Source organism: Aquarana catesbeiana, linkage group LG13 (assembly GCF_042186555.1).
Source record: "Aquarana catesbeiana isolate 2022-GZ linkage group LG13, ASM4218655v1, whole genome shotgun sequence".
In the NCBI taxonomy this organism is placed as follows: domain Eukaryota; kingdom Metazoa; phylum Chordata; class Amphibia; order Anura; family Ranidae; genus Aquarana; species Aquarana catesbeiana.
The window spans coordinates 228487726-228559814 of NC_133336.1; the positions used below are offsets into that span (position 1 = coordinate 228487726).

General features: G+C 46.4%; 3 protein-coding genes across 4 annotated transcripts in view; 1 reads left to right on the plus strand and 2 right to left on the minus strand.

The window, feature by feature from the left end:
* Positions 1–1535: 1535 nt before the first annotated feature.
* PAQR6 (progestin and adipoQ receptor family member 6) lies at positions 1536–37554 on the plus strand. Of its 2 annotated transcripts, none has more exons than XM_073609373.1 (8): positions 1536–1683; positions 23212–23334; positions 28003–28130; positions 30946–31151; positions 31304–31430; positions 34598–34694; positions 36341–36485; positions 36615–37554. In XM_073609373.1, the coding sequence occupies exons 2-8, from the start codon at positions 23284–23286 to the stop codon at positions 36884–36886; spliced, it is 1026 nt and encodes a 341-aa protein (XP_073465474.1). In that variant the 5' UTR covers positions 1536–1683; positions 23212–23283; the 3' UTR covers positions 36887–37554. The 2 variants fall into 2 exon arrangements, with proteins under 2 accessions (XP_073465474.1, XP_073465472.1); XM_073609371.1 differs by lacking the exon at positions 1536–1683 and adding an exon at positions 7464–7639.
* Positions 37555–51453: 13899 nt separating this feature from the next.
* Positions 51454–56874, minus strand: BGLAP (bone gamma-carboxyglutamate protein). The gene is made up of 4 exons (XM_073610635.1): positions 56512–56874; positions 55394–55435; positions 52177–52243; positions 51454–51910 (listed from the first exon to the last, which is right to left on the minus strand). The coding sequence occupies exons 1-4, from the start codon at positions 56570–56572 to the stop codon at positions 51778–51780; spliced, it is 303 nt and encodes a 100-aa protein (XP_073466736.1). The 5' UTR covers positions 56573–56874; the 3' UTR covers positions 51454–51777.
* A 14943-nt stretch (positions 56875–71817) lies between these two features.
* PMF1 (polyamine modulated factor 1) overlaps positions 71818–72089 on the minus strand; it is a 7613-nt gene continuing 7341 nt past the window's right edge. The window contains exon 5 of the mRNA XM_073609374.1: positions 71818–72089. This exon is cut by the window's right edge and continues 249 nt beyond it. The gene's annotated coding sequence lies outside the window, so the exon portion shown is untranslated.

The following is a 72089-nucleotide window of genomic DNA, read 5'->3' on the forward strand; positions in this document are numbered from 1 at the left end:
AACCGACACCCACCTCTCCAAACCGACACCCACCCCTCCAAACCGACACCCACCCCTCCAAACCGACACCCACCTCTCCAAACCGACACCCACCCCTCCAAACCGACACCCACCCCTCCAAACCGACACCCACCTCTCCAAACCGACACCCACCTCTCCAAACCGACACCCACCCCTCCAAACCGACACTCACCTCTCCAAACCGACACCCACCTCTCCAAACCGACACCCACCCCTCCAAACCGACACCCACCCCTCCAAACCGACACCCACCTCTCCAAACCAACACCCACCCCTCCAAACCGACACCCACCCCTCCAAACCGACACCCACCTCTCCAAACCGACACCCACCCCTCCAAACCGACACTCACCTCTCCAAACCGACACCCACCTCTCCAAACCGACACCCACCCCTCCAAACCGACACCCACCTCTACAAACCGACACCCACCTCTCCAAACCGACACCCACCCCACCAAACCGACACCCACCTCTCCAAACCGACACCCAATCCTCCAAACCGACACCCACCCCTCCAAACCGACACCCACCTCTCCAAACCGACACCCACCTCTCCAAACCGACACCCACCTCTCCAAACCAACACCCACCCCACCAAACCGACACCCACCTCTCCAAACCGACACCCACCTCTCCAAACCGACACCCACCTCTCCAAACCGACACCCACCCCTCCAAACCGACACCCACCTCTCCAAACCGACACCCACCTCTCCAAACCGACACCCACCCCTCCAAACCGACACCCACCTCTCCAAACCGACACCCACCTCTCCAAACCGACACCCACCCCTCCAAACCGACACCCACCTCTCCAAACCGACACCCACCTCTCCAAACCGACACCCACTCCTCCAAACCGACACCCACCTCTCCAAACCGACACCCACCTCTCCAAACCGACACCCACTCCTCCAAACCGACACCCACCCCTCCAAACCGACACCCACCTCTCCAAACCGACACCCACCCCTCCAAACCGACACCCACCTCTCCAAACCGACACCCACCTCTCCAAACCGACACCCACCCCTCCAAACCGACACCCACCTCTCCAAACCGACACCCACCTCTCCAAACCGACACCCACCCCTCCAAACCGACACCCACCTCTCCAAACCGACACCCACCTCTCCAAACCGACACCCACTCCTCCAAACCGACACCCACCTCTCCAAACCGACACCCACCTCTCCAAACCGACACCCACTCCTCCAAACCGACACCCACCCCTCCAAACCGACACCCACCTCTCCAAACCGACACCCACCTCTCCAAACCGACACCCACCTCTCCAAACCGACACCCACTCCTCCAAACCGACACCCACCCCTCCAAACCGACACCCACTCCTCCAAACCGACACCCACTCCTCCAAACCGACACCCACCCCTCCAAACCGACACCCACCTCTCCAAACCGACACCCACCTCTCCAAACCGACACCCACCTCTCCAAACCGACACCCACCCATCAAAGCATTATAATAACTCCCGCTAAGGGCCATGCACTTCTTCCACCAGGGCTGAAAGAAGTACTGAGATGTTTCCAAGAAGCTATGTACTGCCCCCTGCTGGCCCCTCCCACCAGCCTTGATCTTCCTCCATTGCATAGAGAATCACAGAGAGCCAGTGAAGACATCACCAGGACCTAAAATAAGGTAATGAAAATGAAATGAAATGAATTCACATATTGAGGGAGAGGAGGAAACGAGAAAGGTGAAAATGTAGACAGATTAGACTTCAGTCAGTGTTTGTCTTGATGTGGAACAAATAATATAATGGTATGAAATCTGTAGAGAAGCCTTGCAGGACACAGGAGGCACACCGAGGTCCCCGTGGGGTGGAGGCATTTCGGTTCTGTGTGAGAAAAATGTTTTGTGTCCCAACATTGACCCCGCACACCCACATTCCAGAGACGGGGCGAGACTGCAAGAGTGAGAGCTCTACTGACCCCCTTCATAGAGAGAGGAGACCCAACCTGACCGGGGGAGAGGAGATCCACAAAGACCTTCTATGAATTATTATTACTGCAAATCCAGGAGGACATTCTATGCAACAAACCCAACATCTGCTGGAGGACTCTTCTCCTTCCTCTATAACTCTCCTCTCCTGAAATACTCTGCACTGCTGGAGGACTCTGCTCCTTCCTCTATAACTCTCCTCTCCTGAAATACTCTGCACTGCTGGGGGACTCTTCTCCTTCCTCTATAACTCTCCTCTCCTGAAATACTCTGCACTGCTGGAGGACTCTTCTCCTTCCTCTATAACTCTCCTCTCCTGAAATACTCTGCACTGCTGGGGGACTCGGCTCCTTCCTCTATAACTCTCCTCTCCTGAAATACTCTGCACTGCTGGGGGACTCTTCTCCTTCCTCTATAACTCTCCTCTCCTGAAATGCTCTGTTCTGCTGGAGGACTCTGCTCCTTCCTCTATAACTCTCCTCTCCTGAAATACTTTGCACTGCTGGAGGACTCTTCTCCTTCCTCTATAACTCTCCTCTCCTGAAATACTGCTGGAGGACTCCTTTAGGCGAGGCAGATTTATGTCTCTGTCAGGGAGAACACGAAGGAGAAGAGAAAACAAAGAGCCCCTAATGACTCGTCTCCTCCTCATCAATGGGGACTGGAGACACTTTGTACCATAATGAATTCCAATCTCCGACCCACAAACAGCGTAACCTGCAACTAGTGACCCAATTACAGCCTGACCAATGAGAGACGGAGCAATGCTCTGCAGATCTCTAGAGGGGTCAGTGATGGAATGATCAGGGGTGTAGGGAACAGGCGTAGTAGGGATGTGGGGTGTAGAGATTGGAGGATAGTAGGGATGTGGGGTGTAGAGATGGGGGGTGTAGGGATTGGAGGGTAGTAGGGATGTGGGGTGTAGGAATGGGGGGTGTAGGGATTGGAGGGTAGTAGGGATGTAGGAATCGGGGGTAGTAGGGATGGGGAGTTAAAGGAGCGGGGAGTAGGTATGGGGGTAGTAGGGATCAGGGGTAGTAGTGATATGGGGTGTAGGGATCGGGGGTAGTAGGGATGTAGGGTGTAGGGATCGGAGGGTAGTAGGGATGGGGGTGTAGGGATTGGAGGGTAGTAGGGATGGAGATGTAGGGATTGGAGGGTAGTAGTGATGGGGATGTAGGGAGCAGGGAGTAGTAGGGGTGGGGGTGTAGGGATCGGGGGTAGTAGGGAAGTGGGGTGTAGAGATCAGGGGTATTGGGGATGTGGGATGTAGGTGTCTGGGAGTAGTAGGGATGTGAGGTGTAGGGATCTGGGAGTAGTAGGGATGTGGGGTGTAGGGATCGGGGGTAGTAAGGATCAGGGTTTTTAGGGATGTGGGATGTAGGGATTGGGGGTAGTAGGGATGTGGGGTAGTAGGGATATGGGGTGTAGGAATCAGGGGTAGTAGGGATGTGGGGTGTAGGAATCAGGGGTAGTAGGGATGTGGGGTGTAGGGATCACGGGTAGTAGGGATGTGGGGTGTAGGGAACGGGGTGGTAGGGATATAGGGTGTAGGGATTGGGGGTAGTAGGGATGTGGGGTGTAGGGATTGAGGGTAGTAGGGATGTGGGGTGTAGGGAGTAGTAGGAATGTGGGGTGTAGAGATCCGAGGGTAGTAGGGATGGGGGTGTAGGGAGCAGGGAGTAAAAGGAATGGGGGTGTAAGGATCGGGGGTAGTAGGGAAGTAGGGTGTAGGGATCAGGGGTATTGGGGATGTGGGGTGTAGGGATCTGGAAGTAGTAGGGATGTGTGGTGTAGGGATCGGGGTTAGTAGGGATGTGGGGTGTGTAGGGAGTGGGGGTAGTAGGGATGTGGGGTGTAGGGATTGAGGGTAGTAGGGATGTGGGGTGTAGGGAGTAGTAGGGATGTGGGGTGTAGGGATCGGAGGGTAGTAGGGATGGGGGTGTAGGGATCTGGAAGTAGTAGGGATGTGTGGTGTATTGATTGAGGGTAGTAGGGATGTGGGTGTGTAGGGAGTGGGGGTAGTAGGGATGTGGGATGTAGGGAGCAGGCAGTAGTAGGGATGTGGGGTGTATGGATCGTTGGGTAGTAGGGATGTGGGGTGTAGGGACCGGGGGTGGTAGGGATGTGGGGTGTAGGGATCGGGGTAGTAGGGATGCGGGATGTGGGGTAATAGGGATGTGGGGTGTAGGGATGTGGGGTGTAGGGATCTAGGGATCGGGGGTAGTAGGGATGTGGAGTGTAGGGATGTGGGGTAGTAGGGATGTGGGGTGTAGGGACCGGGGGTGGTAGGGATGTGGGGTGTAGGGATCGGGGTAGTAGGGATGCGGGATGTGGGGTAATAGGGATGTGGGGTGTAGGGATGTGGGGTGTAGGGATCTAGGGATCGGGGGTAGTAGGGATGTGGAGTGTAGGGATGTGGGGTAGTAGGGATGTGGGGTGTAGGGATGGGGGGTGTAGGGATGTGGGCTGTAGGGATCAGGGGTAGTAGGGATGTGGGGTGTAGGGATCAGGGGTAGTAGGAATGTGGGGTGTAGGGATGTGGGATGTAGGGATCAGGGGTAGTAGGGATGTGGGGTGTAGGGATCGGGGTAGTAGGGATGTGGGCTGTAGGGATCAGGGGTAGTAGGGATGAGGGGTGTAGGGATCAGGGATAATAGGGATGTGGGGTGTAGGGATTATGGGTAGTAGGGAGCAGTGAGTAGTAGGGATGTGGGGTGTAGGGATCAGGGGTAGTAGGGAGCAGTGAGTAGTAGGGATGTGGGGTTTAGGGATTGGGGGTAGTAGGGATGTGGGGTAGTAGGGAGCGGTGAGTAGTAGGGATGTGAGGTGTAGGGATTGGGGTAGTAGGGAGCGGTGAGTAGCAGGGATGTGGGGTGTAGGGATGGGGGTAGTAGGGAGCAGTGAGTAGTAGGGATGTGGGGTTTAGGGATTGGGGGTAGTAGGAATGTGGGGTAGTAGGGAGCGGTGAGTAGTAGGGATGTGGGATGTAGGGATTGGGGTAGTAGGGAGCAGTGAGTAGTAGGGATGTGAGGTGTAGGGATTGGGTGTAGTAGGGAGCAGTGAGTAGTAGAGATGTGAGGTGTAGGGATTGGGTGTAGTAGGGAGCAGTGAGTAGTAGGGATGTGAGGTGTAGGGATGTGGGCTGTACGAATCAGGGGTAGTAGGGATGTGGGGTGTAGGGATCAGGGATAATAGGGATGTGGGGTGTAGGGAGCGGTAAGTAGTAGGGAGCGGTGAGTAGTAGGGATGTGGGGTGTAGAGATTGGGGGTAGTAGGGATGTGGGGTGTAGGGATTTGGGTTGTAGGGGTGTAGGGATTGGGGGTAGTAGGAAGCGGTGTGTAGTAGGGATGTGGAGTAGTAGGGATGTGGGATGTAGGGATGTGGGTTGTAGGGATGTGGGGTAGTAGGGAGCGGTTAGAAGGGATGTGGGGTGTAGGGATTGGGGGTAACAGGGAGCAGTGAGTAGTAGGGATGTGGGGTAGTAGGGAGCGGTAGTAGGGATGTGGGGTGTAGGGATTGGGGGTAGTAGGGAGCGGTAGTAGGGATGTGGGGTGTAGGGCTGTGGGCTAGTAGGGAGCAGTGAGTAGTAGGGATGTGGGATGTAGTGATGTGGGGTGTAGGGATCGGGGGTAGTGGGGAGCGGTGAGTAGTAGGGATGTGGGGTGTAGGGATTGTGGTGTAGGGAGCGGTGAGTAGTAGGGATGTGGGGTGTAGGGATCGGAGGTAGTAGGGATTGTGGTGTAGGGAGCGGTGAGTAGTAGGGATGTGGGGTGTAGGGATCAGGGGTAGTATAGATGTGGGGTGTAGAGATTGGGGGTAGTAGGGATGTGGGGTGTAGGGATTGGGGATAGTGAGGAGCGGTGAGTTGTAGGGATGTGGGGTGTAGGGATCAGGGGTAGTAGGGAACGGTGAGTAGTAGGGATGTGGGGTGTAGGGATCAGGGGTAGTAGGGATTGGGGGTAGGGATGTAGGGTGTAGGGATCAGGGGTAGTAGGGATTGGGGTAGGGATGTGGGGTGTAGGGATTGGGGGTAGTAGGGAGCGGTGAGTAGTAGGGATGTGGGTTGTAGGGATTGAGGGTAGTAGGGAGCGGTGAGTAGTAGGGATTGGAGGTAGGGATGTGGGGTGTAGGGATCAGGTGTAGTAGGGATTGGGGGTAGGGATGTGGGTTGTAGGGATTTGGGAGTAGTAGGGATTGGAGGTAGGGATGTGGGGTGTAGGGATCAGGTGTAGTAGAGATTGGAGGTAGGGATGTGGGGTGTAGGGATCAGGGGTAGTAGGGATTGCGGGTAGGGATGTAGGGTGTAGGGATCAGGGGTAGTAGGGATTGGGGGTAGGGATGTGGGGTGTAGGGATCAGGGGTAGTAGGGATTGGGGGTAGGGATGTGGGGTGTAGGGATCAGGGGTAGTAGGGATTGGGGGTAGGGATGTGGGGTGTAGGGATCAGGGGTAGTAGGGATTGGGGGTAGGGATGTGGGGTGTAGGGATCAGGTGTAGTAGGGATTGGGGGTAGGGATGTGGGGTAATGGGGTCAGGGGTAGTAGGGATTGGGGGTAGGGATAGTAGAGATGTAGGTTGTAGGGATTGGGGGTAGTAGGGAGCGGTGAGTAGTAGGGATTGGAGGTAGGGATGTGGGGTGTAGGGATCAGGTGTAGTAGGGATTGGGGGTAGGAATGTGGGGTGTAGGGATTGGGGGTAGTAGGGAGCGGTGAGTAGTAGGGATGTGGGTTGTAGGGATTGGGGGTAGTAGGGAGCGGTGAGTAGTAGGGATTGGAGGTAGGGATGTGGGGTGTAGGGATCAGGTGTAGTAGGGATTGGAGGTAGGGATGTGGGGTGTAGGGATCAGGGGTAGTAGGGATTGGGAGTAGGGATGTGGGTTGTAGGGATTGGAGGTAGGGATGTGGGGTGTAGGGATCAGGTGTAGTAGGGATTGGAGGTAGGGATGTGGGGTGTAGGGATCAGGTGTAGTAGGGATTGGAGGTAGGGATGTGGGGTGTAGGGATCAGGTGTAGTAGGGATTGGGGGTAGGGATGTGGGGTGTAGGGATCAGGTGTAGTAGGGATTGGGGGTAGGGATGTGGGGTGTAGGGATTGGGGGTAGTAGGGAGCGGTGAGTAGTAGGGATGTGGGTTGTAGGGATTGGGGGTAGTAGGGAGCGGTGAGTAGTAGGGATTGGAGGTAGGGATGTGGGGTGTAGGGATCAGGTGTAGTAGGGATTTGGGGGTAGGGATGTGGGTTGTAGGGATTTGGGAGTAGTAGGGATCGGGGATCAGAGCGGTCCTATGATTGCACAGTGCAGGGACGGGACACGTAGGGACTCACAATGGTGGGTGTGGATGAGGGGCTCAGGGATGGGGCCCGGGTGACAATCATACAATGGGCTCCTCACAGCCTCCCATCTCCTGACTGCAGCCCACCGACCAATGAATGTGGGGAGGGAGAAGGACGGGGAGAGGGACGGGGAAGGGAGAGGGACGGGGAAGGGAGGGGGCCGTTGGCCGCTGTCCAGGAGCTCAGCCAAGGAATGTAGTCCTAGAAGCTCTTGCTGGAAGCAGATCTATTCCTTCCCATCCCTAAAAAAAAACAACCGTACCATCCGCAGAGCGCGGCGGCCGAGGGGGACCCATGAAATCGGACGTCGCCAGGACCAGGTCAGTCGGGGGTGACGGGGGAACAAAAGCCGGGCGATGTATTTCTGTATTCACAACCCAAAAAAGAACACTGCAGATCCCGGGCCCAATAAAAACATACATTTAAAAATCTTACGAGTTTCAGGGTGACGCAGTCACTATTTGTAAAGTGGGCCCCCCCCCGACCTACCTACCTACCTTCCCCCCTCCGACCTACCTACCCCCTGACCTGCCTACCTTCTCCCCCCCCCCGACCTACCTATCTTCCCCCCTCCGACCTACCTACCCCCTGACCTACCTACCTACCTTCCCCCCACCGACCTACCTACGTACCTTCCCCCCTCCGACCTACCTACCAGGGGGCATTAAAGTGTATCCAAGATGTGCCAGTCCTTAGATGTGGGGGCTGCATTAGTTTTCTTTTTATCCGGTGATCCTGCTAGTAGGGATGGGGGGATCTACTAAAACTGGAGGGTGCGAAATCTGCTGCAGCTCTGCATAGGAACCAATCAGCTTCCAGGTCTTGTTGTCAAAGCTTAATTGAAGAAGCTGAAGTTAGAAGCTGATTGGCTCCTGTGCACAGCTGCACCAGGTTCTGCACTCTTCAGTTTTAGTAAACCCGCCCCTTCCTGTCCTGGGGTGACCACGCTCACTGTACTGTATCTATGGAGGAGTAACGTGGTCACCTGTGCACAGGTCTACCCTCCTCCTTTATCATAGAAGGGGGGGGGGGGTTCTGTAGTCCACATAAGAGGGCAGCACAGGAAGAGAGCAAAGGAAGTTACCAGCTCACAAGATTTCTGGCAGGATCAACACTTTTTTTTGTTTGTTATTAAACAGAAGTTCATTGTCATTATAATATACAATACAAAAATATTTTATTATTATTTATTATTTAGTGATATATTTTATTATTTTATTTTATGTTGTGTTGTATGGTGTCACAGAATCATATTATTTTATTTGATTATTATTTATTTATTAATATTATGTGTTTATTTATTTATTTTATTTTATGTTGTGTGATATGGTGTCATGTTATATACATATTATTTCATTTTATTATTATTATTAATTTTTATTTTTTATTTATTCTTTAATGATTTATTTCATTACTTTATTTTATGTTGTGTTTTATGGTGTCATGGTATATACATATTATTTCATTTTATTTTATTATTATTATTATTATTATTAATATTATTATGTGTTTATTATTTATTTTATGTTGTGTTGTATGTTGTCATGTTATATCCATATCATTTTATTTTATTATTATTTATTTTTTATTATTTATTTATTCTTTAATTATTTATTTCATTATTTTATTTTATGTTGTTTTGTATGGTGTTATGGTATATACATATTATTTTATTTCATTTTATTATTATTATTGTTACTATTTTTATTAATACTAATATTATTGTGTGTTTATTATTTATTTATTTTATGTTGTGTTGTTATGTTATATACATATTATTTCATTTTATTTTATTATTATTTCTTTTTTATTATTTACTTATTCTTTAATTATTTATTTCATTATTTTATTTTATGTTGTGTTGTATGGTGTCATGGTATATACATATTATTTCATTTTATTATTATTATTATTATTATTATTATTATTATTATTATGTGTTTCTTATTTATTTATTTTATGTTGCGTTGTATGGTGTCATGTTATATACATATTTTTTTTTTTTAATTATTATTAGCAGCCTTGCCACCCACATCAATAAGTGAGTGTGATAGAATGAATGGTGGTTGGAGGACTATTGTTCTTCCTGTGATAGATGGGCGTATTTTCGGTCAATGGCGCCAGCTGAGTTCAGAGCTCCCACAATACATCCACGTGGTTTCTATACGCCGCCCTCTATAGGTGACACATTATATATAAAGCCGACATCTGCCCAGAGTCAGTTCTGTGTGAACGATCCGTTATGTCCATCCGCTGCCCATTTATAAAAGGACCAGATCCGTTCTTTAAACAAATTTTATCATTTTATTTTATCCTTCCTTTGTTTCTTTGCTTTTTTTTACACCATCTTTGCACTGTGTATGGTTACATTGTAACTTATCAGCTTTGACAGGTTGGAGTAAAAACTGTTGAATCATCAGAAAAATAGTGTTGGTGAAAAGTCTCCATAGATGTTATAGATCCCAGACTGAATGTAAAGTGGTTGTAAACCTCAGACATGAAATATGAACAAAGCATATCCCTCTGTAGTGTGTACTTGTCTCACTCCAGAGCACTAAGTGCCATTTCTATCTGCTGCCCCATTCCTCTTCTATCAGTATTCCTCTAAATATGCAGGGACTGCCTCTCACATCCACTTTATAGGTTGGTCCTCTCTAGACCCCGCCTCTAAATATGCAGGGACTGCCTCTCACATCCACTTTATAGGTTGGTCCTCTCTAGACCCCGCCTCTAAATATGCAGGGACTGCCTATCACATCCACTTTACAGGTTGGTCCTCTCCAGACCCCGCCTCTAAATATGCAGGGACTGCCTATCACATCCACTTTACAGGTTGGTCCCATCCAGACCCCGCCTCTAAATATGCAGGGACTGCCTATCACATCCACTTTATAGGTTGGTCCTCTGCAGACCCCGCCTCTAAATATGCAGGGACTGCCTATCACATCCACTTTACAGGTTGGTCCCATCCAGACCCCGCCTCTAAATATGCGGGGACTGCCTATCACATCCACTTTACAGGTTGGTCCCATCCAGACCCCGCCTCTAAATATGCAGGGACTGCCTATCACATCCACTTTATAGGTTGGTCCCATCCAGACCCCGCCTCTAAATATGCAGGGACTGCCTATCACATCCACTTTACAGGTTGGTCCTCTCCAGACCCCGCCTCTAAATATGCAGGGACTGCCTATCACATCCACTTTATAGGTTGGTCCTCTCCAGACCCCGCCTCTAAATATGCGGGGACTGCCTATCACATGCACTTTACAGGTTGGTCGTCTCCAGACCCCGCCTCTAAATATGCAGGGACTGCCTATCACATCCACTTTACAGGTTGGTCCTGCCCAGACCCCGCCTCTAATCATGCAGGGACTGCCTATCACATGCACTTTACAGGTTGGTCCTCTCCAGACCCCGCCTCTAAATATGCGGGGACTGCCTATCCCATCCACTTTACAGGTTGGTCCTCTCCAGACCCCGCCTCTAAATATGTGGAGACTGCCTATCACATGCACTTTACAGGTTGGTCCTGCCCAGACCCCCCCTCTAATCATGCAGGGACTGCCTATCACATCCACTTTACAGGTTGGTCCCATCCAGACCCCGCCTCTAAATATGTGGAGACTGCCTATCACATCCACTTTACAGGTTGGTCCCATCCAGACCCCCCCTCTAATCATGCAGGGACTGCCTATCACATCCACTTTACAGGTTGGTCCTCTCCAGACCCCGCCTCTAAATATGCAGGGACTGCCTATCACATGCACTTTACAGGTTGGTCCCATCCAGACCCCGCCTCTAAATATGCAGGGACTGCCTACTTGCTGTCCCCACCTACACAATAAATGTCTTTTTGAGTTACTGCTCATGTGCAGGACCTGACATAACATTGGTTGTGTGATCCCCGGACACGGCTCAGGACATGGCATTGGTGGGATTGAGGACCAAGATGCCGGACTGTCCCAGAAAATCCGGGACAATTGACCTCTATGGAGTTGTGAATCTCAGAATGCAAGTCTATGAGTTGCCCGGCTCCCTGAGAGCAATGCCACCCGTGTGGGGTGATATCTTATCTCAGTATTAGTTAGGCAGGGAGGCTGAGTGATTGCAGGAATTACAGAGCTCCCTCTAGCCTCTTCACGACCGGCTCCTGTACATAGAGGTCGGCACTTTAAAGGTGGATATCTCAGTAACGGCAGCAGGTGCTGCCACAACCAAGGTATCCATCTTTTCAGTGGGCGGTCCTGTTTACGATAATGGTGGTCTCTGCAACGGATTCGCTGCGAGATCACCATTATCGGCGGCGGGAGAGGGCAACCCCTCCCGCCGCTTACCGGAGCCATTCTAAGTAATTTTCTAGTAAATACTGAGTCTGAAAAAGAGGCTCGGTCCTTAAGTGGCTAGAGCACCGGGACCTCTGGAGGAGTATTGAATATTTTTGCTGAGCACATTATTGTGGCAACTTTTTGGTTTACATGTTTCACTTTAATATTTTGGTTATTGTATTAAAGAGCCATTCCGGGCAGGAAAAAAATGAACCCTTGCAGTGGTGGCTGCTTTTGCTGGGCACAGAGACTGCATATGATGGGCACAGTGACTGCATTGCTGGGCACAGAGTCTGCATATGATGGGCACAGTGACTGCATTGCTGGGCACAGAGCCTGCATATGATGAACATCAGTGACTGTTTTTGCTGGGCACAGAGTCTGCATATGATGGGCACAGTGACTGTTTTTGCTGGGCACAGAGTCTGCATATGATGGGCACAGTGGCTGCATTGCTGGGCACAGAGTATTCATATGACGGGCACAGTGGCTGCATTGCTGGGCACAGAGTCTGAATATGACGGGCACCGTGGCTGCATTGCTGGGCACAGAGTCTGCATATGATGGGCACAGAGTCTGCATATGATGGGCATAGAGTCTGCATATGATGGGCACAGTGGCTGCTTATGACGAGCACAAAGTCTGCATATGATGGGCACAGAGTCTGCATATGAAGGGCACAGAGTCTGCATATGAAGGGCACAGAGTCTGCATATGATGGGCACAGTGGCTGCATTGCTGGGCACAGAGTCTGCATTTGATGGGCACAGAGTCTGCATATGATGGGCACAGTGGCTGCTTATGACGAGCACAAAGTCTGCATATGATGGGCACAGAGTCTGCATATGATGGGCACAGAGTCTGCATGTGATGGGCATAGAGTCTGCATATGATGGGCACAGTGGCTGCATATGATGGGCATAGAGTCTGCATATGATGGGCACAGTGGCTGCATATGATGGGCACAGTGGCTGCATATGATGGGCACAGAGTCTGCATGTGATGGGCACAGAGTCTGCATATGATGGGCACAGTGGCTGCATTGCTGGGCACAGAGTCTGCATATGATGGGCACAGAGTCTGCATATGATGGGCACAGTGGCTGCTTATGACGAGCACAAAGTCTGCATATGATGGGCACAGAGTCTGCATATGATGGGCACAGAGTCTGCATGTGATGGGCACAGAGTCTGCATATGATGGGCACAGTGGCTGCTTATGACGAGCACAAAGTCTGCATATGATGGGCACAGAGTCTGCATGTGATGGGCACAGAGTCTGCATATGATGGGCATAGAGTCTGCATATGATGGGCACAGTGGCTGCATATGATGGGCATAGAGTCTGCATGTGATGGGCACAGTGGCTGCATATGATGGGCACAGTGGCTGCATATGATGGGCACAGTGGCTGCAATTGATGTTTTTGTTTCAGTATTTTTCTGAATTTTTCAGTTGGTTTGTGCCCCCCCCCCCCCCCCCAAACATTTTGAGCACCAGCCGCCACTCCACCTGACCCCTTTTGGTGTCCATCTACAGCGACCTGAAAGGGGGACAATCAGGTGGGAGGGGCCGGCGCTCCAGAAAATATTCCCCTTTACGAGTACAAAATCTTCTGTGTTCTGTCTCCCCAGTCATGTGACGCCCTCGTGTCTCCAAATAATTATAAATTATCTGTAGAGACTTCATTTAACATTGTGAATGAAAGGCTCTGAGGTCTCTTTGATCGGGGAACGGTCCCACAGCGGCAAACAGGGTGCGACTTGATGTGTGAACGGGGGGGGGGCTAAAGCTGCGGGGGACGTTATGAGTTGATTTAAATAAATGCTACCAATAGATTATTAGGCGGCACTCACACTTGGCATTTCGGAATCGCTGGCAGAATCACCGCCTTTCTGCCTGCGATTCCAAATCATGGCAAAAAAAAAACGCAGCGCACATTTGGGTGCCATTATTCTTAACGGCTTCCCAAAAGCTGCGCGATTCTGCTGCGATTTCCATGTGGCAAAGCCCAAAAAAGGAGCGGGGAGGTTCTTTTAGGCGACAAACGCACATTGAAGTGAATGGGCTGCCCTGTTCGCAACACGTGAAATCGTGTGAAAATCGATCCGCAACAATCACAAGCGGGAGCGCTCATTCCCCCTACGTGATATGTGAACGGGCCCTCGGGATTGGTTCACATTTATGTGTAAAAAAACAAAAAAGCCTTGAAGATTGGGTGTCAATCTGGAGGAGTGGGCGTTTCTAGGCAGCCACCATTTGCATAGGTAACGCCCACATGCCATGTTAAGCCTTCATGATTGGAAGCAGTGGGAGGAGTTATGCAAATATCAAAAAAACCTTGAAGGGTGGGTGTCAATCTGGAGGAGTGGGCGTTCCTAGGCGGGTTGTATTTGCATAGGTAACACCCACATGTGATGCTAAGTGTGTGGGACAGTGGGAGGAGTTACAGAAAAATAAAAAAAAGCCTTCATGGGTGGGTGTCAGTCGGGAGAAGTGGGCGTTCCTAGGTGGGTTGTAGTTGCATAAGTAACGCCCACGTGTGATGCTGAGTCTTCGTGATTGGAAGCAGTGGGAGGAGTTATGCAAATATAAAAAAAACCTTGAAGGGTGGGTGTCAATCTAGAGGAGTGGGTGTTTCTAGGCAGCCCTCATTTGCATAGGCAACGCCCACATGCCATGCTAAGCCTTCATGATTGGAAGTAGTGGGAGGAGTTATGCAAAAATCAAAAAAACCTTGAAGGGTGGGTGTCAATCTGGAGGAGTGGGTGTTTCTAGGCAGCTGTCATTTGCATAGGTAACGCCCACATGCCATGCTAAGCCTTCATGATTGGAAGCAGTGGGAGGAGATATGCAAATATCAAAAAATCTTGAAGGGTGGGTGTCAATCTGGAGGAGGGGGAGGAGGGGGTGTTTCTAGGCAGCCCTCATTTGCATAGGCAAATGCTAAGGCTTCATGATTGGAAGCAGTGGGAGGAGTTATGCAAATATCAAAAAGCCTTGAAGGGTGGGTGTCAATCTGGAGGAGGGGGAGGAGGGGGTGTTTCTAGGCAGCCCTCATTTGCATAGGTAACGCCCACATGCCATGCTAAGCCTTCATGATTGAAAGCAGTGGGAGGAGATATGCAAATATCAAAAAATCTTGAAGGGTGGGTGTCAATCTGGAGGAGTGGGAGTTTCTAGGCGGGTTGTATGTGCATAGGTAACACCCACATGTGATGCTAAGTGGGACAGTGGGAGGAGTTACACAAATATCAAAAAGCCTTGATGGGTGGGTGTCAGTCGGGAGAAGTGGGTGTTCCTAGGTGGGTTGTATTTGCATAGGTAACACCCACATGCCATGCTAAGGTTTCGTGAATAGTAGCAGTGGGAGGAGTTATGCAAATTTCAAAACGCCTTGATGGGCGGGTGTCAATCTAGAGCAGTGGGAGTTCCTAGGCAGCCTGCATTTGCATAGGTAACGCCCACATGCGATGCTAAGCCTCCATGATTGAACGCAAATCCAAACAATAAAGGGGAGGGGCCAGGGACAGTTAGGCTGGGGAGGAAAGAGCTAGATGATGCTGGGCGTCCTCCAGCTATTACTGAGGTAGGGCTCCATCTGACTTGCTGCAGCTTCTAATGCACATTGTGAGAAGCTCACAGTGTGCAGTGAAATCAGAGGAAGCCGTTTCAGTGCAGAAGAGGAGCTGAAATTGGAGGAAGGAGATGGGATTGAATTGCCTTTTATAAAAAATAAAGACATTTCCTCCCATAGTGTATGAAGAGAGCCGGCCGGGGGGCCCCTCCCTGCTTTTATCACCCGCTGTAATCTATCCGGGGATTGGGCCTGTGTGATATCTGTGGGGGGAGAACTGAGGCTCCTTTGTGTGCCGCATACCAGGCACTGCCGGGATCGTTCTCATGGCCTCTCTCTCTGTAACCCAATCCAAAGGATCAGAGCTCAGCTTCCAGCCCAGCACACAACTCCACCAGGACTACACAGAGACGATCGCATGCTTCACCTTACCATTACAGAAATTTGTTGCACAATTCCAGCTTTGCCTGTTTGCTGTTCCATATTTCCATTATCATGTTACATATTTGTACATACGCCCTCTAATGGCTGTCTGCAGACTCTCAATCTCCCTGATCAGCAAAAAACATACCATGTCAGGCACACAAGGGGCGCCAATGTGTGGTATTTTTCTGATTCGCTCTATTATTTATCAATGAATAACATTCGACCTGGAGAGGACATAGCCTAATAACATTTGTTTTCAGCCAGTCCGGTGAGCCGGCCGGGGCGAGAGAGGAACAGTAAAGCCATAGTCACTGTTCAGCATTACCCTTCTGCTTTAAATGCCGCATTGACATGCCAGCCTGTCCGCACAGTATGGTCACCTGCTGACTTGCCACCATCCACAGGCAGCTTCACTCTTTAATAAGACACAGACGTTCAATCCAACGCAATTTTACTGCAGATAATCGCAGTGCAGAGGATGTTCTTCCAGCTGTTTGAAGCGTAACACTACGTTCACACCTATGCGTTTTTTTTAGTGCATTTTACAGTTTACATAAACGCACTGCAGTCCATTTACCATGGTTTCCTATGGTACAACGTTCACATCTATGCGTGCTTCAGCCGGTGCGTTTTTTGGAAAGGTTCAGGGACTTTTTTTTCTCGTAGCAGATTGCATTTTGCGTTTAATAGACTTCAGCGGACCCCCCACCAAAAACGCAAGTGTCCCTTTTTTGATGCACCCTTAAATGATGGGTGTACTTTAACTGCAATTTCATTTATTTTGTTGATTCAAAACAAGTTTATGCAACTCAGTCTCTCAAATATGCACTATATTACCAAAAGTATTGGGACGCCTGCACGTGAACTTTAATGGCATCCCAGTCTTAGTCCGTACGGTTAAATATTGAGTTGGCCACAGCGAACAAACGCAGATTAAGTCAGTTGACGTGTTTCAGCCTATAAGGCCTTAGTCATAACCTTATGACTAAGGCCTTATAGGCTGAAACGCTGTCAATTGACTTAATCTGCGTTCAATATTGAGTTGGCCAACCCTTTGCAGCTATAACAGCTTCAACTCTTCTGGGAAGGCCGTCCACAAGGTTTAGGAGTGTGTCTACGGGAATGTTTGACCATTCTTCCAGAAGCCCATTTGTGATGTTGGACGAGAAGGCCTGGCTCGCAATCTCCGCTCTAATTCATCCCAAAGGCGTTCTATCAGGTTGAGGTCAGGACTCTGTGCTGCAGGCCAGTCAAGTTCCTCCACCCCAAACTCGCTCATCCATGTCTTTATGGACCTTGCTTTGTGCACTGGTGTGCAGTCATATTGGAACAGGAAGGGGTCATCCCCAAACTGTTCCCACAAAGTTGGGAGCATGAAATTGTCCAAAATGTCTTGGTATGCTGACACTTTAAGAGTTCCCTTCACTGGAAGGGGCCAAACCCAACCCCTAAAAAACAACCCCACACCATAATCCCCCCTCCACCAAATGATTTGGACCAGTGCACCAAGCAAGGTCCATAAAGACATGGATGAGCGAGTTTGGGGTGGAGGAACTTGACTGGCCTGCACAGAGTCCTGACTTTAACCCGATAGGACACCTTTGTGATGAATTAGAGCGGAGACTGTGAGCCAGGCCTTCTCGTCCAACATCAGTGCCTGACCTCACAAATGCTCTTCTGGAAGAATGGTCAAACATTCCCATAGACACACTCCTAAACCTTGTGGACAGCCTTCCCAGAAGAGTTGAAGCTGTTATAGCTGCAAAGGGTGGGCCAACTCAATACTGAACCCTACGGAGTAAGACTGGGATGTCATTAAAGTGCATGCGCGTGAAGAGGCAGGTGTCCCAATACTTTTGGTAATATAGTGTAGCTGGTTGCTAAGGAGTGGGCCAGAAAGCCGGCCGCCGCGTCCTTAACAACCGATGAGTCATCAGCTGTCAGCAGACTTCCCCACTGACAGCTGAATGTAAAGACAAGAATTGCCGGCAATAAAAAAATCAAGAAAAAAAACTGCATGGGGTCCCCCCCAATCCATACCAGGTCCTTATCTGAGCATGCAGCCCGGCAGGTCAGAAAAAAGGGGAGGGGGAGGGAGCCAGTGAACCTTACCAGGCCACATGCCCTCAACATGGGGAGGGTGCTTTGGGGCAACTAACAAGGGGGCCCCCAGATCCCCCCCATGTGAATGAGTATGGGGTACAAAGTAAAAACAAAAGGTGTCATGTAAAAAATGACAGGAGGCAGTTTTTGACAATTCCTTTATTTAAAAAATAAAAAAAAACAATGCCGCCCGATGTAGATCCATCATCGATCACGCTGCTAGAACCGACCCGAAAAAAGGAACAGTCCGGTCATCTGCCAGCTCTGCCTTCTGATGGTTCTTAAATAACTGAGGGGTGGGGTCACCTGCTGATGTCACCGGGTGGCACCGCCCTCCCCTTGTGACGTCAAACCTTAAAGGGAGCTTCCAGATTTCTGATAAGCCCCCTGCCTGCAGATCCCATCAACCACCAGCCAGGGTTGTGGGGAAGAGGCGCTTGTTGTTGGGGACAAGGTGTTTTGGGGTGGTAGAGCCCTCCCCTGCCCCAAAGCACCCCCCGCACGTTAAGGGCATGTGGCCAGGTATGCTCACTCGCCCCCCAACCTTTCCTGGCCTGCCAGGCTGTACGCTCAGATAAGGTATAAACAGAAAAGTCAGTGCTACTACCCATACACCACATAGATAGCAGAGCTCCCAGGTGCTCCATCCACAGTCACTGGTGTAGAGTAATGTAGGAAAAATGATCCGCACTCCGGTTGTTGCTCTTAAAATGTCTTCATTTTATTGAATAGCCACAGTGAACAAACGCAGATTAAGTCAGTTGACAGCGTTTCAGCCTATAAGGCCTTAGTCATAAGGTTATGAGTAAGGCCTTATAGGCTGAAACACGTCAACTGACTTAATCTGCGTTTGTTCACTGTCGCTATTCAATAAAATGAAGACATTTTAAGAGCAACAACCGGAGTGCGGATCATTTTTTCAAAATGCTCAGATAAGGGTCTGGTATGGACCCAATGCAGTTTTTTTTTTTTTTAAATGTGGTGTGGGGTTCCCCTTAGAAAGACCTGAAGGGCCTGGTATGGATTGGGGGGACACTACACCATTTTTTTTAACATTTTGGCGTGGGGTTCTCCTTAGAATTCATACCAGACCCTTCAGGCCCGGTACGGATTCGGGGGGCCCTTATAAAGACCTGAAGGGCCTGGTATGGCTTGGAGGGGGGCCCCTATGCCTTTTTTTTTACACTTTGGCATGGGGGTTCCCATTGGGGGGGACCCTATACCGTTTTTCTTACATTTTGGTGTGGGGTTCCCCTTAGAATCCGTACCAGACCTGAAGGCCCTGGTATGGATTGGGGGGGGATCCCATGCCGTTTTTTTTTACATTTTGGTGTGGGGTTCCCCTTAGAAAGACCTGTAGGGCCTGGTATGGATTGGGGGGAACTCTACATCTCTTTTTTTTTTACATTTTAGCATGGGGTTCCACTAGGAAAGACTTGAAGGACCCGGTATGGATTGGGGGGACCCCATGCTGTTTTTTTGTACATTTTGGCATGGGGTCCCCCTTAGAATTCATACCAGACCCTTCAGGCCCGGTACAGATTCAGGGGGACCCCACTCCGTTTTTTTTACATTTTGGCTTGGGGTTCCCCTTTAGAAAGATCTGAAGGGCCTGGTATGGATTGGGGGGGCCCCATGCCGTTTGTCTTTTACATTGTGGCTTGGCCCCTTGTTTAAATACATTTAGAAAGACCTGAAGGGCCTGGTATAGATTGGGGGGAACACTACACCGTTTTTTTTACATTTTTGCATGGAGTGAAAGACCTGAAGGGCCCAGTATGGATTGGGGCAACCCCACTCTGTTTTTTTACATTTTGGCATGGGGTCCCCCTCAGAATTCATACCAGACCCTTCAGGCCCGGTACGGATTCGGGGGGGACCCCACGCCATTTTTTAAATACATTTTGATGTGGGGTGCCCATTAGAAAGACCTGAAGGGCCTGGTATGGATTGGGGGGGGATTAGTGTGAATAACTAACACTGACTGGAAGAAGTGAGTAGGGTTTCTAGCTAGGAGTGAACTAGCTAGGGCTAAACAGAAGGGGAGAACAGAGGGAGAAACCAAAGTCACATAGTAAACAAGTTGTAGTGACCAGTAACTGCCACTAGATGTCAGTATACTACGGAAAAATAATGCAGTTTAATACAAGACACAAAAAATACATGAAAATAGGGCAAAACAATAATTAAAAAAGAAAGCAGAGATCGGAAAGCGGAGATATAGCTGTGGCTATGTATATATATATCTCCAGGTTAAACGTTATTCATTGATAAGATCAGAGTGAATTGGGAAAATACCACATTATGGCCACTAGATGGAGCTTATGGTCACATATTTGCTATGATTGTTCATTCTGTGTGAATGGGGGGGGGGGATAAATGTTATTAGGCTATTATCTCAACAGGTAGAATGCTATTCATCCACACACAATAAGTGGATCAGGAAAATACTGCATTATGGCCACTAGATGGAGCTGATGGTCATAGAAAGTAATCCCATATTTGCTATGATCTTCTGTGTGAATGGGTTTATGTTATTAAGCTATTATCTCTCCAGGTTGAATGTTATTTATCATTGGTAAGATCATAGTGAATTGGGAAAATAACACATTAGGCCCGCTAGATGGAGATTGTGGTCACATATTTGCTGTGGTTATTCATGCTCTGTGAATGGGGGGGTGGGGGGGATGAATGATATTAGTCTATTATCTCTACAGATAGAATGTTATTTACCAATACACAATAAGTGGATCAGGGAAATACTGCATTATCGCCACTAGGTGGAGCTGATGGTCATAGGCAGTTATACCATATTTGGTATGATTGTTCTGTGTGAATGGGGACAAAAACAAATGTTATCAAGCTATTAACTCTCCAGGTTGAATGTTATTTATCCATACAGAATAGGGTGAATCAGGAACATGCCACATTTTTGCCACTAGATGGAGCAGGTAATTATAGAAAATAAATATTTGGTAATAAAATGCAGTATTTTCCTGATTCACTCCCACCTTTATCAATGAATAACATTTGACCTGGAGAGAAAATAGCGTAAGATCATTTGTTTTTGTCCCCATTTGCACAGAATGATCATATCAAATAAGCGATGATTTCCCATGACTAGCAGCTCCATCTAGTGGCCATATTGCAGTATTTTCCTGATACACTATATTCTTTATTAATGAATCACATTTGACCTGGAAAGAAAATAGCTGAAGAGCATTCGTTTTAGTCCCCATTTGCACAGAACAATCATAGCAAAAAAAGCGATGATTTCCTACGACCATCAGCTCCCTCTAGAGGTCATCATTTTGTATTTTTTTGATTCATGCTATTCTTTATCAATAAATAACATTTGACCTGGAGAGAAAATAGCCTAAGAACATTTATTTTTGTCCCCATTCACAAATAACAATTGTATGAAATAAGTGATGATTTCCCATGACTAGCAGCTCCATCTAGTGGCCATAATGCAGTATTTTCCTGATAACACTCTATTCTTTATCTATGGATCACATTCAACCTGGAGAGAAAATAGCCTAATAACATTCGACTTTGACCTCAGTCACATAAAACAAATGTAGAAGCAATTTCACAGGATGAGCAGCTCAGAATTATTTTCTACACTCCGGGCAGATATAAAAGGGGACTGAAATTGAGGGGGTCCAAATAATGGGGCTGAAATTGAGAGGGTCCAAATAGCAGGGGGCTGAAATTGAGGGGGGTCCAAATAACAGGGGGCTGAAATTGAGAGGGTCCAAATAACAGGAGGCTGAAATTGAGAGGGTCCAAATAATGGGGCTGAAACTGAGGAGGTCTAAATAACGGGGCTGAAATTGAGGGGGTCCAAATAAAAGGGGGCTGAAATTGAGAGGGTCCAAATAATGGGGCTGAAACTGATGGGGTCCAAATAACGGGACTGAAATTGAGGGGGTCCAAATAATGGGGCGGAAATTGAGGGGGTCAAAATAACAGGAGGCTGAAATTGAGGGGGGTCCAAATAGCAGGGGGCTGAAATTGAGGGGGTCCAAAGAACAGGAGGCTGAAATTGAGGGGGGTCCAAATAGCAGGGGACTGAAATTGAGGGGGTCCAAATAACGGGGCTGAAATTGAGAGGGTCCAAATAACAGGAGTCTGAAATTGAGGGGGTCCAAATAATGGGGCTGAAACTGACAGGGTCCAAATAACAGGGCTGAAATTGAGGGGGTCCAAATAATGGGGCTGAAACTGACGGGGTCCAAATAACGGGGCTGAAATTGAGGGGGTCCAAATAACAGGGGGCTGAATCTGAGGGGGTCCAAATAACAGGGGGCTGAAACTGAGGGGGTTTCAAATAACAGGGGGCTGAAATGTAGGGGGTCCAGATAACAGCGGGTTGAAATTGAGGGGGATCCAAATAACAGGGGGCTGAAATTGAGGGGGTCCATATAAGAGGGGGCTAAAATTAAGGGGGTCCAAATAATGGGGTGGAAATTGAGAGGGTCCAAATAACAGGGGGCTGAAACTGAGGGGGTCCAAATAACAGGAGGATGAAATTGAGGGGTCCAAATAACAGGAGGCTGAAATTGAGGGGGTCCAAATAACGGGGCTGAAATTGAGGGGGTCCAAATAATGGGGCTGAAATTGAGGGGGTCCAAATAACAGGGGGCTGAATTTGAGGGGGGTCCAAATAACAGGGGGCTGAAATTGAGGGGGTCCAAATAATGGGGCTGGATTTGAGGGGAATCAAATTAGAGTGGGCTGAAATTAAGGGGGTCCAAATAACAGGGGGCTGAATTTGAGGGGGTCCAAATAACAGGGGGCTGAATTTGAGGGGGTCCAAATAACAGGGGGCTGAATTTGAGGGGGTCCAAATAACAGGGGGCTGAGTTCCTCGAGGAGCTGGCTGAAATTTGCTCAGTGCTGCCCCCCAACCTGACACCCCCGGATTGAAAAATTGAAGCATAAAATTGTTGGCTTCATCCAATCAGATTCTATACCTGTCCAGGTATTCTGACACGCGGGGCGGGGCCTGCCCTCAATTTACAACCGGCAGAGTGGGAGATCGGTCAGCATGGGTGGAGGAATGGGTCGGGGGGGGGGGGGGTATGGCTACCTTCACTTTTACTGCAATGGAGAAAAGATGGACTTGCCAGGCAGGGCTGTGCTGTGTGGCGGAGCTGTGTAAATCTCAGGACTGGATGGACAGAGATACAAATCCTTTGGCAGATCGCTCGTGTACGTGTGCCTCGGGGTCCAGCTGTGAGCGCGCTCAGAGCGATGGGAGAATTGGGGGGGGGGCGGTGTTGAGCATAGCGCTCCCGGGGATCAGAGGGCGCCCACCATCTGGAATTGATGTGGAAGGTCTGACAGCGGAGGGGGGGGGTGGGTGACATTGTCTCTCTGCTTCCTGACTCTTCCCTGCCGAGTCCTTCTCTGCCTCTGAAGGTCTGACTTCCTCTTGTGTTCCTCTTCTGTAGAGCGGATGTTCGGTGGGGGACCGGTGACGGGATCAGGGCTGTGAAGGAGTCCCCGCCGCCCCGTCATACAACATGCTGACCGTCAAGCTGCCCCAGCTGCTCAATGTGCACCAGATGCCCCGGGTAGGTCACCTTCTAACATCTTTGTCTGTTTCCAGGTTCCATCACAGGTGGCGGCTGCATTCCTTTTCTTCTTTTTTTTTTTTCTCCCTTGTTTTCTGCCGTTCACACTTGCGACGGACCTCGCTGCCCCCTCTAAAAAGCAATCTGGGGGGTGGATCGCTCTTCAGAGGGTGGCTGGGAGGTGACCTGTCATCACCTGCTTTAATCCTGATGAGCCTGCACCACTGCATGCCGTGGTGCTGCCTCATTCACCCAATAGGGTTGCGTTTTTGCCGCGGTGCCGGCCGCCCTGGTAACAGAGTTCCAGATTTGAGTTCAGTCCGTAGGATGTTAGGAGGGCACCGGACTTGTGGCAGGATCAACAGGTGTATTCTGCACTCGCTGAAAAGGTTCCTAGCCAGGACAAAAGAAAACTAATGCAGCCACCGCGTGGTATGTTGCAGTATTATAATAAAGTAGAGATGAAAGCAAAACTGTGTTATTTTCCATTTTGGGGTTAGAACCCCCCTGGGTAATTTTTGTTTCTTTTTTGACAGCTGTGTCCCCATTGCGGAGATTATTCCCTTCACTTTCTGTGAAAGAATGAGCAAAATACTGCATTGTGGCCACTAGATGGAGCTGAGTGCCATAGGTAAATAAGTATGCCCCTCAGCTCCATCTAGTGGCCACAATGTGGTATTTTTACTCAGCTCCATCTAGTGGCCACAATGTGGTATTTTTTCTCAGCTCCATTCCGTAGCCACAATGTGGTATTTTTCCTTAGCTCCACCTAGTGGCCACAATGTGGTATTTTTCCTCAGCTCCACCTAGTGGCCACAATGCTGTATTTTTTTCTCAGCTCCACCTAGTGGCCACAATGTGGTATTTTTCATTAGCTCCACCTAGTGGCCACAATGTGGTATTTTTACTCAGCTTCATCTAGTGGCCACAATGTGGTATTTTTCCTCAGCTCCATTCAGTGGCCACAATGTGGTATTTTTCCTCAGCTCCCCCTAGTGGCCACAATGTGGTATTTTTCCTCAGCTCCCCCTAGTGGCCACAATGTGGTATTTTTCCTCAGCACCACCTAGTGGCCACAATGCTGTATTTTTTTCTCAGCTCCACCTAGTGGCCACAATGTGGTATTTTTCCTTAGCTCCACCTAGTGGCCACAATGTGGTATTTTTCCTCAGCTCCATTCAGTGGCCACGATGTGGTATTTTTCTTCAGCTCCCCCTAGTGGCCACAATGAGGTATTTTTCCTCAGCTCCACCTAGTGGTTACAATGAGGTATTTTTCCTCAGCTCCACCTAGTGGCCACAATGTGGTATTTTTCTTCAGCTCCATTCAGTAACCACAATGTGGTATTTTTCCTCAGCTCCCCCTAGTGGCCACAATGAGGTATTTTTCCTCAGCTCCACCTAGTGGTTACAATGTGGTATTTTTCCTCAGCGCCACCTAGTGGCCACAATGAGGTATTTTTCCTCAGCTCCACCTAGTGGCCACAATGCTGTATTTTTTCTCAGCTCCACCTAGTGGCCACAATGTGGTATTTTTACTCAGCTCCATCTAGTGGCCACAATGTGGTATTTTTTCTCAGCTCCATTCCGTAGCCACAATGTGGTATTTTTCCTTAGCTCCACCTAGTGGCCACAATGTGGTATTTTTACTCAGCTCCATCTAGTGGCCACAATGTGGTATTTTTCCTCAGCTCCATTCAGTGGCCACAATGTGGTATTTTTCCTCAGCTCCCCCTAGTGGCCACAATGTGGTATTTTTCCTCAGCTCCCCCTAGTGGCCACAATGTGGTATTTTTCCTCAGCACCACCTAGTGGCCACAATGCTGTATTTTTTTCTCAGCTCCACCTAGTGGCCACAATGTGGTATTTTTCCTTAGCTCCACCTAGTGGCCACAATGTAGTATTTTTCCTCAGCTCCATCTAGTGGCCACAATGTGGTATTTTTCCTCAGCTCCCCCTAGTGGCCACAATGAGGTATTTTTCCTCAGCTCCACCTAGTGGTTACAATGTGGTATTTTTCCTCAGCTCCACCTAGTGGCCACAATGTGGTATTTTTCTTCAGCTCCATTCAGTAACCACAATGTGGTATTTTTCCTTAGCTCCACCTAGTGGCCATAATGTGGTATTTTTCCTCATTCTACAGAAAATAGAGCCTGAGAACGTTCGATTTTTGCTCCATTCCCACAGAACAAATGTACATGCAGTTTCAATGGATGGACAACTATGTGATTTTTTTTTAAATACTCCCTAAACAGTGAGCTTTTTTTCCCCCCTGAACTGAATGTTCTGATCCCCCGTGAAATACAAATGGTGGCAGTGTTGGTTTATTCCTATAATTCCATCTTGTTTTATTTAGTTACTGTCTTCACTTCCCCTTCTCTCTCTGAAATATCACAGCGTGTTCTATCTCTTCATCTGGCAACCAGTGAGGACAGGAAGCAACGCAAGTCCCATACAAAAACCTCACATAAACATATACTGTGTATATATATCTATATCTATATAGATATATAGCTATAGCTATATATCTATATAGATATAGATATATATATACTTTTTTTTGGCAATTTTTTTATCACATTACATTCTACACAACATCTCATCATAATATATTATTATACCAAATTATAATGATTCATAAATGAATAATAAATATTATTTATTACGATGTTCAAATTTAATAAAAACATAATAAAAAAATTAATAAATATAACAATGATAATTAACCACTTGAGCTCCAGAAGGTTTTACCCTCCCCCCTTCATGACCGGGCCATTTTTTTGCTATTCAGCTCAGCAGTGCCCTACTTTAACCGGCAATTGCGCGGTCATGCGACATCGTACCCAAATTAAGTTTTATATCTTTTTTTCACACAAATAGAGCTTTCTTTTGGTGGTATTTGATCACCACTGCATTTTTTTTTATTTTATTATTATATAAATAAAAAAAGACAAAATGTTTTGGGGAAAAAAAAAATATTTCCTAATTTTGGTACCTTTGGTAACCTTGCTGCACAAACTGGTGACGCTATATATGAATCCTGTATAATAGAAGAGATATGGCGAGTTTTTTTAGGTTACAATTTTTTGTTACAATTTTTTGGAAAATGAAGAAATATTTTTTTTTTTCCACATTTTTTTCTTTACATACTGTCACCGTTACAGTACAGCTTCCTCATATAAATGGTGTGGTGGTGATCAGGGATACTGACTGGTGTTAAAAAAGAAATACATTTAAATTATTTTTTAACATTCTATTTTCTTTTTTTTTTCAAATTTTTATTATTTTTTTACTATTTTTTTTTTCAAAAAATTTGTTTAGTTTTGGTATCAATTTGTTATTTGAATAAATTCATTTAGTTGAATTTGTTTTAGGACTTTATTCGTTTTCAAAATGATTCAAATCAATTTCGAATAGTTTTCGAATTTGAAAAATTTTGGAATTCAAATAGTTTCCCAATTTCCAAAGAAAAAAGTAGACTAGAAAATAAAGGAATAGAATAGAAAAAAAAATGTCTTCATATTCTATTCCTTTATTTTCTATTCTGTTTTATTCTGTTTGGAAATTGGAAAACTATTCGAATTTTAAAACTTTTTGAATTAGAAAACTATTCGAATTTCGTCCAAGTTTTCTTTTTGTTATTTCGGATTCGTTTAAATTCGGTACTATTCTAATTCGGAAATTTGGATACATCCGAAATTCCGAAAAACCGCACATGTCTATTACATACTGTCATCAGAGTAGTTTCGTTGTCACCATAGTAACACGGTACTACTCTGAGAGGGTGATCAGGGATTTTTATTTTCCACTTTGATTGTTGTTACAATGATGATCACTGTAACAGCAATGTTTAATGTTTTGAACTGTAATGAAAGGGTTACATTCATAACAACTATGATTTCTAGTGATCTGTAATTTGGCAACAGCTAATGACATGGTACAGGGCTCTGGTATTGGCCCAGGTACCATGTGATAGCTGTGGGCCAATCACAGCATCACTACAGGAAAACACAGCTGTTACAAATTAAATTCATAAGTGATCACAAGGCGGCCGGGTACCAGGATCTTCAACACACTGACATCGGTCGTGGGAGCGGTCGTGGGAGCGGCACGCTGCGTGCCACCCAGGGGTCATCATCCAAAACCTGATGTCTGTGCAGTTCTTGACTGTGTTTGTAAATGTCTGACACAGATCAGCCCCCCCCCCGCAGCCTCTCACCTTACTTCAAACAAAGTTATGCTGTTTAGTCTGAGTGATCTCCAGGGTGAAGGCGATTAAGGACAGGCTTCCTCTTGCTTGCAGCAAACGGATTACATCATCTCTCAGCCTAGGCTACAGCTCAAGGATGGCTTTCTTATTGATACAAGGTGGAGCATTTCTGAAAAATGATATGATTGCTCCTCACATTCCTCTTACTATCCTATGGCAGGAGGACCTCAGGGGCGTGTGCAGTCAGCCCCTGATCCTATGTCATAGGGGTGTGACAGGTCCTCCTATAAGGAGCGGAAAACTTTACAGTTACAGACAAAAGAGGGAAATTTTTTGTTGTTGTAGGAAATGTCATTGTTTTTCATTTGTAGAATGTTTGGCAGCCTAAATTCATTTATATATTTTATAACGTATAGAAGAAATAACTTTCTCATCGATTAACTCTTGTCAATGATTTAGGTATTTTGGGAAGATGGAATCATGTCGGGGTACCGTCACCCAAAAAGTACCGCCCTGGACTGCCTTCTCAGCTCCTTCCAAATGACCAATGAAACTGTGAACATCTGGACCCACTTCCTCCCAACATGGTGAGCCCAGAAGGCCTATGCAGGCGCTAAGTATAGTCTCCTATAGTATGTCTACAGACTCTGACCATCTCCTGTAGTATGTCTTCAGACTCTGACCATCTCCTATAGTATGTCTACAGACTCTGACCATCTCCTATAGTATGTCTACAGACTCTGACCATCTCCTATAGTATGTCTACAGACTCTGACCATCTCCTATAGTATGTCTACAGACTCTGACCATCTCCTATAGTATGTCTACAGACTCTGACCATCTCCTATAGTATGTCTACAGACTCTGACCATCTCCTATAGTATGTCTACAGACTCTGACCATCTCCTATAGTATGTCTACAGACTCTGACCATCTCCTGTAGTATGTCTTCAGACTCTGACCATCTCCTGTAGTATGTCTTCAGACTCTGACCATCTCCTATAGTATGTCTACAGACTCTGACCATCTCCTGTAGTATGTCTACAGACTCTGACCATCTCCTATAGTATGTCTACAGACTCTGACCATCTCCTGTAGTATGTCTTCAGACTCTGACCATCTTCTGTAGTATATCTTCAGACTCTGACCATCTCCTATAGTATGTCTACAGACTCTGACCATCTCCTATAGTATGTCTACAGACTCTGACCATCTCCTGTAGTATGTCTTCAGACTCTGACCATCTCCTGTAGTATGTCTTCAGACTCTGACCATCTCCTATAGTATGTCTACAGACTCTGACCATCTCCTGTAGTATGTCTACAGACTCTGACCATCTCCTATAGTATGTCTACAGACTCTGACCATCTCCTGTAGTATGTCTTCAGACTCTGACCATCTTCTGTAGTATATCTTCAGACTCTGACCATCTCCTATAGTATGTCTACAGACTCTGACCATCTCCTATAGTATGTCTACAGACTCTGACCATCTCCTATAGTATGTCTTCAGACTCTGACCATCTCCTGTACTATGTCTACAGACTCTGACCATCTCCTGTAGTATGTCTACAGACTCTGACCATCTCCTATAGTATGTCTTCAGACTCTGACCATCTCCTGTACTATGTCTACAGACTCTGACCATCTCCTATAGTATGTCTACAGACTCTGACCATCTCCTATAGTATGTCTTCAGACTCTGACCATCTCCTGTACTATGTCTACAGACTCTGACCATCTCCTGTAGTATGTCTACAGACTCTGACCATCTCCTATAGTATGTCTACAGACTCTGACCATCTCCTATAGTATGTCTGCAGACTCTGACCATCTCCTGTAGTATGTCTACAGACTCTGACCATCTCCTATAGTATGTCTTCAGACTCTGACCATCTCCTGTACTATGTCTACAGACTCTGACCATCTCCTATAGTATGTCTACAGACTCTGACCATCTCCTATAGTATGTCTACAGACTCTGACCATCTCCTGTACTATGTCTACAGACTCTGACCATCTCCTGTACTATGTCTACAGACCCTGACCATCTCCTATAGTATGTCTACAGACTCTGACCATCTCCTACAGTATGTCTACAGACTCTGACCATCTCCTGTAGTACGTCTACAGACTCTGACCATCTCCTGTAGTACGTCTACAGACTCTGACCATCTCCTGTAGTATGTCTACAGACTCTGACCATCTCCTGTAGTATGTCTGCAGTCTCTGACCATCTCCTGTAGTATGTCTACAGACTCTGACCATCTCCTAAAGTATGTCTACAGACTCTGACCATCTCCTATAGTATGTCTACAGACTCTGACCATCTCCTATAGTATGTCTACAGACTCTGACCATCTCCTGTAGTACGTCTACAGACTCTGACCATCTTCTATAGTATGTCTACCGACTCTGACCATCTTCTATAGTATGTTTACAGACTCTGACCATCTCCTATAGTATGTCTACAGACTCTGACCATCTCCTAAAGTATGTCTACAGACTCTGACCATCTCCTATAGTATGTCTACAGACTCTGACCATCTCCTGTAATATATACCTACAGACTCTGACCATCTCCTGTACTATGTCTACAGACTCTGATCATCTCCTGTAGTATGTCTAAAGACTCTGACCATCTCCTATAGTATGTCTACAGACTCTGACCATCTCCTGTAATATATACCTACAGACTCTGACCATCTCCTGTACTATGTCTACAGACTCTGATCATCTCCTGTAGTATGTCTAAAGACTCTGACCATCTCCTATAGTATGTCTACATTCTCTGACCATCTCCTGTAGTATGTCTACGGACTCTGACCATCTCCTATAGTATGTCTACAGACTCTGACCATCTCCTGTAGTATGTCTACAGTCTCTGACCATCTCCTATAGTATGTCTACAGACTCTGACCATCTCCTGTAGTATGTCTGCAGTCTCTGGCCATCTCCTGTAGTATGTCTGCAGACTCTGACCATGTTATGTAATATGTCTGCAGTCTCTGACTATCACATGTAGTGTGGAAAAAATTATCCGCACTCCGGTTGTTGTTCTTAAAATGTCTTATTTTTATTGAATAGCCACAATGGACAAATGCAGATTAAGTCAGTTGACGCGTTTCAGCCTATAAGGCCTTAGTCATAACCACCATTTCCTGTAGTGCCTGCAGTCTCTGACCATCTCCTGTAGTATGTCTGCAGTCTCTATCCCTCTGACCATCTCCTGTAGTGTGTCTCCAGTCTCTGACCATCTCCTGTAGTAATATGTTTAACCCCGGATGTCAGGGACTGTATATGAGGACTCCTACATCTAGTAGGTTGACCATCGCTGATCTGATGTCTGTGCTGTATAGGTAATGATGGATTAGTAAGTGTTGTCCCCATTGTGTGTGTCCAGGTATTTCCTGTGGAGGTTCCTCCTGCTCTCATACACACTGGACTTTCTCGGGGACCCGTACAATTGGCCCCTCCTGGTTTACATGATGCTGATCTGCCTTTACCCCTTCACCTCCAGCTTCGCCCACACCTTCAGTAGTATGTCCGCCCATGCCCGCCACATCTGCTACTTCCTGGACTACGGAGCCCTCAGTCTCTACAGCCTGGGTAGGTACCGGACTGGTCCTTGTTCATTTCTCAGGTAAGTAGTCATTCTTAGTACCTATTCTTTTATAGTCATTTTATTCCACATAATGGATATTTTCGTACTCATGGACAATAGTCTTGTTCTATTTCACTAATATGCTCTATTCCCATAGGCTGTGCCTTTACCTATGGGGCCTACGTCATGCCTGATCGCTGGGTGAACAGCATCCTGCACCGATATTACGTGCCCATCGCAGCCTTCAATACCTTCATCTGCACTGGTCTCTCCTGCTACTCCCGGTATGTACTTCCACTGACCACTTTGACAGAATTGCCATCATCTACCTGTGTGGTCAAGGGTGCAATCAGATTTTAGGGTAACCCCCAAAAACACGTTCCCCCCCAGTACCACCACTTCTTCTTCTGAAACAGTGGCCTCTTTGCTGGGTAGTGAACCTCAGTACCGGCACAGATTCTTCAAACGCCACAGGAAAGGATACAGAACTGAGCCCCCCCCCCCCTCCTAATGCATGCCATAGAATCTTGTGCCCATTCTCTGCCCCCTTGCTCCAACTGCCTATGGTTGACATGGAGTGTGCACTGCCCCTGCATGGCCAATCGATTGCTTTCTTGCAGCTAGAAGGTAGTTGCACATGCACGGTGTGTTTTGTGTCAGCTGTGGCCTGATGGGTGGGGAGCAGGCATGTTGGAGCATGTCGTGACAACAGTAGCCATCAGAGAGGACATGAAACTGCAGCCCCTGGTTGCCAGCCACTGATCTGAAGCTTGCATGCGGTGAGGGGACGCCCTCCCCTACTGCAGCCATTGTTTGCTAGCCACTGATCTGAACCTTGCATGCGGTAAGGGGAAGCCCTCCCCTACTACAACAATTGTTTGCTAGCCACTGATCTGAAGCTTGCATGCGGTGAGGGGATGCCCTCCCCTACTGCAGCCCTTGTTTGCTAGCTACTGATCTGAAGCTTGCATGTGGTGAGGGGACGCCCTCCCCTACTAGCCCCTGATCTGAAGCTTGCATGCGGTGAGGTGGTGCCCTCCCCTACTGTAGCCCCTGGTTGTTAGCCACTGATCTGAAGCTTGCATGCGGTGAAGGGACGCCCTCCCCTACTGCAACAATTGTTTGCTAGCCACTGATCTGGAGCTTGCATGCGGTGAAGGGATGCCCTCCCCCCTACTGCAGCCCTTGTTTGCTAGCCACTGATCTGAAGCTTGCATGTGGTGAGGGGACGCCCTCCCCTGCTAGCCCCTGATCTTAAGCTTGTTTGCGGAGAGGGGGTGCCCTCCCCTACTGCAGCCCCTGGTTGCTAACCACTGATCTGAAGCCTGCATGCGGTGAGAGGGTGCCCTCCCCTACCGCAGCAATTGTGTGCTAGGCACTGATCTGGAGCTTGCATGCATGGAGGGGGTGCCCTCCCTTATTACAGCCCCTGGTGGCTAGCCACTGATCTGAAGGTTAAATGCGGTGAGAGGGCGCCCTCTCCTACTGCAGTCCCTGGTTGCTAGCTACTGATCTGGAGCTTGCATGTGGTGAGGGGGCGCCCTCTCCTACTGCAGCCCTTGTTTGCTAGCTACCGATCTGAAGCTTGCATGTGGTGAGGGGACGCCCTCCCCTACTAGCCCCTGATCTGAAGCTTGCATGCAGTGAGGTGGTGCCCTCCCCTACTGTAGCCCCTGGTTGTTATCCACTGATCTGAAGCTTGCATGCAGTGAAGGGACGCCCTCCCCTACTGCAACAATTGTTTGCTAGCCACCGATCTGAAGCTTGCATGCGGTGAGGGGACGCCCTCCCCTACTAGCCCCTGATCTGAAGCTTGCATGCGGTGAGGTGGTGCCCTCCCCTACTGTAGCCCCTGGTTGTTAGCCACTGATCTGAAGCTTGCATGCGGTGAGGGGATGCCCTCCCCTACTGCAGCCCTTGTTTGCTAGCCACTGATCTGAAGCTTGCATGTGGTGAGGGGACGCCCTCCCGTACTAGCCTCTGATCTTAAGCTTGTTTGCGGAGAGGGGGTGCCCTCCCCTACTGCAGCCCCTGGTTGCTAGCCACTGATCTAAAGCCTGGATGCGGTGAGGGGGTGCCTTCCCCTACCGCAACAATTGTTTGCTAGCCACTGATCTGGAGCTTGCATGCGGTGAGGGGGTGCCGTCCCCTATTACAGCCCTTGGTGGTTATCCACTGATCTGAAGCTTGAATGCGGTGAGAGGGCGCCCTCTCCTACTGCAGTCCCTGGTTGCTAGCTACTGATCTGGAGCTTGCATGTGGTGAGGGGGCGCCCTCCCCTACTGCAACTCTTGTTTGCTAGCCACTGATCTCGAGCTTGCATGCAATGAGGGAGCGCCCTCCCCTACTGCTGAACCCTTCTTTATTCCTCCCAAGACCTCCTGCTCTCTAGCTCCCTTGTCATCTCCTCCCATGCTCACCTACAGGAATTCTCCAGAGCCTCTCCTATCCTCTGGAACTCCCTACCCCAATCTGTCAGACTATCTCCTACTCTGTCCACTTTTAGATGATCCCTGAAAGCTCATCCCTTCAGAGAGGCCTATCCTGCCCCCACCTAACAACTGTACTTTTATTTTCCCCATCAGCTCATCCCCCCACAGCTATTAACGTTTGTATCTCTTGACCCTTCCTCTTGGATTGTAAGCTCTAATGAGCAGGACCCACTGATTTCTTCTGTATTAAAGTGTATTGTAATTGTAGTGTCTGCCCTCATGTTGTATAGCGCTGCACAAACTATATAAATCCTGTATAATAATAATAATAATCCTGGATAGCTGCCCCTGCTGCCCACCCTTTGTCCCAGCCCTGATGTACCTACTCTTGAGTCCTTCTCTTCTTGTACAGTGTACTTGTTCTTCTGAGCCAATGTAAAATGCCAAGTATTGGGAACCAATGACATCACTAAGTGAACACTCTGTTTAGGGAACCAAACATACATGGACATAAAAATGTCTATGTAAAGTAGATACATATGGCTTAATTTACCTAATCCTACTTAATGCTGTCCATGTGGGAGTGCAATAGTGGTTAGCACTTCTGCCTCGGATCCAGGACAGGATGCTATTTGGAGTTTGCATACTCTCTCTGTGCTTGCATGGGTTTCCTCCAGGTACTCTGGTTGCCCCCCACCCCCACATTCCAAAGACATGCCAGCAGGTGATTGGCCTTAGTATGGGTGTACAATGTGTTGTCCAACTCTGTGCGCCAGTCCTAAGTCAAGCAAGGTTGATGAAAGTTCTAGTGACCTTCCTTGAGAAAATTTGCCAAATTTTTATGGAAATGACTCTCAAATGGCTCATAGAATTCTGATTGCACTAACCGATCTACAGATAGCCACAAGAGGTCTCCCATAATTTTGTGAGTGCCTGTTGATTTGTACATGAAACAAATGTTGGATGGAGGCCATTCAGAGAACTAAGACCTTATTATACTATGTCTCATTCATCAATAGATTCCTGGAAGTAGACCGGCCAGTGTTAAGTAAAGTTCTGCGCACAGTGGCTTTTGTGCACCCCTTCGTCTTTGACAACATCCCTCTGTTCTACCGGGTGAGTCATCCATTTTTAAGTAAAAGCATCTAGTGGTTTTGCTTGGGTTGAGGGATGTCACCGAAGCTCCTGTGGGTTTTGCCTTTCCTTTTTGTCTTGAGAAGACCAGGAACTGGTGACTTCTCAGAAGTAGTCATCTTTGAAAAGAGCTTAGCTGTCTGTTCTGATAAAACGTATATCAAAGGCGCTCAGAATGTCAGGACCAGGCAGATAGTGTCTTTATTGGACAGATGAAGTGGTCTTCAAACACTTAGGGCTGCACTCAAAGAGGGGAGCAATCTCTAATAGAAAACAAAAAAGAAAAAAGGCACCTCTAAGTGCAGAATTAAAACTTTTAATATCCCCAAACAAGATTAAAAACACTTACAAAAACAAGGATAAGAAGAGGCATAACGTGGATGTATGAAGCAGGTGGTCCGGCATCAGGAGGTCCCAGTGTATCACAGCTTTCCTGATGCCGAATCACCTGCTTCATACATCCTATGCCTCTTCTTATCCTTGATTTTGTAAGTGTTTTTAATTTTGTTTGGGGATATTAAAAGTTTAACTTAGAGGCGCCTTTTTTCTTTTTTGTTTTCTGTCTGTTCTGAACCAGTGACACCAGTGAGTGGCCATTTTGTTCTCCATCTTTGAACATTAGACAGATTTTCCATAGGTTGCCAAAGCCCATGAAGTCTTTTTTTATCCAGGTCATGAATGATATGGCTAGTAGTAGTTAGTCACATTCAGCTAGACTTGTTCTGTAATGTTGAAGGCATTTTAATGCTCATTCAAGTAGCTTCCTTTGAAAGGGCATCCTTCCAAGGACAGTGAGGAAGACATTGTGGACAGAAAGGGCAAATGGTTCAAAAGAGGTGTAAAAGAGGCCATCTACATCAAACTGGAACAACCATCCCTAAACAAAGGTGGGGGCCTTTGACGCCATCTGCCACCTATATATAATGACTTTTTCATATTTTTACCCCAGCACTTTGACATTAATTCACATTTTTTAACCACGTAACCCAACAATCAACACCTATCCCAGACTCAATGGTACTATGGTGATTGCATTATGTGAATTAGAATAAGGTGGCTTCACAAACTTTCACACCACTTATCATGTTTTTGGACTAGAAACATCTGCCTTGAGACATTTGATGACACCTTGGTTATTGGAGTAAGGTGACTGGGTTACTGGTGTGGGTATAAACACTGGGGTATGTCCTTCAAACTCATTTGAACTGGGGTACACCCTTAGATGAGCTATGTAACATCTTCCACATTGCAGAATGAGTCCAGCTGAACAAAGTGAGAGTTTGCTAAAGCTGACAACTTCATATCTCTTCAGTTTTCTTGTTTCCAAAGGTAGTATTCATGTATCATTTGTTTTAAATGATCTCCTTTCTTTATGATTGACCAAACTTAGTCTGATTGTTCCTTCTGAGAGGTTGATTTCTCTTTGTTAAATGAAAGGTTATACTCACTTGAAACTGATATTTTCAATGTTTGGTAGATGCTGGAGAGTTAAACCCCCTGATATTTTCTTGTGTCTCTTAGGGACTCTATTTGTGGGATCTCTGAGTTGAGTTGGACTTTTTAACTATAGGTTGTTCCTACAGCTTTAACAATTCTTGATGATTTGTCCGTGTCTCCACATTCTACAGCTCCTTTTCTGCTACGGAGAAGGTTGCAACTGGAATGAAGCCATCCCCCTTCATCTTTATCACCTCTTCTTTGCTTTCTGGACCGGTTTCCTCTTTGCTTCTCATCTCCCCGAACGTCTGGCCCCTGGTCGCTTTGACTACATTGGTAAGATTCCCTCAAAATAGAAGAGTTTAGGAAAGATCCGTTATGAGGTAGCTTAATTCATTAGGAAAACTGTTTGTTGGAATAATAATTTTCTTTTGTTTCCTAAATTATATATACACTCCCTTGCAGGTCACAGTCACCAGCTCTTCCACATCTGTGCCGTCATGGGGACCCATTTCCAGATGGAAGCGGTGCTGACTGACCAATTGTCTCGCAAGGCTTGGCTCAGCTTATACTACGAGACAGACTCGCTGGCAATTACTTTGGGCGTCGCAGCTACTTCGGTGATAGGAAACGTCATGCTCATCTGTTTCTTCACAGCGACTTTGCTCTGGTCGCCTCAAGCCAACTCTATTCTCCAAAATAACATCCCAGGAGAGGCTAAAGTCAAGGAGCATTGACCATACTACTACCCCACCCAAGAACATTGGAGACGTTCTCTTGTCTGCACGGCCAGTCTTCATCTCAGCATTACCAGCCATAGGGGTCCCCCCACTTTCTCAGCCTCAGGGGCCAAACTTCTTCCAAGCTCATTTCGTTTCAAGATGATGCTTACATTTTATATGAGCAGTGCCGTGTATAACTTCCACCAATTTTGTACTCAGTAACCTACTTTCACCTTAGCTAAATTCTCAAACTTAATTTGAGAGATCGACTTTGAACCCAACTCAATGGAAGAATGCGGTCATATCCAAACCCAACTCAATGGAATAATGTAGTCATATCCAAACCCAACTCAATGGAATAATGCAGTCATATCCAATATTGGTTCAATCAGTTTTCTACAGTATATGCACAAAACAAGAGATGCATTTCTTGCCTGTTTCCCTCATGCTTTGAAAATGTTCTAAATTTTATAGCCACTTCCAGACCAGGCCTTTTCTGGCACTTTTTGTTTACATCTAAAAATCTGTATTTTTTTTGCTAGAAAATTACTTAGAATCCCCTAACATTAGCCATATATTTTTTTTTTTTAAAAGCAGTGGCCCTTGAGAATAAATCGGTGGGTTTTGCCATTTTTTTTATGTCACGCAGTATATGCGCAGCGGTTTTTCAAAAGCAATTTTTTTATTAAAAAAAAAAATTTTTTATTAAAATTTAATTTTAAAGCAAAAAAAAAAAGATACATGACCCAATTTTATAAAAGATATAAAAGATGATGTTACGCCGAGTAAATAGATACCAAACATGTCGCGGTTCAAAATTGCGCAGGCCTGTGACAAATTATGTAAGGTCCAGTGCTAAAAAAATGCTGCCCATGATTGACGTTCACCGTGATACCTCACATGTGTGGGATGATCAATGTTTGTGTGCATGCAGGACCACGTGCGTTCACCTTTGCGCGCAGGCATGGGGGCACTTTAAATTTTATTTTTTATTATTTATATATTTTATTTTTACACTGTTTCTTTAATTATTCTTTTTTTTTATCACTTTTATTGCTGTCACAAGAAATGTAAACATCCTTGTGACAGCAATAGGCATGTGACAGGTACTCTTTATGGAGAGATCTGAGGTCTATAAGACCCCAAATCCCTCCTCTGCCTTAAAAGCATTTGATCACACCAAGATCTGTGTTTTTAAATGCTTTAGATTTTTGAAAAGGGCGCCATTGACATCCAAGTAAATCGGAAGTGATGTCAGGTCATCGCTTCTGGGTTACCTTAGCCGAGATCCAATCAAAGCTGATCCAGGCTTTGTTCAGCTCTAACGATGTGCCAGCTGATTGCTCGGGTCTCCTGGTGGGACAGGAGAACCCAAGAAAGCCGCGGAAAGTGCAGGAGAAGGGGGACAAAACCTCCCGTTGCTTGTAAAAGCAATCTAGTGGCTAGTTAGCCGCTAGGATTGCTTTTTAAAAGAGAGCCGACCGTCGACTGGAAAAACGGTACTGGGGTGATGCCTGCAGCTGCATCATTCCAGTATAACCACCCGAACTCCACCGACGTACCTCGCTGGTCGGCAAGTGGATAATATTCATTTTTTGGACATGCCGCCATTGTCCTCTCCAAATGACTTTGTTGACTCACCTGAGGAGGACAAGAGACACCTGACAAATGTGAGGAGATGCGAGTAGGACAAAGGAGGTATGTCCTAAAATGCCCACTTTGTTGCCTTGCTTCAACGTTTTCAGGGAGAGGAAGGTCTTCTTCTGTATTTGGACATATCAACGTGTGTTGGGGAGGCGCTTCATCTCTCCAGCATTGGCTGTTGACTTATTTGAAGACCTCCCTCAATATTGAACTCCTCGCAGTTAGGTTAGTAAATGTATTAAAAAAGAAAAAAAGCACTTGCACCAAATTATACTAAATCCAAACAAAAATAAATCCATTAAAAATAAATACATCTCAGTTTGCTCTGAGGACGTCACCTGTTGGTAACAAAACGCGTCGGTAGGAACTTCCGGTATGGCTGGAATGCACGCTGGGGGACAAGTGGCACTTCCTTCATGCTGTTCCAAGCATTTTTTACTCGTGTAAGTGCAGTTTTAATAAAAGTGTGTTGAATAAAATGGTTTTACTCTATCAGAGGATTCCCCTTCTCTCTTTAATACCTCTGCATGTCGAATCAGAATGGGCAAGGGAAATATACAGAGTGATCCAGCAGTGGTAGGCTTCTGTAGAGAGGTGTGTGGTGTTCCAAGGCTGCCTACCCAGAGGTCCAGGAAAATATCCATCTGGTGAGTGTGGAATATGCCTTGAGGACTCGGTGGATTGGAACACAATGTTTTACGTGTTTGGAGCACGTGGTTTTTAAGATTACACAGAAACACATTTGTTATTATTTTTTGGGCTATTTTTCAGAATTTATTTGGGTATTAATTGAAGCATGTGGTATTAAAGAACACACTTTTATTAAAATTGCACTTACATGAGTAAAAAAAATACTTGGAACAGGATTAAAGAAGTGGAGCTGGTCCCCCCCCCAGCGTGCATTCCAGCTGGATCGGACGTTCCAACCAACGCGTTTTGTCATCAACATGGGACGTCCTCAGGAGCACACTATTTGTTTTATTGGATTTTTTTTTTTGATTTAGTATAATTTGGTGCAAGCACTGTTTTCTTATCATTTTATCTGTTTTGTGTTTTGGAATAGCAGCTGCACATTTATATTATTTTATTGGCATAGTGAGTTAAGGGTGCGGCTGTCATTTTTACTGTATGAATCAGTGATTTAGGTCATGGCTATAAGGCCGTGTCTGGTCACAGAACTGTGCCACTGAAAATCTGCCATGACCCACTGATAAATATTCAGCAATCAATCTCGCCACCTCGGTGACAATGAGCCTTAAAAGACAATGCTCCAGTGCATTCAATGTAGTGATTGTGAAAAATCATCTCAGGAGATCTTCAGTTGTGCAATAATGCAATGACAACCCTCCATAGGAAGCAGTGAGACGTTGTTTTCAGATGGACTGGGTGTTGAGGATGGAGCTACTATATATACTTATAGAACTGATGATATATCTGTAGCAACTCCTCTGATAGACCAAAGTACATTGGTATCAGATAAGGGTTTGGATCTTACACAGTCATTGAATCTATTGTAAAGGTAAATTACAGAACCCTCTATTTTAAGTAAATGGAAAGGTCTGAACTTTTTCCTGGAGAGCCTCTAAGGCTGAACTCCAGGGCCAATATAAAAGGCACAAAGCGTTGCAGTCACCAATAACATCATAGATCATCATCAAGGGTTCTATAAAAAAAAATTGCTGTGCAACTGCCTCAAGCATTCCGACAGCTGTCATGAATAATCACCTAAATTGTGTCTAATATGTTTATTTCCTATGTCTGTCAGCTTCATCTAGTGGCCGTAATGCAGTATTTTCCTGAAATACTTCAATAAGGAAAATATCAAATTATGGCCACTAGATAGCGCTGATGATCACAGCTGTCCTGCTTAACCCTAACGCAGGTGGTCAGGCACTATAGCTGGCTTCTGTGTTCTTCACCTATAGCAGCCCCCTTTCCCCATAAGGCAAGCAGGCCTACCGGTACTCGGGTCCCCCAGATTTTCTACATACACAATGCTATAGTGCCAGGTCACCATGCCGGGGCAGGCCAGAACTGAGCAAAGCAAACAGGTGCTTGCAGTCGGCAGACAGGCAGAGTGGTTCTATGACAGTCCGGGTACAAGGCAGGCAGAGTTCGGAGAATAGTCGATATCTGATCTGAGGTCATACACAGGTAAATCCAATCTAGCAGAGCAGGGCAGACAAACAGGCAGCTTTGGAGCACGTGTAACAAATGCAAGATCACAAGCATGAGACTGCAGGCTTGGCTGGCTTAAATCAGGTTTGGTCTCCACCCAGAGACACATCAATCACCTTGCAGGTGGACAGACAGATAAGGAGAATGCCATAGCCAAAACCAGGATGCTGGCATGAGGAGCAGGAGCGCTAGACGCTCCTGACAATAGCACAGAAACATATTAGACACAATATTTATGACAGCTGTGTGAATGCTTGAGGCATTTGCATGGCGATTTTTTTTTATTAATAGATCCCTAAGTGTATTTTTTATTGCTAGAAGTGTTAGTCTCTGAATATGACTTGGTGTCAGCCTTCTGCAATCCCCTGGGCAGAAGAGCTGAGACTGAGAGAAGGAGAAGAAGCAGAAAGAGCCAATCGGGTGTGCTGCAGTGTTCATGCGCTAACAAGGAATATGCTGATGGAAGGAGAGAGCAGAGTGACAAAGAAAACAAGCTCATCTGTCTGTTGCTTCTCCTTTCACTTTTCAGGGGGGGAGGCCTATGAGTGTCATATAAATGCAGCAGAGAGAAATCAGATCGTGTGTCTACCAGACAGGGCTGTGCTGTGTGACAGGGCTGTGTAAATCTCAGAACTAGATGGACATAAAACCACATCTGTTGACAGGTTATGCATATTTAGCTGTTTGCTCGGAGTTCCGCTTTAAGCTATGGAAATTTGGAGTGAGTGGTAACCTGTTGATTTTTTTTGGTTATACTCTAGGTGAGTCTTATAATTAATTGTCTTGTTATATTCTTGGTGAGCATGGAAATTCCCTTCTACTTTGTTAGTTCTGTGATGGGAACAAAGTATAGGATTTTGGGCCTGGGTAGATGTTGGTGGCATGCATTACTCACTGACCCCTTGAATCTCTTGGGTAGGGTAATAATAAAAAAAAAAAAAAAAAAAAAGAGTCAATGAGGTCCTGCTGGATGTACAAGTAGAACCTCAGAATCAAATACGGTATCTCCCTTCCAGAGATCCTGAGGGATCTAAGGAGCTGGGTTTCACTTTGTAACGTCTACTAAAACCAAAAGAACTGATTTTTTTTAGCCTGGTCTGTCTTTTAACCTTGTTTTGACATGCCGGGAGGGGATTTTAGCAGCTGTTTGGACGGCCAGTGAACGTCCAGTACCACCCTGGGCCTCAAAAGAGGAAAATATTTGTCAGTAAATCCGCAGTGGGGAGGAGGAGGAGAGCTAGTGTAGGGTCACGGAATGTTCGAGAAATGGATATGGAAAATGGATTGTGTGGGATTGCGGTTGGCCGGTCTGGGCTGGCCTACATTAACCCTTTCATGGCGTGGTGTATGGCTAGCTCGTAGTTTCATGAAGCGTTAGACCGGATGTTTTTGGATAAGTAGGTTTGTCTATTTGTATGTGAGATGTAGAAGAAAATTAGAAGGATCTTTGTTTTGGTGGAATTTGTGGAAAGGGATTTTCTGTTGCTGGATTTATTTCCTGTATATCTAGAAACTTGAAAAAATAAGGTAAATTGATAGTCTATTACTTGTGTAACCTAAAGTTTTCAGGTCAGAATGGTTTTGATGTTTTTGGTACAGGGTGATGCAGGACAATATCGAGGGGAACTGGTTCTGTGCCATAGCGTTACCTATTGATTGATGCCCAGGGGGTCAAATTAAAGCAGACCTACAGTCAACGCCAAAGCCTATCCAGTTTGCCCACACCTTCTGCCATGTCACCGTATGCAGTAAAAGAGTTGTTTAGTGCTCACCTGTCCTGAAGAAATGATTCCTCTAAGATTTCTTTGGGGGTATGCGGGTACCAAGACATTAGCCATGTGGTTTCTACCGAGAGGGCTTGGTGTGTGGCCTTCAAGCAAAGCCAGCCAAACCAAGTGGTTTCCACCAAAAAGGCTTATTGTGTGGCCTTCAGGCTAAGCCAGCCAAGCCATGGGTTTCCACCAAAAGGACTTATTGTGTAGCCTTCAAGCAAAGCCAGCCAAGCCATGCAGTTTCCACCAAAAGGGCTTATTATGTGGCCTTCAGGCAAAGCCTGACAAGTCATATGGTTTTCACCCAAAAGGGCTTATGTTGCGTACACACAGTCCAACAACAAATCTTCCACGTGAGCTTGTTGTCGGAAAATCGACCGTGTGTATGTTCCATCGGACATTTGCTGTCGGAATTTCCGACAACAAATGTTTGAGAGCTGGTTCTCAAATTTTCCGACAACAAAACTTGTCGGAAATTCCGAACGTGTGTACACAATTCCGACGCACAAAATTCCATGCATGCTCGGAATCAAGCAGAAGAGCCGCACTGGCTATTGAACTTAATTTTTCTCGGCTCATCGTACGTCTTGTAAGTCACCGCGTTCTTGACGTTTGGAATTTCCGACAACATTTGTGACCGTGTGTATGCAAGACAAGTTTGAGCCAACATCCGTCGGAAAAAAATCCACGGTTTTGTTGTCGGAATGTCAAATTGTGTGTACGCAGCATTAGGGTGTGGCCTTCAGGCAAAGCAAGCCATACCATGTGGTTTCCACCGAAAAGGGCTTGGTGAGTGGCCTTCAGGCAAAGCCAGCCAGGCCAAGAGGTTTCCACCAAAAGGGCTTACTGTGTGGCCTTCAGGCAAAGCCAGCCAAACCACATGGTTTCCACTAAAAGGGCTTATTGTGTGCCCTTCAGGCAAAGCCAGCCAAGCCATGTGGCTTCCACTAAAAGGGCTTGTCATGTGGCCTTCAGGCAAAGCCAGCTAAGCCATGTGGTTTCCACCAAAATGGCTTGGTGTGTGGCCCTCAGGCAAAGCCAGCCAAGCCATATGGTTTCCACTAAAGGGGCTTGTCGTTTGGCCTCCAGGCAAAGCCAGCCAATCAGCGGCAGTCATGTCACCAGCAGAATCTGTTGTTCTGTAGGAGTTGCTATTCCAAGCTTGAGCTTGCTCTGGAAGTAGATGGGCGCTGGCTGGGGAATTAGCCACATAGTTCCTGCTAAAAGGGCTTGTCTTGTGGCCTTCAGGCAAAGCCAGCCAAGCCATGAGGTTTCCACCAAAAGGGCTTATTGTGTGGCCTTCAGGCAAAGCTAGCCAATCAGCAGAGGTTAAGTCACCAGTAGAATCTGTTCTTCTGTAAAAGTTGCTAATCTAAGCTCGAGCTTGCTCTGGAAGTGGATGGGTGCTGGCTGGGGAATGTGCCACATAGTTTCTGCTAAAAGGGCTTGAGCCGGGGCTTTTAGGCAAAGCCATTTGATCAGTGGTGGTCATGTGGCCAATGTCTCCAATGTCCAGCCCATAGTTATGTCTTTGCTATAGCTGTTTGAGGTTTGATGTTCAAACCCAACCAGCAGCTCTGCCTGAACCCTGCCTTCCCCTTTATTGGAAATCATATCTAAATTACCAAGAACAGCAACACTGAAATGGGTAAACATCTAACAAATTGTTTTACTATATCTATGGCAACAGGGCGTCAGGAAACGGCAGAAAGAGGAAACAAACCTGGCTTACATATTTCCCCATCATACTTATGCTAAAATGCAATCACTGGATCATTATTCTTTTGTTGCAAATGCTAAAAATGTTTGCAGGTGAAGGTCTCGTGGCTGAACACTGAGCAATAAAGGACCTGTTTCGGGTCTCTGTCTTCAATTTGGATACCTTTCCATGGTCAAATATCTCTCTCTCAGTACAACCCCTTCTGTAGCTTTCGCAAAAGGTATTGCTTTGTTTTTGTGGTTTCAAGTAACCTGAATGAGGAAATGTCCTTTAAAAATTTAGCAATCTGCTTGCCACAAAAGGCAATCCTATGAAATCAGAACTGACGTTTTGCAAGAACATAGTGTGGGTGTATAGAGATAGATGGGATGGCTCAGTCCATGCAATAATAAATAGCAATAATGCCTAACAGAACTAGCTACCAAATCTGTCTTATAACACCCAAACCAGCCTTTTCAGAACTATAACTCCCAGCATGAACCCACTGAGCCTTGTAATTCCATAAGAGTTGATCTAAACCAGCCCTTTCCAACCTTTTCAACACAGAGGAACCCTTGAAGTAACTTTCCAGTCTCAGGGAACCCTTGCTAAAATTGACTATATTTACAACTCGTGATACATTAGTGTGGTGGTCAGAGGAAAGAAAGCTTCTTACACTTGTGGACTTGTGGTCAGTGGGAAGAACGCCCCTTACATAGATGGTCAAAAAGCCACCCTTCCCAAGAGTTAAAAAGATTATTGGTATCATGCTGCTCTGCCAAGTGGCTTCGGACCAAGGCATCACCAGATGGCAGGTCAACCAGCCACAGCTCAAGGAACCCCTAGCAACCTCTGGAGGAACCCTTGCGTTCTATGGAACCCTGGTTGAGAAACCCTGGTCTAGACCAAACTTTGTCAACCTTTTTACCCCAGAGGGACCCATTAGTGGTCAGTGGGAAGAACGCCCCTTACATAGATGGTCAAAAAGCCACCCTTCCCAAGAGTTAAAAAGATTATTGGTATCATGCTGCTCTGCCAAGTGGCTTCGGACCAAGGCATCACCAGATGGCAGGTCAACCAGCCACAGCTCAAGGAACCCCTAGCAACCTCTGGAGGAACCCTTGGGTTCTATGGAACCCTGGTTGAGAAACCCTGGTCTAGACCAAACTTTGTCAACCTTTTTACCCCAGAGGGACCCATTTGTGGTCAGTGGGAAGAACGCCCCTTACATTGATGGTCAAAAAGCCACCCTTCCCAAGAGTTAAAAAGATTATTGGTATCATGCTGCTCTGCCAAGTGGCTTCGGACCAAGGCATCACCAGATGGCAGGTCAACCAGCCACAGCTCAAGGAACCCCTAGCAACCTCTGGAGGAACCCTTGCGTTCTATGGAACCCTGGTTGAGAAACCCTGATCTAAACTTATGCTTGGGTTTGGTGCATGTGGCCCTCTGCTTCCATCTTGTGGCCAAAACAAGGAACTGCACATGCTTACTGCATGCTATCAGTTACATTTGTTGCCATCGTGTGGTCAAAATGTATAATGACTGTTATCAGTGGTCTGTTGGTGCCATCTTGTGGTAAAAATAAGGTACTGTCATTTCTTGTTTCCTAACGTTGCAGTTGAGCACGTACTGGAATATATAGCAATAAAAAAGATGACTGCACACTTCCATTGCTCCATAAGCATAACACATTATTATATTACTATGATTATGATGCTAACTGCTGCTGAACATCATGTGGTTGTACACGGCACTGCTCTATCTTGAAAATTTTCAGTTTTCCTATATACCGGTAGTTTAAAAATGCTGCTCTTATATTATTATCAACAAGATAAAAAAAAAAAACCTAACCCCTTTATCTGCAGGTAATAATAGATATTTCTGTGCAAATAGAAGATATTATGAGCTAAATGCCTTTTTTTTTTAGAGCCTGTTTTTATTCTTGATCATCCATATTGCGATTATGTGCCTTCACCTTACCGAGCTTTGTTGAATGTATTTTTTTTTTCCTAAGTACTAACTGCAAAAAAGAGATTTTATTTTTCCGTCAGTCATGATGTAATTTTTCTATTAACTGTACTAACAGTTTGATTTTTTTTTAATGAAACCTGTTTTTGTACAATTTTATGTTTTTATAATGTTTTGGTGTGTGTGTGTGGGGGGGGGGGCTGTTTCAAAAGTCATTTTTATGGGATACATTCCACAGTTTATCCTTTTTATAACCTCTCTCTTTTTTTATCATAACATGAATGAATTGCTGCATAGCCTACAGTATATACACACTCTATATTGTCAAAAGTATTGGGACGCCTGCCTTTACACGCACAAGAACTTTAATGGCATCCCAGTCTTAGTCCGTAGGGTTCAATATTGAGTTGGCCCACCCTTTGCAGCTATAACAGCTTCAACTCTTCTGGGAAGGCTGTCCACAAGGTTTAGGAGTGTGTCTATGGGAATGTTTGACCATTCTTCCAGAAGAGCATTTGTGAGGTCAGGCACTGATGTTGGACGAGAAGGCCTGGCTCGCAGTCTCCACTCGAATTCATCCCAAATGTGTTCTATCGGGTTGAGGTCAGTTCTCTGTGCAGGCCAGCCAAGTTCCTCCACCCCAAACTCACTCATCCATGTCTTTATGGACCTTGCTTTGTGCACTGGTGCGTAGTCGTGTTGGAACAGGAAGGGGCCATCCCCAAACCGTTCCCACAAAGTTGGGAGCATGAAATTGTCCAAAATGTCTTGGTGTGCTGACACCTAAAGAGTTCCCTTCATTGGAACTAAGGGGCCAAACCCAACCCCTGAAAAACAACCCCACATCATAATCCCCCCTCCACCAAATGATTTGGACCAGTGCACCAAGCAAGGTCCATAAAGACATGGATGAGTGAGTTTGGGGTGGAGGAACTTGATTGGCCTGCACGGAGCCCTGACCTCAACCAGATAGAACACCTTTGAGATGAATTAGAGCGGAGACTGCGAGCCAGGTCTTCTCGTCCAACAATCAGTACCTGACCTCACAAATGTGCTTCTGGAAGAATGGTCAAAGATTCCCAAAGACACACTCCTAAACCTTGTGGACAGTCTTCCCAGAAGAGTTGAAGCTGTTATAGCTGCAAAGGGTGGGCCAACTCAATATTGAACCCTACAGACGAAGATTGGGATGTCATTAAAATTCATGTGTGTGTAGAGGCAAGTGTCCCAATACTTTTGACAATTATATATATATATATATATATATATATATATATATATATATATATATATATTTATATTATACGGGCTGAGGAGCATATTCTAGCTCAGGGGTCAGCCCTATAAGGCATTGCAAGACTTCAACAGCCCCAGGCATGATTCCCAGAAGCAGAAGCATGATGGGATTTGAGTTATATCACTAAATAATAAAAAGCAACAGGAGGTATTCAAAATAAAGGGAAGAAAACAGTTCCCACTTTTCTCAGTCAAAAGTCAGTCGGATCACCATGGGTTTAGGGGTGCGATCCTAGTAACCGTAAACAGTACAATTGCAACACAGACTTAGAGAAGCCCCAGAAAGAAGGGGTTACCATAAAAGGACCAAGCAGTTTGACTAATGACAATTTATTGTAGAAAATACAGTCACAAAACTCTAATTCAAGAAAAATAGTCACCTTCACCCTTCATCAATTAAAATTGACAACGTTGTCATACAAGCACCGGACAGCAGCTGCTTACACACATCCATCCACACAGTCCATAGGCTTCTACGGGAGGATGCCCTCTAATTAAACAGAGCCAGAGGACTACTCCATCATATCCCTCAATGGGTTCAAACCAAGCCTGCATGGCTTATAATTGATTTAAACAACAGGGCAAATATGTCCAAATAAAGAAATTAGAGGGTGTCCTATGGACTTTGTAGATGGATGTTTGTGAGCAGCTGCTGCCCACTGCTTATAGGACAACGTTGTCATTTTTAATAGGTGAAGGGTGAAGGTGTTTTTTTTTTTCTTGAATTAGGATTTTGTAACTATTTTATCCAATAAATTATCATTAGTCAAACCGCTTGGTCCTCTTATGGTAACCCCTTCTTTTTTTAACTTCTCTTAGTCCATGTTTCAATTGATTTGAGTTATATGTCAAAGACAAAAATCGCAGACTGTTTATAATATTTTAATATATACCAAATAGGTGCCACTTTCCCAGAAATCCTATGGGCACCCCAAACTCGACTATACAAACTAGTGCCTAGCATTCCAGAGTAGAGCTATAAATGTTCCTGCTGCACTGAAAAAGCTGGTTGTCTGACTGTACTTGCAGCACAGTCTTGATGAGACCACTATACCATGTCAAGATGCAAGCAATCAAATTTGAACTGCTGTTACACGTTTGTTGTTCACTTGAGAGTCACTTGAGAGCCATTGGGTGACATAGTTGGGTAGAAAGCTATACAGTACATGGACCTTGAATTTCATGATCAGAATTAATAGTGCTTCCACCATCATTTCTTCATGTAGGTCAGGCCTAAGCAATTATTTTTTCAATGCCCCGATGTTATCCTGTGCTCCCCTTGTTCCTAAGGCCCTGGTCTGCTTCAATATGTTCAAAACATCTAGAACAACTCTACTCTCGCAGTGACACCATCCAGTACTAGTAGACCTTCCCTCTCCAGCTCCACTAAGTTGTGGTCGCTCTCATCTACCATGAAGATACCCCAAGTTTCTTGTACCTTGTAGCTTCAGAGCTTTCCTAATCTTGGGCTTACATGGTCTAATTGGTGTATGGGCCTCATTTTATTTTTCTCCTCCCAGAGTCTTCTGATCAGGACTTCCTTGTCCCCTCTCGTCCTTGTTCCCCCAGCAGTGTGTAGACATAAAACACAACATAGAAGCCTAACAATGTTTAAACACAGCCATGGTGACCTTCATAATGGTTTTATTAATTCTCTAATACTTCTACTCAAGACGTATGTTTTCACATGAGGGTGTGTTAGAGAGAGGAGATCTCCTTAAAAAAATATAAAATTTACTAAAATAAAATAAAAGCAAACAGGTAACCTGTGGTTAACACTGAGCTATTAGCGTGACCTGTAGCCATTCTGTGTAACATTAAAGGGCTATCAGGATTCGTCACGGCTAGTAATGGTTTGTTGTATAGAAAGTCATGGTGATAATATTCTGTAGTAGGAATAAAAAAACCCCCAGGGGGTAATGAAAGAGATTGAAGTCTTGTGTTTATTTTTACCTTTCAGGACTGTGTAGGATGAAGAGCGATGTTCTGCAGATCTCAAGAGCAACCAAGGTGCCATGACACCCTGAGGTGCCCTTTGGGTCCCCCTTGCGGTGCTGCAAACATGAGACCCCAATTGCCTTGGATCAGTGATGGATAAGCAGACTCTGTGATCGAGGAGGTCTCTGTGGTAATGGGGGATCTCTGATGTGATGGCGGACTCTGTCATGGGGGTATTCTGATGTGATAGGGGTCTTATGTATAGGGAGTACTCTGATGTGATGGGGGGTCTCATGTATAGGGGGTACTTTGAGGCGATGAGGAGGACTCATGTATAGGAGGTACTCTTATGTGATAGGGGGTCTCATTATAGGGGGGACTCAGATGTGATGGGGGGTCTCATGTATAGGGAGTACTCTGATGTGATGGGGGGTCTCATGTATAGGGAGTACTCTGATGTGATGGGGGGTCTCATGTATAGGGAGTACTCTGATGTGATGGGGGGTCTCATGTATAGGGAGTACTCTGATGTGATGGGGGGTCTCATGTATAGGGGGGACTCAGATGTGATGGGGTTCTAATGTATAGGAGGCACTCTGATGTGATGGTGGTCTCATGTATAGGGAGTACTCTGATGGGATGGGGGTCTAATGTATAGGAGGCACTCTGATGTGATGGGGGTCTCATGTATAGGGGGTACTCTGATGTGATGGGGGTCTCATGTATAGGGGGTACTCTGATGTGATGGGGGTCTCCTGTACGGGGGCTACTCTGATGTGATGAGGGATTTGTGTATAGGGGTACTCTGATGTGATGGGGGGTTCATGTATAGGAGGTACTCTAATGTGATGGGGAGATCTTGTGCATAGGGGATACTCTGATGTGATGGGGGATTTGTGTATAGGGGTACTCTGATATGATGGGGGTCTCATGTATAGGGGGTACTCTGATGTGATGGGGGGTCTCGTGTATAGGGGGTACTCTGATGTGATGGGGGTCTCATGTATAGGGGGTACTCTGATGTGATGGGGGGTCTCATGTATAGGAGGCACTCTGATGTGATGGGGGTCTCGTGTACGGGGGTACCCTGATGTGATGGGGGATTTGTGTATAGGGGTACTCTGATGTGATGGGGGGTCTCATGTATAGGGGGCACTCTGATGTGATAGGGGTCTCATATATAGGAGGTACTCTGATGTGATGGTGTCTCGTGTACGGGGTGGGGGGGTACTCTGATGTGCTGGGGGATTTGTGTATAGGGGTACTCTGGTGTGATGGGGGTCTCATGTATAAGGGTACTCTGATGTGATGGGGGGTTCTTGTATAGGAGGTACTCTAATGCAATGGGGAGATCTTGTGTCTAGGGGGTACTCTGATGAGATGGGGGTCTCATGTATAGGGGATACTCTGATGTGACCAGGGTTCTTGTATAGGGGTACTCTGATGTGATGGGAAGATCTTGTGTATAGGGGTACTCTGATGTGATGGGGGTCTCATGTATGGGGGTACTCTGATGTGACCAGGGTTCTTGTATAGGGGTACTCTGATGTGATGGGAAGATGTTATGTATAGGGGTACTCTAGTGTGATGGGGGTCTCAAGTATGGGGGTACTCTGATGAGATGGGGGTCTCAAGTATGTGAGGAGGACTGGATGTTCTGCAGATCTCTAGAGAGACCAGTAATGGAAGGAATTACTGTACATTCTGCAGATTATCATATATAAACTGGCAATCCATATAGAACAAAGCACACACGTTATAAACTTAATACATATTTATTTATAATAAACAACATTCAATAACATAATTCCACATAGCACCATATTGAAGTTATAGAAGCAAGCCTGATAAGCGTGTCCATGCCGAGAAGTCCAATTTCGGGCTGTTTGTCAGTCTGGGGGGCACACAAGGCATTGGGGACCCTGCCTGTCCCCGCAATGTGCACAGTACGGAATACAATGTTATAAAACTGAAGAAGGCAGAAGGCCTGGGGTGCGTTTGGCTCACTTACAAGCACCCCAAGGCCTTTTCATATCTCATCAAGTGGCAGTTAGCTATTTAAGGTGACCTGTCAACATAAGTATAACCCTGTGCAATCTAAGTCTGAGAGATTTGACCTTTCTTGATCCTATCTTCTCATACAGCATGCAAAAGTCTATTTAAAGTGCTTGCCCGCCTTAAAGGGCCCATCCTAAAACCCATAACCATCCCCTCCCCCCGCTCCTGTGCTATTCTTGCCTGGCTACATGAGGTAAAGGCTACTTAGCTACAACACACACAAAGAAACAAGAGTGTGGCCCATCTGGAAGATGTTTGTGACAACTGGCCAGCTTGATATGTTGTGAAGAAAGCAGGATAAGTGAAAGGTATCGTACAAGGAAGGGAAGAGAAGCAATGGCACTGGGTCTTTAGATCGGGCCGTAGAAGCGCCTGTAGGCCTCCTGAAATCCAATGTGGTCAGCCAGTTCATCGCAGCTTGGGTTGAGCTCACATACTTCTCTCTTGGATTCCAGGGGGTCTCTTACGGGGGTCCCGAAGACCCTAAGCAAGACAGAAAAACAGAAGGTTACCACCACAGGTCAACCAAGACGATGCATAACAAGATAGGAGGCAAGGACCCACATAAACGGTGATAAGTCAACTTGTGGATGACCAGTTTGGGTGGAGCTACAAACTCCAGGGAATCGGGGAAGGGGTAGGGAATACTGAGACTTGCATTTGCTGGAGATCCAATGGTTGACTATCACCACACCAGGTTGAAGTTAGTCGTTCTGGATAACTGAATTGAGGAGAAACACAACACTTACGCATTACGAAGGTTGCTACGTCTGTGTCTTTTGGCAAAGTTGGCGGACTCTTGTCTAGAGATAAAAGCTGGCAGAAGGAAAAGAGAGGCGTTACCGGTGAGACAAGGAGATATTAGATGTCCATCCCCACCCTTCTTATCTCTTTACACATTAGATGATAATCAGGGCTGTAAAATTTGGATAAAGGAAGAACATACCATATTATTATGCCCACACCCCACTCCTATATGTAGAACACAAAACATTTTGTAGCCAAGGGACTGTAGGAGGGCATACAGGTAGAGAGCGAAGCCAACAAAAGAGAAAATATACCATAAAATGGCAAGTTTATTATACAAAATTTCAAAAGGACATAGTAGTGACCAGGGGCATTGCTAAGTCTACAAAAGATCTGGGGCTAGAGCCCATAGCAGCGTAGTAAAGAAAGTCATACACATGTATATACAGTAATATACGTGTGTGTGTATATATATACCCAGAGAGCCCCCCACTTACATCAGGGTCCCCAGAGAGCCCCCCACTTACATCAGGGTCCCCAGAGAGCCCCCCACTTACATCAGGGTCCCCAGAGAGCCCCCCCTTACATCAGTGTCCCCAGAGAGCCTCCTCTTTCCATCAGAGTCCCCAGAGAGCCTCGCCCTTGCATCAGGGTCCCCAGAGAGCCCCCCACTTACATCAGGTTTCCCAGAGAGCCCCCCCTTACATTAGGGTCCCCAGAGAGCCTCCCCCTTAAATCAGGGTTGCCAGAGAGCCTCCCCCTTAAAATCAGGGTCCCCAGAGATGCTCCCCCTTAAAATCAGGGTCCACAGAGACCTTCCCCCTTGCATCAGGGTCCCCAGAGAGCCCCCCCACCTACATCAGGGTCCCAAGAGAATGTCCCCTCCCCTTGGGGACCCCTGCAGAGACTCGGGGCTATGGGCCCCAGATTTGGGACAATAGTCCCAAAAGCCACCCCCAAGCGACGCCACTGGTAGTGACCATATCCATGTAATGTACCCACATCTGTACTAAAGAGAACATTCCTATATTTACAAAGAAGGTCCACATAAGAAGATCAACGTGTTTTACTGTGCCTCCGTTTATGAATGGAAGGGAAGCCTCTGTACAGAGCTATTCCTGTCCATTTATTCTGTGCTGCTGAGGCTGCAGAGAAAGAGATGGAGGGCTGTGTGTCCTCAATCCCTTTTCTCTGTCTCTACTTCTCCTGTGGATCACAGGAGTGCAATTCGTTTTGCACTCCTGTGACCCTTTTTCAGCAGAGAGCGGGCTGAAGTCTGTTCTCTGCTAACGTCACAAAAGTCAGACCAGGCTCGGCGTCATCACGACCACAGAGTCCGCCTAGATCCCTGGACCAACACCTGCCTCAGCCTCTCAGCAAGCCACTGAGAGCCTGAGGTGGCCGCTCCCGCCCCCTCCCACCCCCCTCCACAGCTCAGCGCACCAGTTAGAAAACCACTGAGAGGCTGATCCGGCCACTCCCACCCCCTCCCAGTCCCTCCACAGCTCAGCGCACCAGTTAGCAAACCGCTGAGAGGCTGAGCCGGCCGCCCCCTGCCCCCTCCACAGCCCAGCACTTCAGTGAGCGAGGAGGGGGTGGAGCAGAGAGCAGTGACTGACAGTCACCAGCTCTCTGCTCGGGAAGCTGTAAGAACTGAGCGATCGGCGGAGTTCAATCACTCAGTTCTCAGTGTAGAGGTGCCTGAAGGACAGATCGGACCAATGCTGCATCCACCTAGGTAAGTATGAATAATAAAAAAAAAACATACTTCTCTTGTAAAAAAATATAAAAAATTAAATTGTAAATACATAAATGAACTAAAAGGTTAAAAAAAATAATTAAAATAATGAAATAACAAATATAGAAAACTTCTGACACCTTGGTCGCAAAGGTCACATTTGGGACCAGGCCCTGGCGTTTGGCCACCGTGGGTGGGCCCCCCCCCCGTGGGCCCTTTATGGTTTCTTGCACAGGGACCCTAAAGGTTCTAGTTACGCCTCTGCCCCACCCCCACCCTATTTCATGGTGATGAGTAACAGTAGAGGGTGATTGAAGTCTAAGGCCAGGTTCACACTGCTCCGACATGGAAGTCAAGACGACTTCCACTCCGACTTCCCTACGACTTCACGTTCAACTTTCATGCGGCTTCAATGAACAGGACCCGACTTTGATTTGACAATACCAGGCTAATTGGGTCTGATATGGATCTTGAGGGGAAAGCCCACGCCAAAATAAAAATGTTTTTTAAAAATGCGTGGGGTTCCCCTCACAAGACCAAAGGGTCTGGTATGGATTTTAGGAGGACCCCCCATGCCAAAATAAAATAAAAAAAATGGCATGGGGTTCCCTCCAAAATCCGAAGGTCCTGGTATGTATGGTCTTGGGAAAGGGACTCCATGCCATTTTTTTTTTTACATTTTAGCATGGGATTTCCCTTTGAGATCCATACCAGACCCAAATGGCTTGCTTTTTTTTTTTTTTTTCATTTTGGTGCGGGGCTCCCCTTCAAGATCCTCAGAGCACAAGTCGCATGCCAAAGTCGGATTAGTTAAGATGATGATCTGACTTTGATCCGACTTCAATGATACTGAATGGGCTGAAGTTGGACTAAAGTAGTGCAGGAACCTCTTTCAAAGTCGGAACCGACTTGTGTCGGACCAGTTAAGACGGCTCTTATAGGGAACCTTTAAGTTATACACGTCATGCGTCATGTGTTCCCAAAGTCAGAGCGTATGTCGCACTAGTATGACCCAAGTTTTGATCAGGAAAGCAGGCTATGGTGACAACACTGCTCCCATAGTGCTCTGGAAATCCTTTGCCATAGGTGCTCCTTGTACAACATGTTTATTTATAAAACAAAAAATGTATATATATAGAAAGCAAAATAGTACAAAATATATGATCATCATATAATCTATTACGTTACAAAAAGTAGATTCATAAAAAGTACAGGCCAGCAACTCCACAGCTTCTCCATAGAAAATATTTATTTGAGCATTACAGCAATAACATCATCCAAAAAACTGACGCGTTTCGGCCTTAGGCCTTCATCAAAAGCAGATATGTAGATAGTAGGTTATATTGCATGGTTTGATTTAACACTGGGGTGTTACCAGACCCTTGCAGAGTGTCTACTAAGACAAATCAGGGTAAACCTGATAATAAATATTTAGGAAGACGCAAGTAATAATAAGTAGATAAAAGGAGATTTACACCAACCTTCAGAACTGCGTGAATCAGCCAGACTTCCACGATTGTGAGCTAGAAAAAAAACAAAAGCACAGATGACATCACTAGATTATTTCCCATTTTTAATAAAATCAGTAAATCGAATCACCTTTTTCTGTATCTTAGAGACTCTATTGGTAATATTTCTGCCCTGAGTTAGTAGGTTTGCACACCTGCTGTGCCCATTATGAGGGGTTCCCACCATCATCCCTGTGGTGAGTTCCTGGGTCTGTACACCTGCCGTGCCCATTCTCAGGAGTTCCCACCATCCCTGTGCTGAGTTCCCAGGTCTGTACACCCGCTGTGCCCATTATAAGGGGTTCCCACCATCCCTGTGCTGAGTTCCCAGGTCTGTACACCTGCTGTGCCCATTATGAGGGGTTCCCACCATCCCTGTGATGAGTTCCTGGGTCTGTGCATCTGCTGTGCCCATTATGAGGTGTTCCCACCATCATTCCTGTGCTGAGTTCCCAGGTCTGTACACCCTCTGTGACCATTATGAGGTGTTCCCACCATCATCCCTATGCTGAGTTCCTGGGTCTGTACACCTGCTGTGCACATTATTAAGGGGTTCCCACCATCATCCCTGTGGTGAGTTCCTGGGTCTGTGCATCTGCTGTGCCCATTATGAGGTGTTCCCACCATCATTCCTGTGCTGAGTTCCCGGGTCTGTACACCTGCAGTGCCCATTATGAGGGGTTCCCACTATCCCTGTGCTGAGTTCCTGGATCTGTACACCTGCTGTGCCCATTATGAGGGGTTCCCATCATCCCTATGCTGAGTTCCTGGGTCTGTACACCTGCTGTGCCCATTATGAGGGGTCCCCACTGTCATTATTCTTCATGACTGTCTTAGCAATGATCAACCTTACAAAGACAGACCAGCCTTCATAAATGTATGTGTATGTGGTTTGATGGTAGGTGGTATAACTCTCCAGCTTGAACCAAACACTGAGCTGACAATTTTTGGTGGAATGTTGACTCTCTAGGAGCAATCCTGAAAAGCTACTTGAAAAAGGTTCTACCATTTCTATAGAGTGGTCAGTAGAGTGATGTGTAAGGAAGACAGAGAGAAGGGTCAAGGAGATGCTCATAAAGTGGTGTACTTACCTCTACGTCCCATGCATAAGACCACCAACCCAAGTAAAGCGGCGACTATCACCAGTTTCATGGTTCCGGTTCTTGCCTTCTTCTCAAGCTCTGAGTCTGTGCTCCTTCTCTGCTCTCTATCTCTTCTGGCTGAAGCATCATAAATATATACAGGATAGTCTGGCACCCCCAGTGCCCCCGCAGAGAAGGAGGGACCAGAGTTTCGTGGCACCCAGAGGTTTCGCTGTCTGTCTGGCAACCAGAAAACAGAAATTACTTCTTTTTTTTCCCTAGATCATTCGCAGATCATTTCACCAAAAATAGAGGACATCCTGAAGCCAGCGGGCTGAGAGGAGAAGTCCTTCTGTGCCAGTTGGCAAAGCAATCAGGATTCAATACCGTATGTGTTTATCTAGGTCAACGGAATGTCCAAACAAAGAAGAGACTCTTTACTGCAAATCTAAAGAAAGAAAATCCTGGAATTATAGAATAGATTGAAACAATGTATAAAATCACTTTCTCTGAACTCATTAATGTATCCAGGTAGATCAATCAAGTTTGTAAAAATAATTTGTCCACCTTTTCCTTGCTGCTGCTATCCCCCTGGAGCTCACCACACACATCTAATAGTGCAATTTCCCATAGATCAGGGGTATCCAACTTTTCAGTACAAGGGCCACATCATATATATATATAAAAACAAAAACAAGTGTGTAAGTGGGACTTTTGAGTACGCCATTGGGAGTCAAACAAACACAAGATTTGTTAACAACAAAATAAAATTTTATTACAATTCTCATAAAATATTTGTAGACAAATACCCCAAAATGTGTTTGTAACGGAACCCCGTCGCACCCCACTTGAGTAACGGAACCCCATCGTACCCAACTTGAGTAACGGAACCCCGTCGCACCCCACTGGAGTAACGGAACCCCGTCGTACCCCACTGGAGTAACGGAACCCCGTCGTACCTCACTGGAGTAACGGAACCCCGTCGTACCCCACTGGAGTAACGGAACCCCGTCGTACCCCACTGGAGTAACGGAACCCCGTCGTACCCCACTGGAGTAACGGAACCCCGTCGTACCTCACTGGAGTAACGGAACCCCGTCGTACCCCACTGGAGTAACGGAACCCCGTCGTACCCCACTTGAGTAACGGAACCCCGTCGTACCCCACTTGAGTAACGGAACCCCGTCGTACCCCACTTGAGTAACGGAACCCCGTCGTACCCAACTTGAGTAACGGAACCCCCGTCATTCCCCACTTGAGTAAGGGAACCCTGTTGCACTCAACTTCCATCAGTACACTGCTTCCTTCAATCTGGACCTTCAGATATCAGATATTACAGCCCATATATTGTAACTTAAGAACCAGGCGAGACTAGCTCAGTTACACAGCTTGAACGTGAACTGTTTAATGAAACACAGGTACACAGAGGTAACACTTAGGACACTCCCCTCCCCCCCTTTGCATTCAGGGTGGGGTAGACTGTCCAATCAGCAGGGAGAGCCATTGGAGGAATTCTCCCCTCCCTCACAGCAAATACACATACCATAATACTTTTCTCACAAGGCAGACACAATAGAACAATGGAATACAGCCATGCCCCAAACGACCCAGCAAACAGTCCACAACAGTATGAGACAATATATATATATATATACACACACACACAACATTCCAGTGTGGTTGTACAGTGAGTCTGATTAGTACAGATCAGACTGGGGTTCTTGGTCACCCTGTGCCCCTAATAGACACAGGGTAACTTTGACATAGGAAGTGCATGGGGAGCTGAAGCAAGGGTTTCCCAACCTCTCCAAGGGATTTTGGGTTCCACAGGCCCCCCCCCCCCCGCCCAAAGTGACTCCCATCACAGTGTTAAAAGCAATAGTCATATGTGATAATCACAATGATGTAGGTTGACACATCAATGTCACATATGATGGTCAAGACGACATAGACTGGACTACGCGTTTCGTTGGAAACCCTGTTGTCCGATCACAGGTACAATAACGTACTGAAAAGGAAAGAAAAAAGATCCAATTATTATAATAATATAATAACTATACTGTAATTATAATGATTGTATCCTTTTTCTTTCCTTTTTAGCACATTATGCGGAAAGGACCATGCACGCAACCAGCTGTGTTCCCAACAACCCCCCCCCCCCCAGTTAAAAAAAAAAAGAGAGGGGGTTGTAGCACTGAGCTTGTAGAGGGAAACTAACTTCATGTTCGTCGGTATGTGGGCGGGCCAGTTGATTGGTACCCAAAAAAGAGCAAAGATACACAGGGTGAGGGAAGGTGGCACAATTATTATTAGGATACGTAGAAGTAACAAATAACACGTGGGAGACAGCAGCATGGTGCTCACTTCACAGGCAATATGGTTACAATAGCTCTTACAGTGGAACTTTATGCCAACATTAAAAATGGGCAAAGGAGGCGGAAATTTGAATGCAGAAGAGACATTGTGGTGCAGTTTTTATACACAGTATCTCACATAAGTGAGTACACCCCTCACATTTTTGTAAATATTTTCTTTTATCTTTTCATGTGACAACACTGAAGAAATGACACTTGTCTACAATGTAAAGTAGTGAGTGTACAGCTTGTATAACAGTGTAAATTTTCTGTCCCCTCAAAATAACTCAACACACAGCCATTAATGTCTAAACCACTGGCAAAAAAAGTGTGTACACCCCTAAGTGAAAATGTCCAAAATGGGCCCAATTAGCCATTTTCCCTCCCCCGGTGTCATGTGACTCGTTAGTGGTCTCAGGTGTGAATGGGGAACAGGTGTGTTAATTTTGGTGTTATCGCTCTCACTCTCTCATACTGGTCACTGGAAGTTGTCCCAGAAGGAAGCCTCTTCTAAAGATGATGCACAAAAAAGCCTGCAAACAGTTTACTGAAGACAAGCAGACTAAGGACATGGATTACTGGAACCATGTCCTGTGGTCTGATGAGACCAAGATAAACTTATTTGGTTCAGATGGTGACAAGCGTGTGTGGGGGCAACCAGGTGAGGAGTACAAAGACAAGTGTGTCTTGTCTACAGTCAAGCATGGTGGTGGGAGTGTCATGGTCTGGGGCTGCATGATTGCTGCCAATACTGGGAAGCTACAGTTCATTGAGGGAACCATGAATGCCAATATGTACTGTGACATACTGAAGCAGAGCATGATCTCCTCCCTTCAGAGACTGGGCCGCAGGGCAGTATTCCAACATGATAACGACCCCCAAACACACCTCCAAGATGACCACTGCCTTGCTAAACAAGCTGAGGGTAAAGGTCATGGACTGGCCAAGCATGTCTCCAGACCTAAACCCTATTGATCATCTGTGGGACATCCTCAAATGGAAGGTGGAGGAGCGCAAGGTCTCTAACATCCACCAGCTCTGTGATGTCGTCATGGAGGAGTGGAAGAGGACTCCAGTGGCAACCTGTGAAGCTCTGGTGACCTCCATGCCCAAGTGGGTTAAGGCAGTGCTGGAAAATAATGGTGGCCACACAAAATATTGACACTTTGGGCCCAATTTGGACATTTTCACTTAGGGGTGTACTCAGTTTTGTTGTCAGCGGTTTAGACATTAATGGCTGTGTGTTGAGTTATTTTGAAGGGACAGCAAATTTACACTGTTATACAAGCTGTACACTCACTACTTTACATTGTAGACAAGTGTCATTTCTTCAGTGTTGTCACATGAAAAGATAGAAGAAAATATTTACAAAAATGTGATGGGTGTACTTACTTTTGTGAGATACTGTATATGTATACAGTATAAATACATGATCATAAAAACCATGTGAAGTACCGAAGACAGTTGGGTGAGTCCATCCTGAGGGGTTAAATAGAAGATTTAGCAGAGTGCGGTGATTTGATGGTATAATGCCATGTTGGGATGATGTTGTAGATAGCCCTATGCTATTATCTTTCCACCCCGTCTTCCTCTCCCTGTAGCGGCGGATGCGTTTCCGCCAGCGGTCAGACCTCAAAATGGGAAAGTGGCGCTGGGTGGACTCCATGACCTGGGGTTACCTGGATAGAGAGCCCAGAGCCACGTCTTATGGAGCTGCTGCCCAGACTCTGCGCTGTGCCAGCCAAGCTTTCCAATCACATTGTCACAGGAACCAGAGATTGATGACATTCTCGTCTTTTCAGCGTCCGATTGGCTATATTTAATGGGGGGGTTGATTTACTAAAAGGCAAATAGACTGTGCACTGTGCAAGTGCAGTTGCTCCAGAGCTTCGTAAATGAGGTTTCACTGTGCAAAGATCACCCAATCACATGCAGGGAAAAAAAAAAAACAGCGTTTGTGCTTGCATAGGATTGGACGATGGAAATCATCAGACCTTCCCCTCATTTACTAAGCTCTGGAGCAACCGCTCTTGCAAAGTGCTCAGTCTATGTGCCTTTAATAAATCCACCCCAATGTCTTCTGTATGCAGGTCCACAAATGATGGAACTTCAGTCTAAAGCTGGTCACACATGTTACATCGTATCTAAACTAAGGTGACCAGGTTTTTTTTAATGAAATCTGAGGACATTTTTTTTTTTTTTTTTTTTGGCAAATGGTAAGCTATTTTATTAGCATATTTTCCTCAGATTATTTACACAGTGTATGTGGTATGTGTTATTGGAATTATAGTATGATATATATGTTATTTCTCACATTTCGTTCATGAGATAAAAAAAAAAAAAAGATACTTCTTAGAATTTTTTGAGATATGACTACCAAATGCTATGAAGAAAAAAAAAACAGAGTGCAGGGCTCAGGAGTGCGCTACATAAAGAATGCAGGGCCCAGCTGTGCCCATCTATGCAGCCTCACCAGTGCACATCTATGCAGCCTCACCAGTGCCCATCCAATGCAGCCTCACCAGTGCACATCTATGCAGCCTCACCAGTGCCCATCTATGCAGCCTCACCAGTGCCCATCCAATGCAGCCTCACCAGTGCACATCTATGCAGCCTCACCAGTGCCCATCTATGCAGCCTCACCAGTGCCCATCCAATGCAGCCTCACCAGTGCCCATCCAATGCAGCCTCACCAGTGCACATCTATGCAGCCTCACCAGTGCCCCGCAATGCAGCCTCACCAGTGCCCATCAATTCAGCCTCACCAGTGCTCCGCAATTTAGCCTCACCAGTGCTCCGCAATGCAGCCTCACCAGTGCTCCGCAATGCAGCCTCACCAGTGCTCCGCAATGCAGCCTCACCAGTGCCCCGCAATGCAGCCTCACCAGTGCCCCGCAATGCAGCCTCACCAGTGCCCCGCAATGCAGCCTCACCAGTGCCCATCAATGCAGCCTCACCAGTGCACATCTATGCAGCCTCACCAGTGCCCTTTAATGCAGCCTCACCAGTGCCCCGCAATGCAGCCTCACCAGCGCCCAGCAATGCAGCTTCACCAGTGCCCATCAATGCAGCCTCACCAGTGCCTTGCAATGCAGCCTCACCAGTGCCCAGCAATGCAGCTTCACCAGTGCACATCTATGCAGCCTCACCAGTGCCCCGCAATGCAGCCTCACCAGTGCCCTGCAATGCAGCCTCACCAGTGCCCATCAATGCAGCCTCACCAGTGCACATCTATGCAGCCTCACCAGTGCACATCTATGCAGCCTCACCAGTTTCCAGCAATGCAGCCTCACCAGTGCCCAGAAATGCAGGCTCTCCAGTGCCCAGCAATGCAGCCTCACCAGTGCACATCTATGCAGCCTCACCAGTTCCCAGCAATGCAGCCTCACCAGTGCCCAGCAATGCAGCCTCACCAGTGCCCAGCAATGCAGCCTCACCAGTGCCCAGCAATGCAGCCTCACCAGTGCCCATCTATGCAGCCACACCAGTGCCCATCTATGCAGCCACACTAGTGCACCCCCTATTCAGACGTCCGGCCCCTTTCAGGATGTCGGGTGCCTGAATTATATCGGTGGAGGGGTGTTTTTTTTAAGCACCCGATTAGAGCCATAGGCTCTAATAGGCTTCAAAATAGGGTGGCTCGTGGCGCAGAGCATTGCGCCATGAACCCACCCAGGTGTTACAACAGCAAATTTATATTTGCTATTGTAAGACTGGTCCTCAATCCGGCCAATCAGAAGCGGGTGTGAGACCCGTTTTGTGATTGGCCGAAAAGAGAAGACTCCTAATTGGCGGCTGAAAAGGAAGGAGGAAACGGAAGCTTCCGCCGCCGTGGAGAGCAGGGGATCGGGAGGCTGCCGCTGAGCATGGGAAGCTGCAATGGGGTAAGTGCGACCGACCAACCGACAGACAAGGGGGGTATGGGGTGTTGGTGGCATACTGTTTGCCCCCCAAACAAAAATTCCACCGGCCGCCACTGATCTATACAATGTAGTCCTCTAATATCTTCCTCCATCTATAAAATGTTGTCCTCTAATATCTTCCTCCATCTATACAATGTAGTCCTCCGATATCTTCCTCCATCTATACAATGTAGTCCTCTGATATCTTCCATCTATACAATGTAGTCCTCTGATATCTTCCTCTATCTATACAATGTAGTCCTCTGATATCTTCCTCTATCTATACAATGTAGTCCTCTGATATCTTCCTCCATCTATACAATGTAGTCCTCTGATATCTTCCTCCATCTATACAATGTAGTCCTCTGATATCTTCCTCTATCTATACAATGTAGTCCTCCGATATCTTCCTCTATCTATACAATGTAGTCCTCCGATATCTTCCTCCATCTATACAATGTAGTCCTCTGATATCTTCCATCTATACAATGTAGTCCTCTGATATCTTCCTCTATCTATACAATGTAGTCCTCTGATATCTTCCTCTATCTATACAATGTAGTCCTCTGATATCTTCCTCCATCTATACAATGTAGTCCTCTGATATCTTCCTCCATCTATACAATGTAGTCCTCTGATATCTTCCTCTATCTATACAATGTAGTCCTCCGATATCTTCCTCTATCTATACAATGTAGTCCTCCGATATCTTCCTCTATCTATACAATGTAGTCCTCCGATATCTTCCTCTATCTATACAATGTAGTCCTCCGATATCTTCCTCTATCTATACAATGTAGTCCTCCGATATCTTCTATCTATACAATGTAGTCCTCTGATATCTTCTATCTATACAATGTAGTCCTCTGATATCTTCTATCTATACAATGTAGTCCTCCGATATCTTCCTCTATCTATACAATGTAGTCCTCCGATATCTTCCTCTATCTATACAATGTAGTCCTCTGATATCTTCCTCTATCCATACAATGTAGTCCTCTAATATCTTCCTCTATCTATACAATGTAGTCCTCTGATATCTTCCTCTATCTATACAATGTAGTCCTCCGATATCTTCCTCTATCTATACAATGTAGTCCTCCGATATCTTCCTCTATCTATACAATGTAGTCCTCTGATATCTTCCTCTATCTATACAATATAGTCCTTTAATATCTTCCTCTATCTCCTCCATCTGTACAATGTAGTCCTCCAATATCTCCCTCTATCTATACAATGTAGTCCTCTGATATCTTCCATCTATACAATGTAGTCCTCTGATATCTTCCATCTATACAATGTAGTCCTCTGATATCTTCCATCTATACAATGTAGTCCTCTGATATCTTCCATCTATACAATGTAGTCCTCCGATATCTTCCTCTATCTATACAATGTAGTCCTCTGATATCTTCCATCTATACAATGTAGTCCTCTGATATCTTCCATCTATACAATGTAGTCCTCTGATATCTTCCATCTATACAATGTAGTCCTCTGATATCTTCCTCTATCTATACAATGTAGTCCTCTGATATCTTCCTCTATCTATACAATGTAGTCCTCTGATATCTTCCTCTATCTATACAATGTAGTCCTCTAATATCTTCCTACATCTTCTACCCACCCCATATTGATCGGGTACTGTAGAAGTTTCTCCAAAGATCTCAGAGGAATGGGGACTATCCTGTGCTGTGTCTCTCTGTACTCTGTGCTGCTCTCTATGGGCTCAGGGGAAGTAGAACAGATCCGGTCTGTGTGTGTGGATTGGCTCAGTGTCCTGTGTACAGTTACAGGTAATGCTCCCAATTCTAAAATAACTCCACAGGGGTCAGTGGGGTCTCTTTTGCTTCTCTGCCAGATAAATCTATATCAGGAAATTGTTCTGTAGCCAAACAGCCCAAGAAAGAAACATCACACAAGCTTCAGCCAGGAGAGGAATCGTTTATATTCATGTTCCCCTCTGACCACCAATGTGTTAGTTTTGTGACAAACTATTTTATCCTTTCTGGGATCACATTTGTATCTGGGCAAACCGTTTTTGGCGAGCCACTTCAATCTCAGATCAAAACAAGGAGTCAGTGCACATGATTTCTATATCCCTAGAAAAAACCACTTGGCCCCCGGAAGATTTATCCCCCTTCCTGACCAGGCCATTTTTTGCGATTTTTGCGACAATTGCGCGGTCGTACGACGCTGTACCCAAAAAAAAAAAAATGTATATCCTTATGTCCGCATAGACGCCCCCTACCCAAAAGTGTCAGGTCATGTATATATATATATATATATATATATATATATATATATATACACACATACACACACACACACATGATCCGGCACACAGGAGCCGCCCTGTAGCAGTAAAACTGTTATAGGGCAGTCCTAAACCAGTTTACCACTTGCCATCCGCCGGCTCCCGCCAATCGTTCTGTACACGGGCAGAACGGCGATCTGCCTATGCAACAGTGGAGGCCCGTGCATTGTGGGCGCACAGGCGCCGCCCTCCCCTATCTCTGCTGCCGCCTCCCTATCCATGCGCCGGCCCCTATGACGGGGGTGGGAGGGGATGTATTTTTTTGAAGCACCTTATTAGAGCCAGAGGCTCTAATAGGCTTAAAAAAAAAAGGGTGGGCTCAGGGCGCAGAGAGTGCGCCCTGATCCCACCCAATTGTGTGACCGCAGTGAATGAATATTCGCTATTTTCACACCGCATTGCCTCCCCGCCGATCTGCAGGCAGGTCAGTGAGACCTGTTTCCTGATTGGCCAAAGCGCCAGGCGTCCCAATTGGATGCTCAGCGCCTTGGCGGAAGTGGGACAGAGCGGAGGAAGCTGACTGGAGAGGAGACGCCGGAGAAGAGGACACCTGGTAAGCGCCGGTCCTACCGCGGGGGGGCGAGCGGGGTATCCCGCGATCCATCCGGAGGGGGGGTGTGAGCGGGCACACTGGCAGTGTTTGATGGCACAGTGGCAGCATTTCATGGGCACACTGGCAGCATATGATGGCCATACTGGCAGCATTTGATGGCACAGTGGCAGAATTTCATGGGCACACTGGCAGCATATGATGGCCACACTGGCAGCGTTTGATGGCACAGTGGCAGCGTTTTATGGGCAAAGTGGCAGCGTTTGATGACACAGTGGCTGCAATTGATGATTTTTTTTCAAATTTTTTTACGCCCCCCAAAAATTTTGAACAGCAGCCGCCACTGCTATGTAAACAAGGCAGATTGCCATTCTGTCAGTACAGAAGGCATGGATCCTGTGTTCCTGTAAAGCAGGGACATGGATCCATCTCTTCCCCTAGTAGAAGCACCTCCCCCACTATGGTAAAACACTGGCTAGGCACACGGTTAACCCCTTTGATCGCCCCCTGGTGTTTAACCCCTTCCCAGCCAGCGTCATTAGTACAGTGACAGTACATATTTTTTAGCACTGATCACTGTATTAGTGTCACTGGTCCCCCCAAAAAATGTCAGTTAGGTGTCCGATTTGTCAGCCGCAATATCGTCGCCATTACTAGTAATAAATAAATAAAAATTCCCTAAATATATCGCAGAGTTTGTAGACGCTATAACTTTTGCGCAAAGCCATCAATAAACGCTTATTGAGATTTTTTTTTTTTTTTTTACCAAAAATATGCAGCGGAATACATATCGGGCTAAACTGATGAAGAAATTCGATTTTTTTACATTTTTTATTGGGTGTGTTTTATAGCAGAAAGTAAAAAATATTGTTTTGGTTTTTTTTTATAGCACAAAAATTAAAAACTGCAGCAGTTATCAAATACCACCAAAAGAAAGCTCTATTTGTGGGGGGGGGGAAGAAAAGAACATGCATTTTATTTGGGTACAGCGTCGCGCGTCCACGCAATTGTTAAAGTAACACAGTGCCGTATCGCAAAAAAAAAAAAAATGTCCTGGTCATGAAGGGGGGGTTAATCTTCCGCAGCTGAAGTGGTTGAAAGAGAAGTTCACCTTTCATAACATGTTACACCCATATTCAGGGTGTAACATGTTATGAATGCACTGGCTCCCGCACAAGGCCTGGAACAAGGGGTGGGCAGGAGGGGACGGATGCCCTGGGCACGGTGCTATCATGGGAGATGGGAGGGTGTCGTGAGGAGGTTGGAGGGGAGGGGGTTTGTGTTGGAAGGGGAAATTTGGGAGGGGAGTAAGAATTGCTTTAGGAAGTGAAATATCTGGAGCGGGGGAGGGGAACTAGGAGTGGTGATTTAGGGGTATTGTGCTAGAAGAGGTGAGATGATGGGGGGGGGGGGGAGGGTGTTTGTACTAGGGGGGGAAATTTGGAGATTGGGGGGAATTTGTGCTGGGAAGGGGGGATTTGGAGTAGGGGGAGAGGATGTGTACTTAGAGGGGAAATTTTAGTGTTAAAGGATTTATGCTAGGAGGGGTGATTTGTTTTTTTATTTTTTTGGGAGGGGGAGCAAAGATTTGTTCTGGGTGGGGGGGATTTCAGCAGGGTGGGCAGATTTGTACTGGGAAAAGGGGGTATTTATGCTTAGGGGGTAATCATGCAGATTAGTGCTCAGTTTTTTGTGGGGATTTTTGCTGGCATATAATGCTCATGCATCTTTGGGGGCGGGGGGGGAGATATGTTCGCCCTGGGCTTCGGGCTTGTGCGGTCATGCAACACTGTACACAAATTAAATGTATGTCTTTTTTTCCCCCACAAATAGAGCTTTCTTTTGGTGGCATTTGATCATCTCTGCAGTTTTTATTTTTTGCGATATAAATGAAAACTAGATTAATCGTCAAGAATCGAGATTGCAATTCTTTCCTCCCTCATGAACTTAACAAAGCATTTTCCCGATTCTATGCAGAGTTCTCTGATCAAGCCGACAACTGTCAAAAAAAAACAAAAAAAAAAAAAAACAGGCAGTCTGCCAAGTTTACAACATTCCTCAGCTGCTGAGCCAACTATAAACATTGTAAGGTTTTGTTCTTTAGATCAAAGGAATGAAATTCAGTCTGTAAATGAGGGAAATTTAACCACTTAAAGACTAAACCTTATTCTAACACTTGTTGGTTACAAGTAAAAATCGCCACCTACAGGAGTAGGACATTCACTGACGGACACAGCTTCGCTTCATTCTTGACCATAGGGTTATATTGCCACCTACAGGAGTAGGACATTCACTGACGGACACAGCTTCTCTTCATTCTTGACCATAGGGTTATATCGCCACCTACAGGAGTAGAACATTAACTGACGGACACAGCTTCTCTTCATTCTTGACCATAGGGTTATATCGCCACCTACAGGAGTAGGACGCTCACTGACGGACACAGCTTCTCTTCATTCTTGACCATAGGGTTATATCGCCACCTACAGGAGTAGAACGTTCACTGACGGACACAGCTTCTCTTCATTCTTGACCATAGGGTTTTATCGCCACCTACAAGAGTAGAAGGTTCACTGACGGACACAGCTTCTCTTCATTCTTGACCATAGGGTTATATCGTCACCTACAGGAGTAGAACGTTCACTGACGGACACAGCTTCTCTTCATTCTTGACCATAGGGTTATATCGCCACCTACAGGAGTAGGATGGTCACTGACGGACACAGCTTCTCTTCATTCTTAACCATAGGGTTATATCGCCACCTACAGGAGTAGAACGTTCACTGACGGACACAGTTTCTCTTCATTCTTGACCATAGGGTTATATCGCCATCTACAGGAGCAGGACGTTCACAGCTTCTCTTCATTCTTGACCATAAGGTTATATCGCCACCTACAGGAGTAGAATGTTCACCGACGGACACAGCTTCTCTTCATTCTTGACCATGGGGTTATATCGCCACCTACAGGAGTAGGACGTTCACTGACGGACACAGCTTCTCTTCATTCTTGACCATAGGGTTTTATCGCCACCTACAAGAGTAGAAGGTTCACTGACGGACACAGCTTCTCTTCATTCTTGACCATAGGGTTATATCGTCACCTACAGGAGTAGAACGTTCACTGACGGACACAGCTTCTCTTCATTCTTGACCATAGGGTTATATCGCCACCTACAGGAGTAGGATGGTCACTGACGGACACAGCTTCTCTTCATTCTTAACCATAGGGTTATATCGCCACCTACAGGAGTAGAACGTTCACTGACGGACACAGTTTCTCTTCATTCTTGACCATAGGGTTATATCGCCATCTACAGGAGCAGGACGTTCACAGCTTCTCTTCATTCTTGACCATAAGGTTATATCGCCACCTACAGGAGTAGAATGTTCACCGACGGACACAGCTTCTCTTCATTCTTGACCATGGGGTTATATCGCCACCTACAGGAGTAGGACGTTCACTGACGGACACAGCTTCTCTTCATTCTTGACCATGGGGTTATATCGCCACCTACAGGAGTAGAACGTTCACTGGACACAGATTCTCTTCATTCTTGACCATGGGGATATATCGCCACTTACGGGAGTAGAACGTTCACAGCTTCTCTTCATTCTTGACCATAGGAGTTATACCACCTACAGGAGTAGGACACTAGGCAGAAAAAGAACACAGCACCGCCTATGGGCAGTCCTACTCCTCTAGGTGGTGATACAAGCCTATGATCAAGAATGAAGAGAAGCTGTGTCCATCAGTGAACGTAAGAGAAATAAGATTTATTTTTTTGGGCCAATGGAAAGTGAATGAGCCCGTGCAACACAAGTCACTGTGCCAAAAAAAACACGCACACACAGGAGAGTGAATGGGACTGAACACAGGTCTCACGCGAAACATTTGGGTTTTAGCAGAGTCCCGTCACCTTCCATATTCCCCTCATATGGCGCTCTCTCTCTCTCTCTCTGCTCCGGGCACTCAGGGGGTTAACCACATTCTCTTCAATCACAACATTATCCATGAGGCTGTGGCCGGGACTCGTGTTCTGACCACCAACCTCGGTTTGGACGACAACCCAGTAAATCACTGGAAACCAGTGTAAGGCCGGGACTGGGAGCCACACTGTGTAATCAGGAAGGGGACGGAGTTCACAGCAGACCGCAGAGGCCCGAGGCATGGCAGCCCAATGTTTATGTTGTCTGCCGGAAAAACACAACCTGATATTTAAGGATCGCAGTACACAGCGATGAACCCTGTCACCCCCCCGACCTGAACGGCTTCCCTGCGGAAAGTCCCGGGGGATTAAAGGGGAACTCCAGATAAAACTTTATTTACATTCACGAATAATGAACACCGCTCTCCCGACCAGGCTTGTGGAACGTAGAGGTACGGAGCGGCCTCAACCTACTTGTGTCTGCCAAAAACCTCACCTCCTCCGATGCATTATGCCACGCCCATCAGGGCCTAGTCATAGGGTCTAGATTAAAGGGGAACTCCAGACAAAACTTTATTTGCATTCAAATAAAATAAAGAATGTCAGATTTTTTTTCACTTCCTTTAGTGTGGACACCAGGATGGGAACCCCCCCCCCACACCCCATCATCAACATGATAATGACATTTTTAAATAAAACTGTTTTTCATAACATACCTGGGTCTCTGTGCTTCTGTATGCCACGCAGGCAGATCATGGCTGATGGGAGGGACCAGCAGGGTGCTGTACATAGCTTCCTGCCTCAGTACTCCATCAGATCAGTCTGGAGGAGTGGGCGTTCCTAGGCAGGCTGTATTTGCATAGGTAACTCCCACATACGATGTTAAGCCTTCATGAGTGGAAACAGTGGGAGGAGTTATGCAAATATCAAAATGCCTTGATGGGTGGGTGTCAGTCTGGAGGAGTGGGCGTTCCTAGGCAGGCTGTATTTGCATAGGTAACACCCACATGTGATGTTGACCCCCCCCATTACTGCATTGAAATGCAAACAATGAAAGGGATGGCCCAAGGACAGGCAGGCTGGGGGAGGAAAGGGCTAGATGATTGCTCAACCTGCGGCCCTCCACCTGTTGTGGCACTACAATTCCCATCATGCCTCTGCCTTCGGGAGTCATGCTTGTAACTGTCAGCCTTGCAATGCATCATGGGACTTTTAGTTCTGCCTAGATGATAAGTGCCCTCCAGCCAGGAAATGAGGCGGAGCTCTACCTGACTTGCTGCAGCTTCTGATGCACATTGTGAGAAGTTCACAGTGTGCGGTGAAAGCAGAGGAAGCTGTTTCAGTCCAGGAGAGGAGCCTGTAAACCTGTGCAAGACTTAGAAGGGGTGCTCAACCTACGGCCCTCCAGCTGTTTGCGGAAATCCCATGAGGCCTTGCAAGGCTGACAGTTACAAGCATGGCTCCCAAAAGGCAGAGGCATGATGGGACTTGTAGTGCCGCAGCAGCTGGAGGGCCACAGGTTGAGCACCCATGACTTAAGGGAAGACTGGGAGGTCAGATTTAACCAGAAACCATAACACATCTAGAAAATACATAATTTATTAACAATGACATTTTTAACAAACAGCAAAAAAAAAAAAAATATCCCAGGTGCACAATACGTTCTCAGTGCAAACCCTGGGTATAATATGAGAAACCTTGTATGTGTTATGTTATTAAGGCTATGTTTCCACTTTCTATGCGACTTGGGACTGCAAAGTCGGATGACAAGTCGTTCTCCGTGATTTCCAATGTGTACCGTTCATATCTGTGCGACTTCAAAGTAGTCCCTGCACTACTTTGGTCCAACTTTGAGGTCCATAGACCTCAACATTACACAGGCATTGCGTCAAGTTGCATCAAAGTCGTGGCAAAACCGTGCGACTTTGGGGTTGCAATAGAGGAAACCTAGCCTAATACACGTGACAGTAGTACTCTGTATATTCTCACGTTACATACCTTCATGTATATTATTCTCCACATGTACACGCAGAAAGTGCCAGTGATGGCGGTTGGGACAAAACCAGAACACACCAAGGCCCTTAATAAGCGTACACCGATGTGAGGACCATGTTTGCTTGCAGAGGTGTTCCATGCACCCCCCCTTCCCCTGTGCAGGCCGTCCTGTTCATGTATTTTGGGAAGCAGCGGTCGCACAGACACAGACGCTTCTCCCCAATCTGACATCTGTGTGGGTGTATGTCCCCAAACGCAGACAGATGTCAGATTGGGGAGTAGTGGCTGTGTCTGTGCGACCGCTGCTTCCAAAAATACATGAACCGGAGAGGGAGGGCTGGGGGTGCACGGAACACCTCTGCATCCCTGTGCAAGCAAACATGGTCCTCACAGAGGTGTATATTGCTTACGTATGCCCTCTGTGTGAATGAATGAGGCCTAAAACATTATTAGTATGCCCGGCAGTGTTCTGGTTCATCACAATCCTAGTAACTGTCACTTTTACATGCAAAACTGGCGGTGCAGTAATAGTGGAGACAGA

Coding starts and splice junctions, on each gene's coding strand:
- BGLAP (XM_073610635.1), bottom strand. CDS start 56,572: ATGAAACTGGTGATAGTCGCCGCTTTACTTGGGTTGGTGGTCTTATGC. Junction 55,436..56,511: donor CTTATGCATGGGACGTAGAG/GTAAGTACACCA, acceptor TTTTTTTTCTAG/CTCACAATCGTGGAAGTCTG. Junction 52,244..55,393: donor TGATTCACGCAGTTCTGAAG/GTTGGTGTAAAT, acceptor TCCTTCTGCCAG/CTTTTATCTCTAGACAAGAG.
- PAQR6 (XM_073609373.1), top strand. CDS start 23,284: ATGCTGACCGTCAAGCTGCCCCAGCTGCTCAATGTGCACCAGATGCCC. Junction 31,152..31,303: donor CCTCAGTCTCTACAGCCTGG/GTAGGTACCGGA, acceptor CTATTCCCATAG/GCTGTGCCTTTACCTATGGG. Junction 34,695..36,340: donor ACATCCCTCTGTTCTACCGG/GTGAGTCATCCA, acceptor CACATTCTACAG/CTCCTTTTCTGCTACGGAGA.